The sequence below is a fragment of the Ovis aries genome, chromosome 9 (genome assembly GCF_016772045.2).
Source record: "Ovis aries strain OAR_USU_Benz2616 breed Rambouillet chromosome 9, ARS-UI_Ramb_v3.0, whole genome shotgun sequence".
In the NCBI taxonomy this organism is placed as follows: Eukaryota; Metazoa; Chordata; class Mammalia; order Artiodactyla; family Bovidae; genus Ovis; species Ovis aries.
This window is the reverse complement of record NC_056062.1, coordinates 55,999,337-56,071,149: the sequence shown is the minus strand read 5'-3', so window position 1 is coordinate 56,071,149 and position 71,813 is coordinate 55,999,337. Positions and strand designations below refer to the sequence as shown.

The 71,813-nt window shown below is 44.3% G+C and overlaps 1 protein-coding gene and 1 long non-coding RNA gene across 4 annotated transcripts; both read left to right on the top strand.

Moving 5' to 3' along the window:
- Positions 1-17,183: 17,183 nt before the first annotated feature.
- On the top strand, positions 17,184-20,991 carry HEY1 (hes related family bHLH transcription factor with YRPW motif 1). 2 transcript variants are annotated; one of them, XM_004011756.6, is made up of 5 exons: positions 17,184-17,410; positions 17,668-17,743; positions 17,886-17,969; positions 18,248-18,329; positions 19,252-20,991. In XM_004011756.6, exons 1-5 carry the CDS (start codon positions 17,322-17,324, stop codon positions 19,833-19,835), a joined length of 915 nt encoding a protein of 304 aa, XP_004011805.2. In that variant the 5' UTR covers positions 17,184-17,321; the 3' UTR covers positions 19,836-20,991. The 2 variants fall into 2 exon arrangements, with proteins under 2 accessions (XP_004011805.2, XP_042110289.1); XM_042254355.2 differs by having other exon boundaries at positions 17,886-17,981.
- Positions 20,992-31,113: 10,122 nt separating this feature from the next.
- On the top strand, positions 31,114-42,016 carry LOC132657180 (uncharacterized). Of its 2 annotated transcripts, none has more exons than XR_009594965.1 (4): positions 31,114-32,025; positions 35,648-35,727; positions 36,354-38,847; positions 39,862-42,016. It is a non-coding gene; the product is annotated as an uncharacterized LOC132657180 (long non-coding RNA). The 2 variants fall into 2 exon arrangements; XR_009594966.1 differs by having other exon boundaries at positions 35,648-35,731.
- Positions 42,017-71,813: the final 29,797 nt, after the last annotated feature.

Below are 71,813 nucleotides of genomic sequence, written 5' to 3'. Positions count from 1 at the left end.
AAGGCTATGGTCCATGTGACCAGATTGACTAGTTTTCTGTGATTATGGTTTCAGGGTGTCTGCCCTCTGATGCCCTCTCACAACACCTACCATCTTACTTGGGTTTCTCTTACCTTGGACGTGGGCTATCTCTTCATGGCTGCTCCAGCAAAGTGCAGTCACTGCTAACCTTGGAGGAGTTGCCCCTCCTGACCTTGACTGTGGAGTAGCCCTTCTCAGCCCTCTTGTTCCCACACAGCCACTGCTCCTTGGATGTGGAGTTGCTCCTCTGGGCCACTGCCCCTGACCTTGGATGTGGGGTAGCTCCTCTTGGTCACTGCCCCTACCTTGGGTATGGGGTACCTCTGATTGCAGCCATGAAATTAAAAGATGCTTACTGCTTGGAAGGAAAGTTATGACCAACCTAGATAGCATATTGAAAAGCAGAGACATTACTTTGCCAACAAAGGTCCGTCTAGTCAAGGCTATGGTTTTTCCAGTGGTCATGTATGGATGTGAGAGTTGGACTGTGAAGAAAGCTGAGCACCGAAGAATTGATGCTTTTGAACTGTGGTATTGGAGAAGACTTGTGAGAGTCCCTTGGACTGCAAAGAGATCGAACCAGTCCATCCTAAAGGAGATCAGTTCTGAGTGTTCATTGGAAGGACTGATGCTGAAGCTGAAACTCTGATACTTTGGCCACCTCGTGAAAAGAGTTGACTCATTGGAAAAGACCCTGATGCTGGGAGGGATTGAGGGCAGGAGGAAAAGGGACGACAGAGGATGAGATGGCTGGATGGCATCACTGACTCGATGGACATGAGTTTGGGTAAACTCCAGGAGTTGGTGATGGACAGGGAGGCCTGGCATGCTGCAATTCATGGGGTTGCGAAGACTCAGACATGACTGAGTGACTGAACTGAACTTACTGATGGGGCCAGATGCCATGATCTTAGTTTTCTGAATGTTGAATTTTAAGCCAACTTTTCCCACTCTCCTCTTTCACTTTCATCAAGAGGCTCTTTAGTTCTTCTTTGCTTTCTGCTATAAGGGTGGTATCATCTGCATATCTGAGGTTACTGATATTTCTCCTGGAAATCTTGATTCCAGCTTGTGCTTCATCCAGTCCAGCATTTCTCATGATGTACTCTGTATAGAAGTTAAATAAGTAGGGTAACAATATATAGTCTTGACATACTCCTTTCCCAAGTTGGAACCAGTCTGTTGTTCCATGTTCATTTCTAACTGTTGCTTCTTGACCTGCATACAGATTTCTCAGGAGGCAGGTGAGGTGGTCTGATATTCCCATCTCTTTAAGAATTATCCACAGTTTGTTGTGATCCACACAGTCAAAGGCTTTGGCATAGTCAATAAAGCAGAAGTAGATGTTCTTCTGGAACTCTCTTGCTTTTTTGATGATCCAATGGATGTTGGCAATTTGATCTCTGATTCCTCTGCCTTTTTAAAATCCAGCTTGAACATTTGGAAATTCACAGTTCATGTACTGTTGAAGCCTGGCTTGGAGAATTTCGAGTACTACTTTGCTAGCATGTGAGATGAGTGCAATTGTGTGGTAGTTTGAGCATTCTTTGGCATTGCCTTTCTTTGGGATTGGAATGACAACTGTCATTTAGTCCTGTGGCCACTGCTGAGTTTTCCAAATTTGCTGGCATATTGAGTGCAGCACTTTCACAGCATCATCTTTTAGGAGTTGAAATAGCTCAACTGGAATTCCATCACCTCTACTAGCTTTGTTTGTAGTGATGTTTCCTGAGGTCCACTTGACTTCACATTCCAGGATGTCTGGTTCTAGGTTACTGATCACACTATCGTGATTTTATATAGTTCTTCCGTGTATTCTTGCTACCTCTTCTTAGTATCTTCTGCTTCTGTTAGGTCCAGACCATTTCTGTCCTTTATTGTGCCCATCTTTGCATGAAATGTTCCCTTGGTATCTCTTGGCTCTTTCAATTACTGACAACTAAAAAATATTTTTAGAGCCATGAAATAGAACCCATCTACAAAAGAAATGCTTCCTTAAAAAATACACTAACATTCTGTAGGTCTTGAAATAGGAAATGCCATGGACTCAGTGGCTTAAACAACAGAAATGAAAACTTTCAGTTCTGGAGGCTGGAAATTTGTGATTAGAGTGCCAGCATATTCAGGTTCTGGTGAGGACTCTCTGGCTTGCAGAAGGCTGCCTTGTCAATGTGTCCTCACATGGTGGAGAGGGAGAGAGTAGTGCTCTGATGACTCTTCTTAGAAGGGCACTAATCCCATCATGAGGGTCCCACCCTCGTGACCTCATCTAACTGCTTCCTAAAGGCCCCATCTCCAAATACCATTACATGGTGGTGGTAGGGCTTCAACGTTTGGATTTTAGGGGACACAATTCAGTCCATAGCAGGAATGAGATCCAAACATTTTTCACTTCTTTTTTCTTTTTGTAACTGGAAATTTGCCTGATCTCACTAACCTTTGAGTACAGACAAGGTCACATTGCATGTTGCATTCTGTGGGGTCACAAAAAGTCAGACGCAACTTAATAACTAAACAACAAGGTCACATTAATGCCCAAATTTCAATGACTCTTAACCCTTCCTGCCTGTTGGGATTTTGTTCCCTTTCTAAGCTCTCAGCCCCACCTGTACAGTGTCTCACTGATGTTCAGGATGGATGCATGGCTGCCAGGCCCTTCTTAAGACTGCTGGTTTACCAAGCCTCCAGGTTTCCACTGGGGCATTACCCTCAACCTCAGAGAACCATTTGGTGGTAAGTATGCATTGGGATGGGATGAGGGTTGGGGTTGCAGAATGACCCTCTCCTGACCTTACAGCATTTTGTTACCTGGGTGCTGATCAGCATCATTGGTTTTATTTAAAAAATAATTTTATTTATTTGTTTTTGGCTGTGCTGGGTCCTCATTGTTGCTTGTGGAAGTTCTCTAGTTTCAGAGAGTGGGGACTACTCTCTTGTGGCAGAGCTCAGACTCTAGAGCACACGGGCTTCAGTAATTTTAACACGTGGTCTCAGCAGTTGCAGCTTGCAGGCTCTAGAGCCCAGGAATTCGTTGCCCCTCTGCATGTGGGATCCTTCAGGACCAGGGATCAAACCCATGTCTCCTGCATTGGCAGGAGTACTCTTCAACACTAAGCCATGAGGGAAGCCTGCATTTTGTGTGTGTGTTTTCTTTTTTCACCAGAATAATCTATCACAGTAATACCAACAGCTACTTCAGCCTCTGGTCCTAACCTCTCTACTGAGGCTCAAAATCTCCCCCCTTTACTTTTCTTCCTCATCTCTGGCCTGGGCCCCTGATTCACAAGGTAACAAAACAACAACATTCTTTTCCGTGGAACTCAAAATTCCGGTGTACATCAATTCAGGCAGACAGCACATTTAAGGGGTTAGCAGTCCCACTAGTTTCAAAAACATTCAAAATCCCAGTTTGGGGCCCACCTGGACCCTCCCACTATGCTTTGAATTTTAATAATTTTAAATCATTTTAGACTCACTTATAATAATATCTACCAACACAAAAGTCCTAAATTATGAAACATTTAGACATAGGATTTAATGCCATTGGAGGACACGGCTATTGAAGTATTGCATGAGTGTTGAAGAAAATAGGCCTCCACTTTCATGGAATAAAACTCGATACAGGTTCTGAGGAGCAATGATTCACAAACCTGCTTTTGTGACACTGTAAGATTTATAGTAAGTCCCCTATATGAGCTCCTTTCTGAGAGTGCCTTCATAGGTTCAACTTGCTTGTAAGTCCAGCAAATTTAGCCTAGGTACCCAACTAATACAATCAGCTCTATAGTACTATTCTGTAATAGGTTTATAATCATTTTCACACAAATAATACAGAAGAAACAAACAAAAACATTTTTAATCTTACAGTACAGTACCTTGAAAAGTACAGTAGTACAGTACAACAGCTAGCATACAGGGACTGGCATGGAGTGAACAGCAAGAAGAGTTACTCACTAGAGGAGAGAGAGGAGGTGGGAGACGGTAGAGCTGAAGGATCGCCAGCAATAGGAATCAGAGGGAAACTGTGATTTCACTCACATCTGATGTTGACGGCACAGGTTCTGTTCCTTGCTGGATTCAGTTCTGTCTACCCTTTTGCAAATATGATCCAGTGATGTCCTGGGAGTAGCTCTGTTTTTCCTCATCATAGATGGCGCAACAGCACTGAATTCCATTCTGAATGGCTGCGGCAATCTTTGTGTACCATTCTACGTTCAGGTCCTGTGCCTCAAAAACTAACAGTGCCTCCGCAAAGAAGATCCCCTTGCGTATCCTGCCTTGCGAATCTCCTCAATTCTTCAGTTACTTCTTCCTCTTGTCTCTGTCCTTTCTCTGGGCCTGCAGTTCCATCAGGTCTTCCTTACCAAGCGCCTTGTGTCACAAAGGAAGGAGTTCAGTGGAGTTGTCCTCTTATAGATCTAACTTCAGCTTCTTGCTGAGGGTCACTAAGTAGCTGAACATCTCTTTGGATTCCTCACCCACCTTCTCAAATCCACAAAAATCATAAACGAGCAATGAGCAAACTTTCTTCCAAACCCCATTACAATGATGAGTGTAATCTCACACCAACCAAGCAAAGTCAATTTGTTTTTTTACAGGCTTGTAGATGTTATGGGGCTTCCGTAGCTTGGTTGGTAAAGAATCTGCCTGTAATGCAGGAGACCCTGGGTTGGGAAGATCCTGGGTTGGGAAGATTCCTTGGAGAAAGAAAAGGCAACTCAACTCACTCCAGTATTTTTGCCTGGAGAATCCCATGAACAGAGCAGCCTGGCAGGCTAAAGTCCCATGGGGTTGCAACGTCAGACACAACTTAGCGACTAAAATCACCACAGATGTTATAGTCCTTTCAAAATTGTTTCAAGGTTGTTCCTGACTCATCACTCCCCTTTATTGCCTGACAAAAAGTGTGACATAAACAGTATTTCTTGAAAGTCACTCACTGGTCTATAGGTTGGATATGCGAGGTAGTATTTGTTGGCAGATACATTACTTTGACGTTGGGATGAAAGTTGTCCATGAATGGCCCAAAGCATTGTCAACCAGCAAAAGAACGCTGAGTGGGACATCCTTCCCCAAGCAATATGTCCCTACCTCCAGGATAAAGTTGGAGAAGGAAATGGCAACCCACCCCAGTATTCTTGCCTGGAGAATCCTGTAGACAGAGGAGCCTGGTGGGCTGCTGTCCATAGGGTAGCTCAGAGTTGGACACGACTGAAGCTACTTAGAATGCATGCATGCATTGGAGAAGGAAATGGCAGCCCACTCCAGTATTCTTGCCTAGAGAATCCCAGGGACAGAGGAGCCTGGTGGGCTGCCGTCTATGGGGTCGCACAGAGTCGGACACGACTGAAGCAAGGTAGCAGCAGCAGCGGCCAGAAGAAAGTGGTGGAAATGGCCTATGTAACCCATGCTTTGGGGTTACTCTTTCACAGAACGGGAAGAGAGCCCTGGGCTACATTTTTAGGGGCTTTTGGGTTCTCTGAATGATGAGAGAGATTTCAGCTTCATATCGCTGGAAGCATTGCCACCAAATAATAGAATTAGCCTATCCTTTGCTGATTTAGTCTGGCATCAACTTTTCCTCCTCCTTCAGTCTGGCATCCTCTTCCAGTACAGTCCTGTGTCCTCCACATGAAAAACCTCTGGGGTAAATACATGCCATCAATATTTCCTTGAATCATTTCAGGAAATTGCAGCTACTGTGTCTAGGCTTGCTCCCTTGCCATTTACTTTTATATCATGAAGGTAATTTCATTGGTAGCCTTGAACCAGCCATGGCTTTAAAAGATGTATCCTCTGATTCTTTGCCTTGTTTCTTCTCCATGTCTTCATAAAGGCTTTTTGCTTTCACTTGAATCAGCATTAAGCTGAGAAGAACTCAATGCTAATATTGATCCTGCATCCACATACTGAGAAGTTTCTCCATCTCCTCCATCACTTTTTTATGCTTTTTCATTATTATTGTTGACATCATTGGCATTGCTGACTTCACATGTTCCATGATCTTGTTCCTTAGAATCATGCTGATGGTTGAAAGATTCATGTTATCAGAAGAAGCAACATCTATCATCTTTCCACCTCTCTCCACACTCTCAATTATTTTCACTTTTGTTTCCATCTGTATCATTTGATGGTTCTTAGGAGCACTAGCTGGAGAAGGCAATGGTGGCCTACTCCAGTACTCTTGCCTGGAAAATCCCATGGATGGAGGAGCCTGGTAGGCTGCAGTCCATGGGGTTGTTAAGAGTTGGACACGACTGAACGACTTCACTTTCACTTTTCACTTTCCTGCATTGGAGAAGGAAATGGCAACCCACTCCAGTGTTCTTGGCTGGAGAATCCCAGGGACGGGGGAGCCTGGTGGGCTGCCGTCTCTGGGGTCGCACAGAGTCGGACACGACTGAAGTGACTTAGCAGCAGCAGTAGCAGGAGCACTAGCTACATCACTGCTGCTACTATGCTTGTTTCTGCACAACCTGGACTTGAAATAAAGATACTGTACTACTGTACTCTATATAGTAGTGTACAATAAAGTACACAAAAGCACAAGCATTTGTAGAGGATGCATGCATGTGACAGTGTATGCCAGACACATGGACTAACTTACATGTTTGGATAAGTGAACACACATTTGCATCTTTCAGTTTGAAACTAGAAGGTTCATACATAAGGGACTTCCTGTTCAGTTCAGTTCAGTTCAGTCTCTCAGTTGTGTGCGACCCCATGAACTGAAGCACGCCATGCTTCCCTGTCCATCACCAACCCGGAGCTCACTCAAACTCATGTCCATAGAGTCAGTAATGCCATCCGACCACATCCTCTGTTGTCCCCTTCTCTTCCTGCCTTCAATCTTTCCCAGCATCAGGGTCTTTTCCAAAGAGTCAGTTCTTTGCATCAGGTGGCCAAAGTATTGGAGTTTCAGCTTTATCAGTCCTTCCAATGAATATTCAGGACTGATTTCCTTTAGGATGGACTGGTTGGATGTCCTTGCAGTCCAAGGGACACACAAGAGTCTTCTCCAACAGCACAGTTCAAAAGCATCAATTCTTCAGTGCTCAGATTTCTCTATAGTCCAACTCTCACATCCACACATGACTAATGGAAAAACCATAGCTTTGGCTAGATGGACCTTTGTTGGCAAAGTAATGTCTCTGCTTTTTAATTTGGTATCTAGGTTGGTCATAGCTTTTCTTCCAAGGATCAAGTGTCTTTTACTTTCATGGGTGCCATCACCATCTACAGTGATTTTGGAGGCCCCCAAAATAAAGTCTCTTACTGTTTCCATTGTTTCCCCATCTATTGCCATGAAGTGATGGGACCAGATGCCATGATCTTTGTTTTCTGAATGCTGAGTTTTAAGTCACCTTTTTCACTTTCCTCTTTCACTTTCATCAAGAGGCTCTTTGGTTCTTCTTCACTTTCTGCCATAAGGGTGTCATCTGCATATATGAGGTTATTGATATTTCTCCCAGCAATCTTGATTCCAGCTTGTGCTTCTTCCAGCCCAGCATTTCTCATGATGTACTCTGCATAGAAGTTACATAAGCAGGGTGACAATATACAGCCTTGACGTACTTCTTTCCCAATTTGGAACCAGTCTGTTGTTCCATGTTCAGTTCCAACTGTTGCTTCTTGACCTGCATACAGATTTCTCAGGAGGCAGGTCAGGTGGTCTGGTATTCCCATCTCTCTAAGAATTTTCTAGTCTGTTGTGATCCATACAGTCAAAGGCTTTGGCATAGTCAATAAAGCAGAAGTAGATGTTCTTCTGGAACTCTCTTGCTTTTTCAATGACCCAACGGATATTGGCAATTTGATCTCTGATTCCTCTGCCTTTTCTAAATCCAGTTTGAACATCTGGAACTTCATGGTTCATGTACTGTTGAAGCCTGCCTTGGAGAATTTCGAGTATTACTTTGCTAGCATGTGAGATGAGTGCAATTGTTTGGTAGTTTGAGCATTCTTTGGCATTGCCTTTCTTTGGGATTGGAATGAAAACTGTCCTTTTCCAGGCCTGTGGTCACTACTGAGTTTTCCAAATTTGCTGGCATATTGAGTGCAGCACTTTCACAGCATCATCTTTCAGGAGTTGAAATAGCTCAACTGGAATTCCATCATCTTCACTAACTTTTTTTCATTGTGATGCTTCCTAAGGCCCACTTGACTTCACATTCCAGGATGTCTAACTCTAGGTGAGTGATCACACCATCGTGATTATCTGGGTCGTGAAGACCTTTTTTGTACAGTTCTTCTGTGTATTCTTGCCACCTCTTCTTAATATCTTCTGCTTCTGTTAGGTCCATACCATTTCGGTCCTTTATTGTGCCCATCTTCGCATGAAATGTTCCCTAGGTATCTTTAATTATTTTGAAGAGATCTTTAGCCTTTCCCATTCTGTTGTTTTCCTCTATTTCTTTGCATTGATCACTGAGGAAGGCTTTCTTATCTCTCCTTGCTATTCTCTGGAACTCTACATTCAGATGGGTATATCTTTCCTTTTCTCCTTTGCCTTTTCTGTCTTTTCTTTTCACAGCTATTTGTAAGGCCTCCTCAGACAATCATTTTGCCTTTTTGTATGTATTTCTTTTTCTTGGGGATGGTCTTGATCATTGCCTCCTATACAATGTCGTGAACCTCCATCTATAGTTCCTCAGGCACTCTGGCTATCAGATCTAATCCCTTGAATCTATTTGTCACTTCCACTGTATAGTTGTAAGGGATTTGATTTAAGTCATACCTGAATGGTCTAGTGGTTTTCCCTACTTTCTTCAATTTAAGTCTGAATTTGGCAATAAGGAGTTCATGATCTGAGCCACAATCATCTCCCAGTCTTTTTTTTTTCCCCTGACTGTATAGTCATCTTTGGGTGCGAAGAATATAATCAAACTGATTTTGGTATTGACCATCTGGTGATGTCCATGTGTTGAATCTTCTCTTGTGTTGTTGGAAGAGGGTGTTTGCCATGACCAGTGTGTTCTCTTGGCAAAACTCTGTTGGTCTTTGACCTGCTTTGGTTTGTACTCCCAGGCCAAATTTGCCTCTTACTCCAGGTGTCTCTTAACTTCCTACTTTTGCATTCCAGTCTCCTATAATGTAAAGGACATCTTTTTAGGGTGTTAGTTCTAGAAGGTCTTGTAGGTCTTCATAGAACCATTCAACTTCAGCTTCTTCAGCATTACTGGTTGGGGCATAGATTTGGATTACTGTGAAGTAAGTGAATGGTTTAACTTGGAAATGAACAGAGATCATTCTGTCATTTTTGAGACTACATCCAAGTACTGCATTTCAGACTCTTTTGTTGACTATGATGGCTACTCCATTTCTTCTAAGGGATTCTTGCCTACAGAGGTAGATATAATGGTCATCTGAGTTAAATTCACCCATTCCAGTCCATTTATTTCACTGATTCCTAAAATGTTGATGTTTACTCTTGCCATCTCCTGTTTAACCACTTGCAATTTGTCTTGATTCATGGACCTAACATTTCAGGTTCCTATGCAATATTGCTCTTTGTAGCTTCGGATTTTACTTCCATCACCATGCATATCCATAACTGGGTGTTGTTTTTGCTTTGGTTCCATCTTCATTCTTTCTGGATTTATTTCTCCACTGATCTCCAGTAGTATATTGGGCACCTACCGACCTGGGGAGTTCATCTTTCAGTGTCCTATCTTTTTGCATTTTTACACTGTTTATGGCAAGAATACTGAAGTGGTTTGCCGTTCCCTTTTCCAGTGGACCACATTTTGTCAGAACTCTCCACCATGACCCATCCATCTTGAGTGGCCCTACATGGCATGGATCCAAGTTTCCTTGTATTAGACAAAGCTGTAGCCCATGTGATCAGATTGGTTAGTTTTCTGTGACTGTGGTTTTCATTCTGTCTGCCCTCTGATGGAGAAGATGAGGCTTATGGAAGCTTCCTGATGGGAGAGATTGACTGAGGGGGAAACTGGGTCTTGTTTTGATTGGCGGGGCCATGCTCAGGAAAACTTAAATCCAATTTTCTGTTCCTGGGCGAGCCTGTGTTCCCTCCCTGTTGTTTGACCTGAGCCCAAACTATGGTGGAGGTAATGAAGATAATGGTGACCTCCTTCAAAAGGTCCCATGCATGTACTGCTACACTCAATGCCCCCAACTGCAGCAGGCCACCACTGACCCATGCCTCCGCCCGAGACTCCTGTACACTCATGGGCAAGTCTGGATCTGTCTCTCATGGGTCACTGCTTTCTCCTGGGTCCTGGTGCCCACAAGCTTTTGTTTTTGTCCTCCAAGAGTATGTTTCCCCAGTTGTGTGTAAGTTCCGGTGGCTCTATGGTGGGGTAAATGGCGACCTCCTCCAGGAGGGCTTATGCTGTACCCAGGTCTACTGCACCCAGAGCCCCTGCCCCTGCAGCAGTCCACTACTGACCTGTGCCTCCACGGGAGACACTCAAACACAGTTCTGGCTCAGTCTCTGTGGGGTCTCTGGGTCCTGGTGTGCATTTATATCCAGAACTACCTTGAAAGTGGGGTCTGCCCTGGTGGCTCAGAGGTTAAAGCGTCTGCCTGCAATGTGGGAGACCTGGGTTCGATCCCTGGGTCCGGAAGATCCCCTGGAGAAGGAAATGGCAACCCACTCAAGTATTCTTGCCTGGAGAATCCCATGGACAGAGGAGCCTGGTGGGCTACAGTCCACAGGGTCGCAAAGTGTCGGACACGATTGAGCGACTTCACTTTCATTTTCACCTGGAAAGCATGAAAACAAAAAGTTTCATTGAATTACTGAATTTTGAAAATACACTGCAAATTAGTATTTGAATTATTTTGAGAAAATGTTATAAATTACTACTTGCATCATTTTAATTGAGAAAAGAATATGCTGGAAACTACTCTTTTAGAAGGCTTCCTTGGTGGCTCAGACAGTAAAGAATCTGGGAAACCTAGGTTTGATCCCTGGGTTGGGAAGATCCCCTGGAGGAAGGCATGGCAACCCACTCTGGTATTTCTTGCCTGTAGAACCCCCAAGGACAGAAGAGCCTGGCAGGCTATAGTCTGTGGGATCACAAAGAATTGGACACAACTGAGTGACTAAGCACAGCACAGCACTCTTGTAGGGTAAGAAAGTGTCATAGAATCAAACCAATAGCAGGGATTCAGATATGACTTTGGGTAAATCTCCTGCTTGTCTCTGCTGGGCTTCTTCTAAAACAGGGAAAAAACAGTAATTCCTCCTCCTTGGTTTACTGTGAGCATTCAATGAATGATATATGAAGTTCTTAACATTACCTGGCATATGGTAAGTACTGTGTGAGTGTCTGCTGTTTATTAAAAATTTTTTTTCAAGGAATTGGGTTCTCAGATTAGTCAGCAAAGAACTTTAAATCAAAAGTTATATTCAGAGCTCAATAATACCTCTTGTTAAGTTGCTTTTCACTGCTTAATTTAATTTTCTGTGGGTCAGTGGTCTTTAATCAAAAGCTAAGTGTATCCATCCTTATGCTAGTAAAGAATTTCCTAACGTCTATCTTTAGGGATGCTGTTTTAGTAGACTATTAGCAGATGCTATGTGAAAAAATATGAACTTGGGAAGTGCTGAGTCAGACATGACAATGCGGCTTCTTTCCTTAGGACTTCTCAGAACTGTGCATGCTCTCATGCACCCTGAGATTGCCGAGAGTTTCCCAAATGTATATGAAAACAGATTCTTTTATTTACAGAGAATCTTGAAAGGTTAATGTTCTGTGAAATGCACTTTGGCATTTTAAATATCCTTTTCTTTTTCTTTTTCAAAGATGGAGTGGCCCATCTTGAAAGAATGCATTGACAGGAGCCAAGAAAACCTACAGAAGCTTCCTCTTAAGGGGTCCAGTCAAACTGGATGGAACAGCCCGTGTTATTACCATTATAACTCATATGCAGAAGGGGTACCATTTATATAGTATCTTTACAAAATACTTTGTTTCATTTTACCTTTTGGAGAGGCAAAAATCAACACTGAGGGAGAATTCTTAATTTACAGATGAGGAAAGTGAGGCTCAGAGGAGAGTGGTGAGAGGTGTGGTCATGGGCCCCAGGTCCCAGAGCCAGGGAAGGGGGATTCAAGCCCACCCTTGGAGTCCTCTGCCTCTCCCGCTGTGCCACACTGCGGTCTGATGGGATTCCAATTAAACATTCCTTCAGGGTGAACACAGAGGGTCTTACATCTGACCTCAATTAGGAGAGTTGAGAGTGGAAGTGCATTTTTGTGTGGCATGACATGCCACAAGGCAATGTGGCGTCTGAGACAGGCATCCAGAGAAAAGAGGGAAGCGTGGGGACCAGAGGAAAACTGGCACTTAGAATTTGGGTCTGACAGTTTGGGGTGACTCTGCTTTGTGGCTTCTGATTTGGTGGGTTCTCATAAAGGAGCCAGCTCTGAGCTCCATAAGTACGTGACTTATTTGTCCTCATACCCATAGCACTGCACACTCAAGGGATGCTCCTTAGAAAGACACTCAAAAAGCACAACTTTCACTGATAATGAATAGCAGATGCTTCTTTTTTTTCGCTCTACTCAAAATAATCTAGTGCTCTTTGCAAAAATCACTTTCTCATCATCTTAGAAGGATATTACTTCCTACTCTTTTTAAATTTAATTTTTATTTTATATTGGGGTATAGCTGATTTTCAGAGACACTTATGATTTATTTGACTGTGCCAGGTCTTAGCTGCAGCATGTGGAATCTAGTTCCCTCAGCAAGGATCAAACCTGGGCCCCCTGCCTTAGGAGTGCAGTGTTAGCCCTTAGACCACCAGAGAAGTCCCCACTGTTTTATTTAATATGTCTAGGCACTAGATGCTTATTTACTTATTAGATGTATAACAGAGTATCTGAAGAAAACTGAGGGGTAACCTAGTGCTGAGTTTATTTACTCATTGGTAAATCAAGTATACTAATAGTTAATAATAACAGCTACTATTTGAGTGCCTACTAATGGCTCAGCACTATGTAGAATGATTTACAAAATTGACTTTGTGACAATGGAAAATAATAATTATTAATATTCCCATTTTACACAGAGAACTGAGGCTTAAAGAGGTTAAATAACTGGCCGCTTAGTCATGTAGCCAAGATATTGTTCTGAATATGTCTTTCCCACATACCCATATGAGTAGCTTGATAGGGACTGTGGCTTCCCAACCCAATGATCCCAGCTTTGCTCAGTGACCAGCACACAGGAGGGACTTTATACGAGTATGTCAAGTGAATGCATAAATAAGCAAGACCTAGATGTTTCAAACACTGGCTGACTTCACCTAAAAGTCATTTTAACAAAGGCATTTTGCCTCAGAATGGAGAGAGCAACTTGTCTGAAAGCCCAAAGTGAGGCAGCCCCTGTCTTTTTCAGGCTGTGGGTGGAGTCTGGCCCTCCTGCACATCATTCGCAACACCTGTTTGCTCTCAGTCACCTGCACTCATCAGCAAATTGCCAGAGAAAGGGCCTCACCGAGGACATAAAGTAAGGACGTCTATGGTGGCTAAAGCCCCTGTGGATAACTGATGGCTCATGGCTTCTTCCAGGGTGGTTTCCCCGCCTGGCTACTGCTGTGTCCCTTCTGGACAGTTGGCTATCCTTAAGCCTCTTTCTTTCCTTTTTCTCTATGCAGTCTCTGGAGTTCACCAGTGGGCCTCAGCCACTGATTCCCACAGTGGTGGTATTTTTTTTTTTAAATTGGAGTATAGTTGATTTATAATGTTGTGTTAGTTTCAGACATATGGCAAAGTGATTCAGTTATATATATGTATTTTAGTTCATTTACAATGCTGTTAGTTTCAAACATACAGCACAGTGATCCAGTTATATATATACATATATTGATTCTTTTTTAGATTCCTTTCTCATATAGATGGGGTTCTCTAGTGGCTCAGTGGTAAAAGAACCTGCCTGCCAATGCAGGACTCAGATTCAGTCCCTGGATTGGGAAGATTCCCTGGAGAAAGAAAGAGCAACCCACTTCAGTATTCTTGCCTGGAAATCCCATGGACAGAGGAGTCTGGTGGGGTCCATGGGGTTGCAAAGAATTGGATGTGACTAAGCACACACACTCATACAGGTTATCACAGAACACTGAGCAGAGTTCCCTGTGCTATACAGCAGGTCCTTGCCGTTATCCATCATAAACAGTAGTGTGTGTGTATCCATTTCAACTTAAGCCTGTTTCATATAGAAATGCTGGAGTTGTGATTTGAGGCTGAGCTCTTTTCCTCTGGAGGTCTCAGGAGTTCATCTCTGAAGAAGCCTGGCTCAAGTTTAGCCCTGTGAGTGAATTCCCAAATCTCGAGTACCCATCTATTCCAGGGCATCTCTTCCCAAGAAAACACAGAGAAAGGCAACCTGCAGGACACAAATAACTAACTAAACCCAGACTCCATCGACCAGGCAAGGAAATGGGCCTGCATGCAACCTGGAAGAGGCTGTACTGCAGGAGCCATAGAGTATAAAAGAACAACACTCTCATCACCCCTCCTCCAACCTCCCTGCCTTGGAAAAGCCCCTTTCCCTAGCGGCTAGGCCTGGGGCAGCTGCGCTCCAGGGTAGAGGGGGTCAGTGTGCCAGAGTCAAAGCTCAGAAGCAGTGGAAATGATGATTTTAATTCAGTCCTCACTTTTGACTGAAAAGTAATACTGAGTATGGGAGAAATATCTTGTTTGGGTACTAATGTGGGTGAGGAATCCTCAATCCCTTTTTGTATTTTCCTCTCCCCCACCTATCTGCAGCTTGCCCACAACTCGACAAAGTGGCCTAAATGGGCCAAGGCAGGAAAGGTTGACTCACTTGTAGATTCCAGAGGCTGGGAAAATTTACAGAACCACAGCAGGGTAGTGGACACACTGAGCAGGGAAAGAAACTGAAAGTCAGAGAAACTTCTGGAAGGCAGAGGGGAGTGGGTGGATGGTTTCCTATGCCTGGACCACCAGGTTCTGGGAGGGAAGCAGCCGGTAGCAATGACTTGCTAGACTTAAGACTGCGGAGGCTGAACTTCTGTGATTATAGCAGACCCTAGAGAGCTGTGTCACCTGAGCCAAGAGCTGAGAAAGGAAATAGTGGGGTTATCCACGGGGTTGGGGGCTGGGGTGGGGCAGAACAACTGAGAAGTGGCCTCCGGTGCAATACCAGGGCGCAAGGGTGCCTGATGGGCCAGCAACAATAAATCCCAGTTGGCTGATGGAGAGACCCAGCCTAGACAGGAAAGCAGAAAGAGGCACCTGGGAAGGACTGAGGGGCTTGAGGTGGTAGAGGTTTAGTGGAATACAAGGCTCAGTGAGAGTCAGGAAGTGTCTTACCTCGTGGGGGTGAGAGACTGAGAAACATCCGATCCCTATCAGGCTCAGGCCACTGTGTGGCGTCTGAAATGTAGGCATTGAGATCAATAAAGTAAGTCACTCAGTCGTGTCCGACTCTTTACGACCCCATGGACTGTAGCCTACCAGGTTTCTCCATCCATGGGATTTTCCAGGCAAGAATACTGGAGTGGGTTGCCATTTCCTTCTCCAGGAGATCTTCCCAACCCAGGGAAGGAACCCAGATCTCCCGCGTTGTAGGCAGACGCTTTACCGTCTGAGCCACCGCGGGTATAGAAACGGACAAGCAACTTGCAAAGGTGACAATGTTTCTGTCATGCTCAACAATATTTACCAGGCGTTCCATCACTGAAAGACTGCAGTCCCCAAGAGTGGACTTCAGAGGAACATGTACTGCTCTGCTCCTTTGTCAGGGGAGAGAGATGCCTGGATTCCTAAATTCAGAACAACCTCCTACAAATCAGGAAGCAGTCCGAGATATACAATATGTATTTGTAAAACATCTATCTCCTTGAGGCCTGGGAACTACACGTAGCACCCAGTACCCGCCACTCCACCCCCGAGGCAGGAGGTGTGCAGGGGGCGCGTGTGTGTCTGGTGGTCAGAGATGTGAATCTCAGCAGCGAGGGCGGCCCCAGACGCAAACGCTGAGTCCCGCCACCCTGTCGCCCGCTGACAGGATCTGGCCGCCAACGCCTGGAAAAAAAAAAAAAAAGAGCCCCAGCTGCCCCCCCACCCCCACCCCCGCCGCCGCCATCCGTCCACCCCTGCCCCCCCGCCCCAGCTGGCCCAGCAAACAAGCGCTCCATTTCCCCGGATCCCAGAGGCACAGGGGAATTTATTCCATCTCGGAGGCTGGGAAGCCCCTGCGGAAGCTAGTCCGTCTGCTAGTGAGTACACAGCTCCAAAACCCGAAAAAGAACATTTCCCGAAACCACATCTTCCCCTGTAAGCATCCGGGGCCCCGGGCTAGTGGCCACAGTGTACGGCGCCCCGGCGGCCGCTCTCCTGGCGCCCCGCACCCTCCGCCCGGCGTCCGGCGCGCCGCCTGGCCAGGTGCTTCGAACCCGGCTTCGCCTGCGGCGTGCGCCTCCCGCCGCCGGACACCGGCGGCCCGGCAGCCGAGATTTACCGCGGCGCAGGGCGGCGGCTTCCGGGGCTGCCCGGCGCCCAGGCTCCGATTACAGGTTCACACGGGGGGCCTGGCCCGCGGCCGCCCAGCCCCCGCCGGCGCGCCCTCACGCGGCCCCGCTCCCCCGCCTGCCCATTCTTCTCCATTCATGCGGACGCCCAGCGCCGCCGCCGCCGCCGCCAGCGCGGCCGCCGTCGCCGCCGTCGGTCGCCCGGATTGGCTGGCGGCCGCGGCGCCGGCACTTTCCCACGGCCCGCGGCGCGTGCGGCTCACCGGCGGCGCTGCAGGCGCGGCCCTGGCGTGCGGCCAGGCCAATCGGGGCGCGCGGGGCGGGGCGGGGCCGCGGCCGACGGCGGGCTGGTGTCCCGGCCCGGCCTCCCCCGCCTGCCCGCCGCCGGCCCTGCGCCGCCCGCGCCGCCTCCTTCCCCCCAGCGGAGGCCCGGTGGAGCCCCTGCGGAGCCGACACACCGCCGCCGGGCAGGGGCGGGCGGGGAGGGCGGGCCTGGGGTTCGCCCTCGGCCTCGGCCTCGCCCCCGCCCCTCTCCTGAGAGGCTGCCAATCAGAGGAGCGAGAAGCCGGATTGGCCGAGGGAAGGCTGTTGCCCGGGAGCCACCGCCCCGCCCCCCCGCCCCCTCGTCCACCCCCTCCACTCCCCCGCCCTCCCCTGGGCCCTGGGAAGGGGCGCAGCGTGGGAAAGGGATGGTTGAGTTTTAACCGGAGGCAGAGCGTGAGCCGGACCAGTGTGTGCGGAACGCGAGCAGTCGAGCGCGGAGAGGCGCCGCTGCAGTTAACTCCTCCCTGCCCGCCGCGCCGACCCTCCCCCAGATTCCCCGCTCAGCCAGCATGAAGCGAGCCCACCCTGAGTACAGCTCCTCGGATAGCGAGCTGGACGAGACCATCGAGGTGGAAAAGGAGAGTGCGGATGAGAATGGGTGAGTTGGCGGCGAGAGGCTAGCGTCGGCTGGCCTCGGTGACAGCGCACGAGGGCCCGGGGCACGCCGGCGCCCTGCACTGACCTCTGTGCATCTCCGGCAGGCCTCCGCCCCGGGTGAATGACCCGGAGGTGCTTTCAAGCCCAAGTTGCCTAAAAAATCTGAGTACGGGTAGGGCGTGGGGGCGACCTCTCAGATCACCTCCTCTCGCTTAACGGCGATTCCTGTTTTTTTTTTTCCCCCCACTCTTCATTTAGGAACTTGAGTTCAGCTTTAGGGTCCATGTCCCCAACTACATCTTCACAGATCTTGGCCAGGAAAAGACGGAGAGGCGTGAGTCTCTTTACAGTGCACCCTTTTTTTTGGGGAGGGGGGGTGTTTGTTTTATTAATTAACGGGAAGAACCACCTTTCTTCACTTTAGAATTTACAGTCGTAATGGAAATATCTCCCGTTGTTTTGCCTGCTTTCTCCAGATTATTGAGAAGCGCCGACGAGACCGGATCAATAACAGTTTGTCTGAGCTGAGGAGGCTGGTACCCAGTGCTTTTGAGAAGCAGGTAATGAAGAAAGTAGGTAGCTCTCTCGGTGTAGTTATCCACGCCTTCAGAATCCTTAGGCTCATTAATCTGAACCTCACCCGTGCCTTGGAAAATAACCGCGTTTGTGAGAAGGAAATAAATTCGTCCAGATTCCAACATGTTTTGCGAAGATAATTTATTTTGCTGTTGTCTATGCTTTTATGATTTGCAGAGCACATCTATGCGTATATATTTCAAGTTGTTCCCCAAAGGCAGTAGGTGCCAAATCAGGTTTTTGTTGTTGTTTCCTTCTCTAGGGGTCTGCCAAGCTAGAAAAAGCCGAGATCCTGCAGATGACGGTAGATCACCTGAAAATGCTACACACTGCAGGAGGGAAAGGTACGTCTCTAGTCCGGTGGGGCGTCTGAGTGTCTGGGGGCAGAGTGATCAGCTACCAACGGCTAGACGGCTAGGATTGGTGCAGTCGCTGCTTTATTTTTACTGTGCGCTTTGGGGGTGGAGAGAGAACGGTGTGTTGTGTGGGGGGTTGCCTGTCGGTGTGCTTTCACGTGCACATAGGTTTTCTCCAGTGAATTCATCACCCCAGCCCTCTGCAAATTAAGCGTATGCACCTTCTTTTGGAAAATACCTATTACGTGTGACAGCTAAAGTTGTGACAGCTCTGGTCTGGTAGCTCAAACCACATTTGTTTATTAACCTTTTGGAGAAAAAGCCTTTTTTTTTTTTTTTTAAATATGGTCTTAATTTCATATACAAGATTCTTAAAGAATAACCTGGCACATGACTCTTGAGGAAAGAAACCTGTTGTGATGAAGTAGAGAAAACCCCAAGGAAGGTGGGGGACCGAGGTCTGTGTGTCTGTCTCCAGCCGGAAAATGCTCTATTCTGGACCAAGTGCCTAAAAGCTCCGTGATGATAACTTACATCTGTGTGTCTAATGAATTTCACTACTCTGTGGTTTTTCTGTCCTTGAAGTGTTTTTTGTTGTTGTTGAGGGAAAACATTAAAGGAATGAACATAGTTTCATCTGCCGGTAGGGTATAATTCCAGTTTCTGCTTGGCAGTTTCTAATTGGGCTTTGAACTTGCATTAGCAAACACATACTTCTTATGTTGATTAATGCAAAGATTTTGGTCGATTCCCAAATATTTGGACTTTAAGAAGAGCCCGTGAATGCTTTTTTTTTTTTTTTTTTCTCCTTAAAGGATGTAGCTATTTGCCAGGAAGGGCTGCCTTTGGGATCGAAGAAATGAGGGAAATGAGCGAAGCTCTGAGGTTTCTCTTTTGTTCGTTTCCTCAGGCTATTTTGACGCGCACGCCCTTGCTATGGACTATCGGAGTTTGGGGTTTCGGGAATGCCTGGCCGAAGTCGCCCGTTACCTGAGCATCATTGAAGGACTGGATGCCTCGGACCCTCTTCGAGTTCGCCTGGTCTCACATCTGAACAACTATGCCTCCCAGCGGGAAGCGGCGAGCGGCGCCCACGCAGGCCTTGGACATATTCCCTGGGGGAGCGCCTTCGGACATCACCCGCACGTCGCGCACCCCCTGCTGCTGCCCCAGAGCACCCACGGGAACACTGGCACCTCGGCCTCACCCACGGAATCCCACCACCAGGGCAGGTTGGCCACAGCACATCCGGAGGCGTCCGCTTTGCGAGCGCCCCCTAGCGGCGGCCTTGGACCGGTGCTCCCGATGGTCACCTCCGCCTCCAAACTCTCTCCACCCCTGCTCTCCTCCGTGGCCTCCCTGTCGGCCTTCCCCTTCTCTTTCGGCTCCTTTCACTTACTGTCTCCCAATGCACTGAGCCCTTCGGCACCCACGCAGGCAGCAAACCTTGGCAAACCCTATAGACCTTGGGGGACGGAGATTGGAGCTTTTTAATGAACTGATGATGTAGAATGAGGGAGGGGAAAGCTTAAATTCCCAGCTGAGCTGGGCTGTTGCCAACATCACCTTAAAGTCATCGGTAAAATAAAAAGGAAAAAGGTACACTTTCAGATAAACTTTGTTGAAAGACGAAAGGTTTGTTGGTTTACTTTTTCTTTTTTAATGTTTTTTTTAATCATGTCATGTATTAGCAGTTTAAAAACTAGTTGTTAAATTTTGTTCCAAACATTAAATTGAAATAGTGAGTATAAACCCACAAATTGGTGATAGGTTTGTACTGTGCCTAATTTACTTTGTTAACCTAAGAAAGATCCCGTTTTTGTCCCAAAGTTTTGGGGATTTTAACATTTAGTATTTTGGGTCTGTTCTTCTCCTTGTATAGTTCCAGTCTCTTTTTAGAATTAATTTTCCAAACCACTGTGCTCAATGTTAACATGATGCTATTTTGTTAATATTTTGACAAGTAAGGTATTGTATAAATGATAGTCTTTGGGGGTGGGCTGTATTGAATTTTATATTTCTGAGTGAAGCGTTGACAAATCAGATGATCAGCTTTATCCAAGAAAGACTAGCTAATTCTCTGCCTCCTACAGCAGGGAGGTGAATGTACACACCATTAGGGGCCCTGAGTCTGAATGACCAGTCACTGTCGTCTGCCAGGATTCACAGTTCTGGCTTGGCTAGGAGAGGTCTGGGTTTGGAGTTGGTAGGGAAGGGACGGACGGCAGTTGCATAGAATATGTCTGCATTTATCAGTCTCAAGCAATGCAATGAATTTTTAATTTCACAGATCTCAAGTTCACAGATGTTAACATGGATAAGTGGTCATGGTGTGCAAGTGGTCAATGGAATAGTCCAGGGGAACCTGTTAAATTCATAATCTAATTCTTCCCGGAGCTGCCATGTTTTCTTTTCACTGGGGATGTTTATGTTGTGTTCTTCTTTTTGGCGCATGGAAATATGGTTGTTGAGATAACTTAAAACGTCTTTGCTGCCTTCTATTTGGTTTATTTAATTTGATTTGAGCTATAAAAGCATCATTTTACAGGTCTATTCCTTTAGCAGGTATAGTTAAAATGACCTCCACTGAACTGGGTTTGACCTCTATTGTACTGATGTGTTGTGACTAAATAAAAAAGAACAAACTCTTCTCCTGTATATGTCTTACCTACTTTAGCCTTTCTCTCTGTTGACTGAGATAAAAATTCTCATTTTCATTTTGCCTGGTCATCAGTTTTTTTCTGTTTAATAATTTCATTATTCTTGGTCTTTGTGATTTTGGATAAGGTGACTTCATTATGACGTAGAGCTTTGGTGTGGCTCCCATAAGAGGATATAGTGCTTTAGCTATTATGTCAGATAATCGGGCCCTAAAGTGATCATCTATGGACTAGAAACTTCAAATCCTGGTTGGGAGTTGCAGGGTGGGAGAAAACTCTGAAATCTTATAAAATAGTGTTGACCGTTCAACAGATATTTACTGAGGACGCTTGCTGCATGCTCAGTTCTATACTGGAAGAACAGAATATTTAATTTCTTCTTTTTTTTTTTTTTAAATGGCAAAACAAGAAAAGCCAAACCTTGCTAACTCAGAGCCCAGGAATCTGGTGAGTGGTGGCAGGCTGTAATTCCGCACCTGCAGGGCTCTGGAGTCTTTCCTTGTCTTCTTTCCAAGGAATCTGTTTAACCCGTTAGTTGCCTTTGACTCATGCACTGGGTAGTGTGGAGGCAGACACGTGCTTTAGGTTAGAATGGAAACGCTGCCAGGACAGAGGCAGTCATCTGGGCTCCCTGGGGAAAACAGTGCCTTCCCATGGCCTTAAAAGTCATCCTTCTGCCAATTAAGGAATCTCCTAGCTGGGAAGGAGTTACTTTGATCCTGAGAGTGGTGGAGAGGAGAAGGAGAAAACCCACTCTACCAGATGAAGTAGACCCACACCTCCCTCCTCTGATTAAGAAATGAAGGCAGGACTTCCCTGGTGGTCCAGTGGTTAAGAATTCGCCTGCCAATGCAGGGGACATGGATTCAATCCCTGGTCGGGGAACTAAGATCCCACATGCCTTGGGACAACTGAGCCTGTGTCCTGCAACTACTGAGCCCACGCTGTAGAGCCTGCGCTCTGCAAGAAGAGAAGCCACCTCACTGAGAAGCCCTTGCACAGAAACCAGAGTAACCCAGCTCACTGCAACTAGAGAAAGCCTGCACACAACGAAGACCCAGAACAGCCAGGAAAAAAAAAAAGAAATGAAGGCAAAGTGAAGAATGTTCTTTGAATTCGAGCAGTGACTTCTGGGTCCCTATGAGGGAAAGGGATGGAGACTGGCATTTTCCTGATTGGGATTTTCAAATGCTAGCTCCCACTCAACCCTTCTCTGTGTGGCCTCAGACATCGGTGCCTCCTGTGATGTATGGTTCTGTTCTGAGCACTCCCTGTGCCATGCAGACACTCTTTCTGCCTGCCATGATGGCTGCGATGGAAAGTGTTATGATGATTTCTGCCAAGTGTCAGTTTAATTTTAGCAACTGGGATTTCAAACGGCATTACAGCATTACTGAACAGCATTGCGCTTAGACTGTCTTAGATGCGCTCTCTGGCACCCAGGTTTGATGGCTGCTAGTGAGGTAAGAAAGAAGTAAAGCCTCTCATTTTATTGGCTCTGCTGTAAGCTCTGTGAAACTGTAAATGTGGGGCTCGTTCTGCTTCGTGTCTATGGTCCCCATATCACCATCTGGTTACGACTTTTTTCTTTTTTTGAGGGGGGATATGAGGGGGTCATTTTTAAGATGACTCATATTTTCAACATGAGTCATTTTCAAGATTACATAGTTTCCCAAAGAAATATTTTGGTTGGGCATTCCCTGGAGGTCCAGTGGTTAGGACTTCGTGCTTTCACTGCCAGGGGCCCTGGTCAAACTAAGAGCCAGTAAGCAGCAGCCAATTAAAGAAAGAAAGAAAGATTTTGGTTTCTTTTTCGACCTCTTCAAGGCGACGAGTGTCTGGAAATTGTGGTGATGGAGTCTGAGTTACCTGGAAAACAGGATGGGGTTACGATGATGAATTGTTCTTGCTCAGTCACCTCAATTGTGTCCAGCTCTTTGCGACCCTATGGACCATAGCTTGCCAGGCTCCTCTGTCCATGAGATTCTCCAGGCAAAAATACTGGAGTGGGTTGCCATGCCCTCCTCCAGAAGATCTTCCTGACCCAGGGACTGAACCTACGTCTCTTTTGTTTCCAGGATTGGCAGGTGAGCACTTAACCACTCACGCCACCTGGGAAGCGGACATAGAAAAATGAATGTAGGAAAACTCATTTCTAGTCTGAGTTGATGGAGTATGAAAAAAATTAACATCAGAGTCCTTAGTGCCAGCATATTTTAATTTTATATATGTTTATAACACTTCTATCCATGCAGCCAAAACAGTTTTAGGTGGCCTGTAAATGTACCTTATGGAGAAAATAATACCACTTGTCATAAAGAATTTGGAAGGCCTCAATAATTACCCATTATCTTCTATATATATATAACCATGAATTAATGATATGAAAGATAGGTGGGCAGAATTCTTGTATAAGAAAAACCTCTTAACCTAAATAGCTTTTAGATTTAGAAAGAAAACTGGGATGTATCATTTCTGATTTATTCAATATAGTGTAATTAGGATGTATTTTATTCAGCTTTTCTTTGTCCCACTCTTACAAAAAAATATTTTAAATATAGATTACTTATATTTTAAATCTCTCAGAAAATGTTATATCACCTAGCTATACTTCTTCCTAGCCCTTCTGGTACCAGTATCAGCTTTGATGCCTTCATTAGATTGCACTGATGATTTATAATTAAAATAACTTCAGAGCTAATGGCATTTGAGATACTGCTTCAAATGTGACCCAATTTCTTTCACGACTGGAGCTCCAGGGAAGGGGGATGTCATGGGAAGGGGACCCGAATTCTGGGTCCTGCTCTGCTTTTATCCCAGTGCCCTGAGGTGAGTCGTTTAAAATTCTCTGGACCCTGCTTTCTCCATCTGTCCCATAAACGGGTTGGATTAGGTGGAAGTCCCAGGCATATATTTCCTAGGGACAGGCACTAACATGGGGGGATGCGTGGGTCATCAGTCAGTGAGTGCTGACCAGGGGGTACCTTCAGTCTGAAGGGTCACACCCATTGTGTCTATGAAGGAATTTTGGTCCAGTGTTGCCAGATCTTTCAAATTTCCGAGAGCATCTCCAATTCTAGATTTTTATGTGAAGTTGCCCCTTTCAGGTAAGTCAGTAACGAATTCACTGAAACCTGTCTGCCAGCGTAGCAGTCAACTCTCAGCTCCTAGGGCTCTAATCTGAAAGCCTCTATGCAAGCTAAAATTTTCTCGTGTCTTTGCCATACAGAGCCAAGGATATGCTTAATGGATAAATACTTGCCTAACAAATTAAAAAGTGCAGTAATTAGGCAGCCTTAGGTACTTTTATGTAAAGTTAATGGGCAGAGTTTTTAAAAATTATTTCTAGGTTGTCTTATTTCCTTACAGAGAGAGAAACTGAGGACTTCCCTGGTGGTTCAGTGATTGAGAATTTGCCTTGCAAAGCAGAGGACATGGGTTCAATCCCTGGTTGGGAAACTAAGATCCTACATGCTTCAGGGCAACTAAGCCTGTGCACCACAGCTAGAAAGCCCATATTCCACTGCAAGAGAAGCCCTCCAGCCACAACAAGCCCCAGTGCAGCCTAAATAATTAAAAAATTTTTAAATAATTAAAAAAATAAGAGAAATGCCCTCCAGCCACAACAAAGACCCAGGGTAGACAAAATAAATAAAATTTTAAAATTTTTTAAAAATAAGAAAAATGCCCTCCAGCTGCAACAAAGACCCAGGGCAGCCTAAATAAATAAATAAATATTTTAAAATAATTTAAAATTTTTAAATATAAGAGAAACGGAAACCATTTTTGTTCTAAGTCTGGACCTTTCGCAGGAACTTCTGAAGACCCTCTCTCATCTTGGTCCTTGTGTTCACCTGATCGAAGAGGAAGACGGGGTTTCAGCCTGGTGGCCTTCAGTGAAACAGCGGGTATGTAGCTGGCTGGTGACTCAGCACACTGAAGTCCTCAGAGGTGCCATCTGATTTCAAGAAGAAAGAAATCCCTGCAGAGAACGGGTTGTTTTGAACCTCACCTTGAAATAGAATGCCTGCCTTCATCTTGATGAGCTGCAGGCCTTGTCACTCAGATGCTTCAGTGTCAGCTCTGGGGTGGGGGCAGGGAGAGGGACGAAAGCAACGAAGGACGGAGACACTCAGGTCTTTCTTTGTGAACTATCTGCAGGTATTGACATACATTTGCGTCAGAACTGTCTTCCCCTTCATACCCAACCCCACCTCCCCGCCCCCGCCCCGCCCCGCCCCCTTCTACCGGAGGCAAGCAACAGTGGAGAGATGGGTCTTGGGAAATTCAGGTTTCTGGATTTGGTGCTGATAGCCTGTGATTTTGTGCTTCTTTAGAATTATGTTGTAAAATTTCCCATTCTATTTATGATTATGTTCATATTTTTCATTAATTGCTTTGTGTTGGGTTCTGATATATATTCAAGAAGGGTGAAGAGACTGAGCTTGATTTGGAAAAACCCTTACTCATTCATAGGCAGTTGCCAGGTGGTCTGTGGCTTGATTTGGAAGAGACTCTTCTTTGAAAATTTTTTATTTATTTGTTCTGTGTCAGGTCTTAGTCGCCACACATGGGGTCTTTCTTCGCGACCCACAGACTCTCTAGTTGTGTGTTGGCTTAGTTGCTCTGTGGCTCATGGGACCTTAGTTTCCTGACCAGGGATCAAACCTGAGTTGGAGAAGAGACTTGAAAACACCATGATAGGCAGAGAGAGACTGGCTGATACCCCTGAGAGAGCTGATGACTGAAAATTTTCTGTAGCTACTTTTTAACTTTTTTATCCTTGGTGTTAATCTCTCCCCTGGGACATGATTTATTTTTGTTTCTGGTGTATAGGAATGTTTCATGTATGCGGAGTTGAATCATAAAATTAAAGAAGGGCATATCTGAGCCCTTAATCGTCCTCTTTGACCTCATTTCCTACCGCCTGCCCCCGCTCCCACATCACTCTGCCGCAGCCACACTGCACCCTGTTGCTAGAACACACAGGGTATGTGCTCACCTCCAGGCCTTTGCACTGGCTTTTCCCTCTCCCTGGGATGTTCTTCCCCCGCTATCAGCTCATCTGCCTGTAATCTGTCATTTACTTGGGGCTCCGCTCAAAGGTCGCCTTCCCGTAGCAGTCTTCCCTTAGGACCCTATTTGAAAAATCCCCCCCACACACCCAACTCCCTTATCCCCCCTCCTGCCTCTCCTCACCTCCTTTTCCTCTTTGTTTTTCTCCACAGTACTTAGGATTATCTGACAGAATGTATATTTCATCGGTTGTCTGTTTACTGTCTGTTTTCCCTGGTTTGTTCACTTCTACAGTTCTGTCACTTAAGCAGCACCTGGCAAATTGAAGGCACTTAATAAATATTTGTTGAATGAATGAGTGAATCCTATCCCCCTCTTTATTCAATTGCATTCATCTCTCACGCTAGTAAAGTAATGCTTAAAATTTTCCAAGCCAGGCTTCAGCAATACATGAACCACGAACTTCCAGATCTTCAAGCTGATTTTAGAAAAGGCAGAGGAACCAGAGGTCAAATTGCCGACATCCGCTGGATCATGGAAAAAGCAAGAGAGTTCCAGAAAAAACATTTATTTCTGCTTTATTGACTATGTCAAAGCCTTTGACTGTGTGGATCACAAGAAACTGTGGAAAATTCTGCAAGAGATGGGCATACCAGACCACCTGACCTGCCTCTTGAGAAACCTGTATGCAGGTCAGGAAGCAACAGTTAGAACTGGACATGGAACAACAGACTGGTTCCAAATAGGAAAAGGAGTACATCAAGGCTATATATTGTCACCCTGCTTATTTAACTTCTATGCAGAGTACATCATGAGAAACACTGGACTGGAGGAAGCACAAGCTGGAATCAAGATTGCCGGGAGAAATATCAATAACCTCAGATATGTAGATAATACCACCCTTATGGCAGAAAGTGAAGAAAAACTAAAGAGCTTCTTGATGAAAGTGAAAGAGGAGAGTGAAAAAGTTGGCTTAAAGCTCAACGTTCAGAAAACTAAGACCATGGCATCCAGTCCCATTACTTCATGGGAAATAGATGGGAAACAGTGTCAGACTTTATTTTTCTGGGCTCCAAAATCACTGCAGATGGTGATTGCAGCCATGAAATTAAAAGACGCTTACTCCTTGGAAGAAAAGTTATGAGCAAGCTAGACAGCACATTGAAAAGCAGAGACGTAACTTTGCCAACAAAGGTCCGTCTAATCAAGGCTACGGTTTTTCCTGTGGTCATGTATGGATGTGAGAGTTGGACTGTGAAGAAAGCTGAGTGCTGAAGAATTGATGCTTTTGAACTGTGGTGTTGGTGAATACTCTTGAGAGTCCCTTGGACTGCAAGGAGATCCAACCAGTCCATCCTAAAGGAGATGGGTGTTCATTGGAAGGACTGATGTTGAAGCTGAAACTCCAATACTTTGGCCACCTGATGCGAAGATCTGACTCATTGAAAAAGACTCTGATGCTGAGAAATATTGAGGGCAGGAGGCGAAGGGGACTACAAAGCATGAGATGGTTGGATGGCATCATCGACTCGATGGACATGGGTTTGGGTGGGTTCCGGGAGTTGGTGATAGACAGGGAGGCCTGGCATGCTGCAGTTCATGGGGTCTCAAAGGGTTGGACACGACTAGGCGACTGAACTGAACTGAAGAAGTGGAACAAAACAGAGACAAGCAGACACCTCTCTAACCCCCTTCATTCCCCGACTCAATCATTTATGCAAAAACGTGCCAGAGAAGTGGATGTCATGTTTCACTTCAGTATTTTCCATTCACTATTGTACAATTCTGCCTTAAAAACAGTCTAACTCATACGTTCTTCAAGCTTATTTTCTTTCTGGTATGTGCTCAGTGAGGATGGAGGGACATTGGTCACCTTTTCCCCATGAAAGACCCTACCCTTATCTGGCCAGTCTGCCCCTCCACTTGTGGCCATGCCATTCTTTGTCTGACTCTTGGCCCCTGCCTGTTGCCCGGAGCAAAATAACTTTCTCCTCCCTGGGGCCTTGGACCCTTCTGTTCCTTCTCCCTGGTAAGTTCTTGTGGGTCTTGATGGATGGCTCCTTCTTGTTCTGGTCATAGCCCTGTGTCAGTGCTCAGAGGGGACTTGCTGGATCACATTGGCAAAGACAGCTAGCTGTCCCATTTCCAAACTCCATCACTTTGTATCCTGTGAAAACTCAATGTGGCAGGCAAGAGCCAACTCTTGACCACCACATCGGCTCTTAACTGCCACATTGAGTTATTACAGGATACAAAGGGAGCCAGGAGCCTGTTCTTCAGATCCCTGTTTTGACTCTTGTTTAAACACTCTGTGACTCAGTTTCTTCATCTGTATAATGGGAGTATAATTGTAACTTACATGTTTCTTGTGTTTTACAAATGGTATTTAATAAATACATAAAGTGCTTAAAACAATGTCTGGCACATACTAAGCACTCAATAAAAATTAACTTTTTAAAAAAGACCCTGCACTTCCTCCTAAAAACATTTAGTTCTTAATCCATCTTTACCTTCATCTTCTCTCCAGTTAAGGGATCTCAGCATTTTTTTAAAATTAATTTTTATTGGCATATAATGGCTCAGTGGTAAAGAATCCATCTGCTAGTGCAGGCGATGAAAGGGACACAGGTTCGATCCCAGGGTTGGGAAGATCTCCTGGAGAAGGAAATGGCAACCCACTCCAGTATTCTTGCTTGGAAAATCCCATGGACAGAGGAGTGTGGTAGGCTACAGTCCATGGGGTCACAAAGGAGTTGGACATGATTTAGCGATTTAACAACAACAAATCTTTGCTTTACAAGGTTGAGTTAGTTTCTTGTTTTCCTGTTAGTTTCTGGGCTTCCCTGATGGCTCAGACAGTAAAGAATCCACTTGCAATGCAAGAGATCTGAATTCGATCCCTAGTCGGGAAGATTCCCTGGAGAAGGGAATGGCTACCCACTCCAATATTCTTGCCTGGAGAATTCCATGGACTGGGGAAACTGGTGGGCTACAGGCCATGGGGTCACAGAGAGTCAGACCTGATAAGCAACTAACACAGCATTGAGCAGGGCTCCCTGCACTATACAGGAGATACTCATATGTTACCTATTTTCTATATAGTAGCATATACATGTCAGTCTCAATCTCTCAATTCATTCCACCTTTCCCATCCACCTTGGTAACCCTCAGTTTGTTCTCTACATCTGTAACTCTATTTATGCTTTGTGAATAAGTTCATCTCCACACTTTTCCTAGATTCCACATATAAGCAATATTATATATATATTTTTTCTTTCTGATTTGCTTTACTCTGTGTGACATTCTCTCGGTCCATCCACATGTCTGCAAATGGCCCTATTTTGAACCCTTTTATGGCTGAGTAATATTTCATTGTATGTATATATATACACACACACACACCACACCTTCTTTATCCATTCCTCCAATGATGGTCATTTCCATTGCTTCCCTGTCCTGACTATTATAAACAGTGCTTCGGTGAACATCAGGGTGCATGCATCCTTTCAAATTATGGTTTTCTCCAGATATATGCTTAGGAGTGGGATTGCTGGGTCATATGGGAACTCTAGTTTTAGTTTCTCAAGGAACCTCTACACCATTCTCTGTAGTAGCTGTACCAATTTACATTTGTAACAACAGTGTAGGAAGGTGCCCTTTTCTCTGCAAGGGATCTCAGCATTTTTGATCTTGCCAGCTTTTTGTCCAACTTTTTGGGGTGGGGGTGGAGGAACATCACTTCTGTTAATAGAAATGAATAAAAAGAAATTCTATTATGTGAACAGACTACATCCATTCAGGATTCACTGAAGAACAACACAGATGCAATGTTTAGACTAAATGTGATAAAGTTAAAGGAACTGAACAAATTCAGACTGAAATTGAAGAAAACAGGGAAAACCACTAGACCATTCAGGTATGACCTCAATCAAATCCCTTATGATTACACAGTGGAAGTGAGAAATAGATTTAAGGGCCTAGATCTGATAGATAGAGTGCCTGATGAACTATGGAATGAGGTTCATGACATTGTACAGGAGACAGGGATCAAGACCATCCCCATGGAAAAGAAATGCAAAAAAGCAAAATGGCTCTCTGGGGAGGCCTTACAAATAGCTGTGAAAAGAAGAGAAGCAAAAAGCCAAGGAGAAAATGAAAGATACAAGCATCTGAATGCAGAGTTCCAAAGAATAGCAAGAAGAGGTAAGAAAGCCTTCAGCGATCAATGCAAAGAAATAGAGGAAAAGAACAGAATGGGAAAGACTAGAGATCTCTTCAAGAAAATTAGAGATACCAAGGGAACATTTCATGCAAAGATGGGCTCGATAAAGGACAGAAATGGTATGGACCTAACAGAAGCAGAAGATATTAAGATGAGATGGCAAGAATACACAGAAGAACTGTACAAAAAGGATCTTCACGACCCGGATAATCACGATGGTGTGATCACTAATCTAGAGCCAGACATCCTGGAATGTGAAGTCAAGTGGGCCTTAGAAAGCATCACTACGAACAAAGCTAGTGGAGGTGATGGAATTCCAGTTGAGCTATTTCAACTCCTGAAAGATGATGCTGTGAAAGTGCTGCAGTCAATATGCCAGCAAGTTTGGAAAACTCAGCAGTGGCCACAGGACTGGAAAAGGTCAGTTTTCATTCCAATCCCAAAGAAAGGCAATGCCAAAGAATGCTCAAACTACTGCACAATTGCACTCATCTTACATGCTAGTAAAGTAGCGCTCAAAATTCTCCAAGCCAGGCTTCAGCAATACGTGAACCGTGAACTCCCAGATGTTCCAGCTGGTTTTAGAAAAGGCAGAGGAACCAGAGGTCAAATTGCCGACATCCGCTGGATCATGGAAAAGCAAGAGAGTTCCAGAAAAACATCTATTTCTGCTTTATTGACTATGCCAAAGCCTTTGACTGTGTGGATCACAATAAACTGTGGAAAATTCTTCAAGAGATGGGCATACCAGACCACCTGACCTGCCTCTTGAGAAATCTGTCTGCAGGTCAGGAAGCAACAGTTAGAACTGGACATGGAACAACTGACTGGTTCCAAATAGGAAAAGGAGTACGTCAAGGCTATATATTGTCACCCTGCTTATTTAACTTCTATGCAGAATACATCATGAGAAACACTGGACTGGAAGAAGCACAAGCTGGAATCAAGATTGCCGGGAGAAATATCAATAACCTCACATATGCAGATGACACCACCCTTATGGCAGAAAGTGAAGAGGAACTAAAAAGCCTCTTGATGAAAGTGAAAGTGGAGAGTGAAAAAGTTGGCTTAAAGCTCAACATTCAGAAAATGAAGATCATGGCATCCGGTCCCATCACTTCATGGGAAATAGATGGAGAAACAGTGGAAACAGTGTCAGACTTTAATTTTTTGGGCTCCAAAGTCACTGCAGATGGTGACTGCAGCCATGAAATTAAAAGATGCTTACTCCTTGGAAGAAAAGTCATGACCAACCTAAATAGCATATTCAAAAGCAGAGACATTACTTTGCCAACTGAGGTCCGTCTAATCAAGGCTATGGTTTTTCCAGTAGTCATGTATGGATGTGAGAGTTGGACTGTGAAGAAAGCTGAGCACCGAAGAATTGATGCTTTAGAACTGTGGTGTTGGAGAAGACTCTTGAGAGTCCCTTGGACTGCAAGGAGATCCAACCAGTCCATTCTAAAGGAGATCAACCATGGGATTTCTTTGGAGGGAATGATGCTAAAGCTGAAACTCCAGTACTTTGGCCACCTCATGTGAAGAGTTGACTCATTGGAGAAGACTCTGATGCTGGGAGGGATTGGGGGCAGGAGGAGAAGGGGACGACCGAGGAAGAGGTGGCTGGATGGCATCATTGACTCGATGGATGCGACTCTGAGTGAACTCCGGGAGTTGGTGATGGACAGGGAGGCCTGGCGTGCTGCGATTCATGGTGTTGCAAAGAGTCAGACACGACTGAGTGACTGAACTGAACTGAACTGAACTGAAACTATCAGAGTCTGGGGTAAGTTGGGGGCTGGAAAAATAATAGGTAAACTATTTTACTCATATTTTGAGTATGTAAAGGTGAGTTTTATGAAAGTGGGGGGCTGGTGGATCTCAGGTGGAGACCCACATACTCACATGGGCAGAGACAATGTAGGGTTGTGATGGTAAGGCGACCTTCACCCTTAACCTTGATTCTGATTCTGACCATCAAATAGCAATGGTTGCTACAAACCAATGAATGCTGCAAGGATTTTGGGTGTAGTTTTCCTGCTGAGAGCACAGAAGCAGTAAACATCACACTCTTAAGAACCAAAACCCACTTGGGTCCAGATATCTCCGTCAGGGTTTTATAGGAAGTCAAATTATCCCTGCCATATTCAACAACAGCCCCAGAACTGATCCCATCCCAGCTTACATAAGAAGACGGATAGGGCATGAGAAAGAAAATGATTGCCTTTGTGAGGAGCTAGCCTAGTGAGCCTTTTCTCTCCCCTCCCCGTGAATGTAGGTGAGCTGAAAGGTTTCATGAGGGATTGCAGTGGCTAAATAAGGCTACAGGATTCACAGAAAATGGGCTTGGGGCTCGGGCCACTGTCTGGGCTGAAGGTAGACAGACATACCTCCTTCTGCATGGTATGTGGTTCTTGAAAACGGAGGGGAGTAGGGTGAAGCAGAACATCGATCCCTAGATGCCATACACATCATCTATTTGGAGGAATCACTCTGGTATCAGATAGAACCAAAAAGAGAATATGGGTACCTGCCCCTCCCCCTGATCTGTATGAGGAGATATTTTCTCTCAACACCAGAGCAGTCAACCTTGGGAATGTAAGGGGTGGAGGAATTCTAAGAACCAGAACCTTCCTGGAACATGAACCCCCATTCCCTCCTTCCAAGGTGCTGGAGGAGGAAGCGGAGCTAAGGGCAGACAGTGCCTTCTTTGCTTCCACAAGCCCCACCCCCTGCTTTCCCACATTTGAGATGATGATGGGAGCTGAATGGGGACGAGTTTCAAATGGGAAAGGAGACTGGCATTTTAAAGTGAACTGAACTTCATTAATGGAAAGAGACCAGAAAGTTCTTTGCCCTGTCCACTATATAATTAAGAGAAAGCGAAAGGAAGAGAAAGCAGCCTAAATGCCCATCAACAGAGGAATAAGGAAGACGTGGTACAGATAGCCAATGGTAATTTGCTGTATGACTCAGGGCTTCCCTGAGTCATACAAACTTATGATTACCAAAGGGAAAAGTTTAGAGGGATAAATTAGAAATTTGGGAATGACATATACACACTACTAGATGTAAAATAGGAAAACAACAGGGACCTACTGTATAGCACAGGGAACTATACTCAGCATTCTATAATAATCTATATGGGAAAAGAATCTGAAACAGAATGGGTATATGTATATGTGACTGAACCACTTGGCTGCACACCTGAAATTCACACAACATTGTACATCAACTGTACCCTAATATAAAATAAAAATTAAAAATTAGTTATTATTCTCCAACAAAAGAGGGAAAGCAGAAGGAGACTGGCCGGGATATGGTTGATGGCAGTATAAAAAAAATGATTTCTTAGTTGTTCCTTGCTCAGTGGAGAAGCACACATGTAGTCAAGGGAATGAGACCCCAGGCAATGGAAGGAGCTTATGCACAGGCTGGCCATAGCTGGTGCTCTGAGGGAGCAGTGAAGTGTTTTCACTTCAGGAAGAGATTCTAGGAGAATGGATCTTTTTAAAGAGATGATGAATACTATAAACTAGTGAAAGTCAAAGTCACTCAATCGTACCCAACTCTTTGCAACCCCAGGGACTATACAGTCCATGGAATTCTCCAGGCCAGAATACTGGAGTGGGTAGCTGTTTCCTTCTCCAGGGCATCTTCCTAACCCAGGGACTGTATCCAAGTCTCCCCTATTGCAGGCAGATTCTTTACCAGCGGAGCTACCAGGGAAGCCCGTAAACTAGTGAGTTTAATGTTATTGCAGGGCAAAATTTTAAGAGAAATGATTAACACGGTTATTCAAAGCACTTCTTGAAAGGAAAAGCATCAGCTCTTGTTCTCTCTTGGTGATTTAAGAGCTCACAATGAATGAAGCATGACTTCCGCATCCCCATTCTTTTTGAAAAGGCTTAGGCTGCTGGTCCATGTGGGCTGGGGGTTTACTGCAGAATCATTTATCTACACTGTGGCAGAATCACTTATCTGTACAAGTGTTCCCCCATCTCCTGAAACAGCATGAGAAGTGTGAGCTGGATGACGCAACAGTTAGAAGGCACAGGAACTGGTCGAACGAGAAAAATTCTTTATTTAGTGCTGGCAATATGCCAGGCTCTGAACTAGGGGCTTTTCATAATCAGTATTTTTAGAGTGATTGCTCTGCAAGGCCAGCCTTATTATCTCTGTATACAGATGAGCAAAGTGAGATTTTGCAAGATGAAATCTCTTGTCCAAAGTCATCCAATTATTAAGCAGCACAGCTAGGATTTCAGATCGGAAGTCCATTATTTTTGAAACACACAAACTCAATGTATCAGTTGATTGATTTCAGTTTTGTAGGGGTTCTCCTGTGATACTTTCTATTGACTTCAGAAGTCTGAAAGTGGAATAGACTCTTTGAGAGAAGATGAGCTCCCTGGCACAGAGGACAATGAAGCAGAAGCTAATTGCCTGGATGCTGTAAAAGAGCTTCAAGTAGGAAATAGACCAGGGTTTTTAATACTTTCCAAGCGGAACAGTGGTATGGATACAGGTGTTTTGTAAGCATCAGTCTCCAAATACTAAAACATCACATGTATACAATTCTTGACTTATGAGTTCAATCTTCTCCCCTCTATGCTCATTGTGGGCTTTCTCCAACTTTATGAAAGAAAGCCATACTCCTCACTCACCTCAAATCTGTGGACACAGAAACTTACAAGACACCAAAGGGACGACTTTCAAACTTGGTTTCTGAGAAGTCTCCCTTCGTGATAATTCAGGAGCTATAAAGTCACCGCTGGCTTTCTGTGTCTACTTGTCTTACACATATTTTTGGTTATAGGTGAAACATAGACTATAAAATAGGGTGTTTTGGTTCCTGTTCACATGACCTGAATTTAGAAATATTGAAGGGATGGTGAAAATGATTCCAATGAATGATATAATGACCTTGCCTCAAAATACTGTCCAAGACTGAGCCCCTCTCCAAAGAGTGGGGTAAATGCAAGGCATTGGCAAGAAAGTGTGCTAAAATGGCTTTCTTTCCCTTTTAGCATCGTGAAATCTAAGTAGTCCTTGTCATCCCTTTTCATCCCACTACTCATCCCTCGTTGTTGTTCTTCAGTCCCTAAGTCATGTCCAACTCTTTGATACCCTATGGACAGCAGCACAACAGGCTTCCCTGTTCTTCACCATCTGCCAGAGTTTGCTCAAACTCATGTCAATTAAGTTGGTGGTGTCATCTCAGCATCTCAACCTCTGCTGCCTCCTTCTCCTCCTGTCCTCAATCTCTGCTAGCACCAGGGTCTTATTCTAATTAGTCAGCTTTTCACATCAGGTGGCCAAAGTATTGGAGCCTTGGCTTCAGCATCAGTCCTTCCAATGAATATTCAGTGTTGATTTCCTGACTGACTGATTTGATCTCCTTGCAGTCCCAGGGACTCTCAAGACTCTTCTCCATCACCACAGTTCTTCAGTGTTCAGCCTTCTTTCTGGGCCAACTCTCGCATCCGTACGTGAGTGCTTGAAAAACCATAGCTTTGACTGTGTGGACCGTTGTCAGTAAAGTAATATCTCTGCTTTTTAATATGCTGTCTAGGTTTGTCAAACTTTTCTTTCAAGGAGCAAGTATCTTGTAATTTTATTAGGTCCCTCTAGGTAGAAGAGAAATTGGTGTAGTTAATAGCTCCTTTAATAAGGCTTGATAGATCTTTTTTTAGTTTATTTTTCAGAAATTGGGAAGAGAGCTCATGACTATGTAAGAAATATTTTTGAAAAGTAGATGTGTTACAATGTTTTGCTTTCATCAAAATGAAGACTGACCTAAATTGTTAGCAACTAGAGCTTTATTAATAATCTTGATGGTTTTGATGGTAGATCATCAGAATGTGATTTTTGGCAATGTTCATTGATTTATACATGAACTGCTTGCGGGGGAAGTCCTAGTTATTTTATTAAGAGGGGATGTATATTCAATAGCCTTTTGCTTTTAATAATAAATTTATCAAAATTTTATTTGATAAAGTGTATAGCACTAATAATTGTAATAACTCAATACAGAATTTTCTGTCCTTATTTCCCTTCTTTTGTCCCATCCATCTTTCTTTTCTTCCTTCCTCCATTCTTTCTATTACTTAGAGCTTAATGGTCACAAGAAATAAAAAACTAAAAAAAAAAAATTGATGTACATATCTCTGTTAGAAATAACTATAGTAAGATTAAGAAAATACTTGCAAGCACAATTTTTGAACACAGGATTACAACCTGTAGTCCTGGCTGTAATCCTGGCAGTTCTAGATTATCCTGGCAGATAATTCCTCTTTGTATTTTAGCTGGACCATTAAGTCACCCCCAGGTGGAAGTACTGGATGGCGCAGCTGGTTCCTTGATCCCCAGCTGACCAGCTGCAGCAGCTCACCTGGGACATTTCAAACCTCACAGTAACTCACTGCTGTGGTTTTGGCAATACCATTTATACTGTGGTAGAAATTCCAGAACTGGACACACGGTGCTAGAGCTGGGAGGAAAAAGGACTTGAGGGTGGTGGTAAGGAGCCTGCAGAGATGAAATGAAGCTGTAGCCAGTGTTAAGCTCTCTCCAGCCAGGAAGAATTTCCCAAGAGGGAGGACAGACGAAGTGTTGTTTGTTTTGCTTTTTTGTTTTTTTTTTAAAGCACACAAGTAGTTATAATAGATTTTGAAGTTGTTTTTTTACCTTTTGCTATTATTGTGCCTTCCGAACTTCAGTAAAAATCAGAATACACAGTGCTAAGTCGCATCAGTTGTGTCTGACTCTTGCAACCCCAAGGACTGTAGTCCGCCAGGCTCCACTGTCCATGAGATTCTCCAGGCAAGAATACTGGAGTGGGTTACCATTTCCTCCTCCAGAGGATTTTCCCACCCAGGAATTGAACCTGTGTCTCCTGCAGCTTCTACATTGCAGGTGGATTTTTCACCCCTGAGCCCCCGGGGAATACATGGTAACCTCCTATTAACCATGCTCTAGGACAGTGGACCTCAACTTTGGGAGAGTCACAAGGGGAGATTGAGAAACTCTCAATGGCCCACCCACACCCAGACCAGTTCAGTCGAAAATGACAGAGGTAGCAGTAGTATTTAAAAAATCCTCCAGGTGATTCAAAAGTATGCAGCTAAGGTCGGTAATTACTGCTCTAGGAAGATGAGAGCAGAGTGATGTGGGGCTTGGGGCAAAATACCCAGACAAGAAGGGAGAGGCCAGTCCCTGAAGGAAGGTTGCCTGTGAAGCAGGTCAGAGTGCAGCCAAGCAGGTGGCAGCCTTAGGCGTTTACTCCTTCACCCAGAAAGCTGGGGTAAGAACAGCAGACTCAGGCCAGCAATCAAAGAGACTGGGCTGGTCCTCATTGTCAACATTGGTTTTCAATGATATTTCCTGTTGTTGTTGTTCAATTACTCAGTCATGCCCGACTCTTTGCGACCCCACGGACTGTAGCACGCTAGGTTCCCTGTCCTTCACTATTTCCCGGAGTTTGCTCAAACTTACATCCATTAAGCTGATGATGCCATCCAACCATCTCATCCTCTGTCACCCTCTTCTCCTCCTGCTCTCAGTCTTTCCCAGCATCAAGGTCTTTCCTGCAGGTAGAACTGACTTCCATTTTTCTGTCGATGTGGACCTTGGTTCCCTTCCACAAACAGTGAATTCTGGTTGCTGACCTGGGGCTTTGAAGCTTCCCCTCCTCCCCATTTCCAACCACGTGGTTTCTAGACATGAGGCAGTCAATGGCTGTGAAGGAAACACGTCTTCATATTAATAGAGATAAGTATATCTGTATTAATAAAGATAATTATATATATATAAAATGCTGATAATTACATATTGTCAGACAGAGCCATTTGGTTAGATCAAGTTGTTTTGAAGTTAAATAACATAATGCATATGTATATTTAATTCAGTTAAAACACTGGCTTGCTAAGTGAATGTTGAGGCGGGTAAAAGGGTTGTCAAATTCTTCTATAATCATCACTCCCCTCCCCTTTCCCATGGCACAGGGTCTGACATAACATTATACCTCTATAGAGGCAGTACTTTCAGCAGAGAAGTAACCCATGCATGAAACAAACTGGGACGTGGGCCTGCTGCTTCAGTCACCTGAGGTGCTTGTTAAAAATAGAGATTATCTGGACTGATCCCAATCTACTGAATCAGATTTGAGCTGGGGTGGGGGGAGGGGTTGTTGGAAACCTGGAGGTCCATGGATGTAACTGGTCCTAGTAGATTCTGGGACATCTGTTCCTGTCACTTCTTCAGGATTCTTATCGCTTCTGTAGTCTCATTCATCGCCTGTGATGGTGGTGACTCTCAGAATCTCTGGCTCCCACCACCCCCAAAGTCCTGTCTTCTGTAATAACAGTGACAACATCAATGGCAACTATATCTGAGGCAAAGATGACGGCTTGCCAACTGCACAATCCGTTCTCTCTCTTGTTTGTTTTTTTGCAGCGCTGGGTCTTCATTGTGGCATGCAGGCTTTTTCTAGCTATAGCACATGGGCTTCGTTGGCCGGAGGCATGTGGAATCTTAGTTCCCTGACCAGGGACGAAACCTGCATCTCCAGCATTGGAAGGCGGATTCTTAACTCCTGGACCACCAAGTAAGTCCCTCATTCTCTCCTTTTTTAATTAACAGGATCTCGATTTGTACGCAGGACAGCCATGCCCCTCATCTGAAACCCCCACTTTAGCTAGGTGTCATCAGAGGACTAAACTTGGCTCAAGGTGTTATAATCAGAAGTGCTGTGCAGGAGTTTTGAAAGTAAAGGTAGAGGTGCAACCTTCTATGTCTTTTTTTCCTCTTGAGTGTGTATGTGATGGCTGGAGCATATGCACACTTGTTACAAGTATGTAATAAGCTGAGGATGGTGGAGCAAAAAGAAAGAAAGAGCTGGTCCCTGGTGTCCGAGGAACTGCTACTCCAGTTGTGCTCTGGACTGACTGGCTCTGGACTTGTATTGCATGAAAGACAAACATTTCTGTGTTCAAGCCGTCAATAATTCTGGGTTTTTAGTTCTTCACAGGTGAATCAAATCCTATGATAATAGGAGGCATTTCTGAACTCTGTCCTATGTATTAGGTGCATGCTAAGCTCTTTCCATGTATTTTCTAATTTAATCCTTAGAAAAATCTCTTTAAGAGAGATTCGATTATTATTCTCATTTTATAGATTAAAAAGGTTGGTCATCAAGAGGTTAAGTAACTTGTTTAACATTACTCAGCTGGTACGTTCTGGGGGTGGTATTTGAACTATGGCAGGCAGAGTTCAGGAACCAGACTCTGGTTTCTATATACTGAGGGCTTCCCTCTTACAAGGTTGCCTTGATATCTAGAGCTGAGAAGGTTTAAATTCTTTTTCAGATTCTTTTTCCTTATAGGTTATTACAAAATATTGAGTAGAGTTCCCTGTGCTATGCAGTAGGTCCTAACTGGTTATCTATTTTATATATAGTAATGTGCATATATTAATCAGAAAAAATACATGTATGACTGAATCACTGCTGTACACGCAAAACTAACTCAGTGTTTTAAACCATATGTACTTCAATTACAAAAAAAGAAAAAAATGATTTAAGAAGGTTTATGTTCCTCTTTTTCTTTTCTTTTTTTTCAAGTTTATTTGGCTGCACTGGGTCCTAGTTGCACCATGCGGGATCCAGTTCTCCGACCAGGGATTCAACTCTCGCCCCCTGCCTTGAGAGCTCAGAGTCCCAACCACTGAACCATCAGGGAACTCCCTTATGTTCCTCTTGAATGAACTACACCCCTGTTCTCCACTTCTGTACTATTACTGATGGGGTACAGACAGTCCTACCTAAAGTGTTTCTAGTCTACTGTCCTCAACCCTCTGTCCTTAGATGAGGAAGTCTGGGGAGAGAACTAAACTTTCGTTATTTACAAAACCAATTTTTATACTCATCCATAAAAAAGAATGAAATAATGCCATTTGCAGCCATATGGACGGACCTAGAGATGATCATACTAAGCGAAGTAAGTCAGAAAGAGAAAGACAAGCACCATATGATATCATATGTGGAATCTAAACTATGACACAAGTGAACCTATCTGTAAAACTGAAACAGAGCCATGGACGTAGGCTTGTGGTTGTCAGGGGAGAGGGGGTGGGGGAGGGTGGACTGGGAGTTAGGGGTCATCAGTTGCAACATATTACACATGGAATGGGTGAACAACAAGGTCCAGCGTATAGCTGAGGGAGCTATATTCAATATCCTGAGATAAACCATAATGGAAGAGAATATAAAATATATATACACATAATTAAAACTGATTCACTTTGCCATACAGCAGTGATTAATACGAGATTCTAAATTACACTTCAGTATAAAAAACCAATTTACAAAAACTCAGGTGACTGACATAGAGTTCAAAATCTTTATTTTTTAAAGAAAAAACAAACTATCTTCTTCCATATGCAACATTTCATGAAAAAAAAGCCAGTTTTCATGTGAGAGAAAAAAATGAAAATAATCACCAAATAAAGGGTAGTCCTTTTAGCCAAATACACTTAATTATAAATTTAGCATTTGAAAAATACCAATTCTCTTGCTCATTTTTTCAAGGACTAGTGACAATGTCATCAGGATTTGGGAAACCTTGAAGATCTCAAAAACATAGGGGCAGGTAGTTTAAAAGTGGAACAGCTACTTCAGGATGAAATCAGGCCAAACAATGTTGAATTGCTACTTGACACCAATGTCCATTCTCCTTTTCTTCCCTAGTAATATAACCCTGGTGTTTATCTGGGGCAATACTGTGTCCAGCTGAAAGAATGTATGTACATCCTTACAAGTAGGGTTGGCCATGTGACTCAATTCTGGCCAATGAGATGTAAGCAGAATGGTGAGTGAGATTTCTAGGACATTGGTTCACTGGGGCTGGCTGCGAAGGGGGCCCTTGGTCTTCCCACACTTCCTCTTCCTGCTCATCTATAAGGAGGATGTAGAGGCCACTGACCACAGCATCTCTCTTGGACTGAGGATGACAAGACAGAAAGATGGCAGCCTGAGTCTCCAGGGACATCTTGGAGCCCCGAACAGCCCACCTTTGGACTTCTTTTACATGAGAGGAGAATTTCTTATCTAAGACACTACTTAACATTTTTTTTCTGTTACTCCGTCTAATCCTAAGTATTATAAAGAGATAAAGCCAAATCCATTTTAGAGAGAATCACAATAGCATTAGAAAAAATTCAAGACATCGACGGTCTTATACGTGAGTGTGTGCCCTGTCACTCAGTAGTGTCCGACTCTGCAGCCCTTTGGACTGTATGTAGCCTGCCAGGTTCCTCGGTCCATGGGATTTTTCAGGCAAGAATACCGTCTTCTTTATGGAAGAGAAAACCAGAGCCAGAGCTGTGAAGTGGCTTGCCCAAAGTCGCATCATGCAACATTCATTCTGCAAATATTTATTGAGAGTGTTCTATGTGTGAGGCTCTTTGCCAGAGGCTGGGGGTACGCAGGCGAAGCAGGGTATGTTCTCCATTACCCAGAGACTCACAAATAGAACTAGCTGGGCTGAGTGCCTTTCTCCCTGCACCCACCGTGAGCTTTGTGATGGGCACTGTCCACTGACCCCCAACTAGGGGCTAAGATGTGTCCTGGGGAAAGAAGGTCATGAGACAAAGAGGAGGAGCTGCTGATCACCTGGGGCTATCTTGTAACTTGGAGAAAAACAAAGGCAGCAGGAGAAGAAAATCCTGTATTTAATTCTGTTGTATTCAAGATTAAAGAGAATGCCTGTAGAAAACCATACAGGTTTCCTTTTTTTTTTTTTTTTTTTGTAATGTGCACATATGTGTGTAAAAACACATTCACACACACACAGCACACACGCAGGAACCCTTTTTGGGACTGCATTTCTTTTGCTGCTTTATACAAACATCTTCTGTGTCTGGGTGCGTGTTTATGTGGTTCACGTGGAATGGGAGTGGGGTGGGGGTGGGGAATAAAACAATACCGCCTCAGGGCGCCCCTGGGGAGACTCTCTGAATTCTCTGGGATAGGAAGTTCCCTAAGAAAGCAGGAGTCACTTACATTCCCACCAAACAACAAAGCAGGCACAGGAGATAAAAGGAGAGTGGGGGTGGAGAGGAAAAAAAAAAAACAACAAACCGCCTCACCCCGGTTTAGGGAAGCAGGTGCACCCAATGCAAACAATATCATTTCTTCTATTATTTGCAGAGTTTAGGAACAAAACAAAACAATACTCCACTCCTCCCCTCTCGGGTGCAGTGGGAGGCGGGGGGCGGGGGGGATCCTCCAAGGATGCTCAGGGCAATGGGATGAAAAAGATCATTTCTCAACATATCTAACAGCAAAGGAATTAAATTCAAAATTAACAAACAAAAAGAAAAGCCCCAGCTGACCAAACAGTGAGGAGCATTGGGCCAAATCAAGTTAAAATGGCACAAGATCGTTCCTTTTGGGTGTGTTAATGGTCGGCCTCCCATCATCAGAGTTGACGAGGTGGAGGGGGTACGTGTCTCCCTTTTCTTACAGGACTGTCTGCAGCTTTAGGACAGTCACCTGAATGACCCAGCGTTTCTGTTTACACTTCTGTCTGTTTACCCTGGGATTGCCACAAGCATGCAACACACAAAGGCACTTGGCAGTGAGAACCACAGGAAAAATCACAGAGGGGACTTCACGGCCCTCCACAAGCACAGGTCCCTTTTGAAACCTGGGAGGGCTGTGGCAGTGTGTTTGCCTGCGCTCATGTAAAGTTTGTAAAGGTACACTGTTTTGTGCATTTTAAGTGGCCCCCAGATTTATAAACTTTAGGCCCTACAAAATCTTCGCAATATTTTGGCCAAAGAATTCAGGGTTTGATCCATCACTCTTTACTTCTGCAGCAGGTCTGGGCGGAGGAGACAGTCCTCAGTCTGAGTCTCCAGGCTAACTCTGCCCAAGGATGAGTCAGGTTTGTTCTTATCTGGGTGACGGTAGTCACAGGAAGGACTCAGGTGATTTGAGGGAAGAACTCAAGGGAAGAAGGAACTGACAAAGACAAGCACAAGCCATCTTGGAACATGGCTGCAAGGGCTGGGGGTGGGGGGAGTGGGGTGGGAGGGTGGGTTGCTTTGAAAACAGCATGATGTCTGTCATCTAGACTTTCTTCCAGCTCAGTCCCCAAGGACCCATGCCAGGACCTGCAATAAAGAGAGTCCTGAAAATTAGAGAGGCATCTCGCTAACATGGCTGTAATGGCACTGAGAACCCCAAGGTGAGCACAGCCCAGCGTGATTGGGTATGAAGGGTAACTTCTCCACAGGTCACTGTCGAAGCTGATGGAGAATGGAACCAGCTCTCCCTGTTCCCTACTCTTCAGCTATCTCTGCCCCAGAAGGAAGCCTTCTGAGCACAAAGGGTCTGGAAAGGATGTAAGGAAGCCACGATGCTTCTGTGGTCTTGGCAGCTTTGAGGTGGTGCGGACAACTTTGGTGGCAGCTGCTAAATAGGAGAAAAGGAAAATGTCATCTTGATGCCAGAAGAACTTGTGAGCTATCCCTGGGCCACTAAAAGAAGCTAGCCGTGGGGAACTGGGCTTGAGAGTAACCACCACGAGTGCAAGATGACAACGACAGTATAATGATGATAACGATGGCAATAGGTTAATTATATACATTAATGATAATGTAATTGTTTATAATGGGATTCCTTGGTAGCTCAGCAGCAAAAAAAAATCTGTCACAATGTAGGAGACACAGGTTTGATCCCTGGGTCAGGAAGACCCTTCTGGAGAAGAAATGACAAGCCACTCCAATATTCTTGCCTGGGAAATCCCATAGACAGAGGAGCCTGGCGGGCTACAGTCCATAGGGTTGCAGAGTCGGACATGACTGAAGTGACTGAACACAATTGTTTATTAGTAGTGTAAGATTAGCAGGTTCAGCTATCCACACCCAGGCTCATTTAATGTTCACATCACAGTAAAGTAGGTTCCGTGATTATAATTGCTCTGCCAATGAGGAAAGAGTCTCCAGAGCAAGTAAATTACATGCCCAGGACTTGCACACAGCTAGTGAGTATTGAGACAGGAATTCTAACCTGATCTCTCTGAATTATGAGTCCACCTTCTTACCTTTTATATACATGGTAGCGGGAAAAAATGAAGCCAAAGAAATAGTGTTATTGTTGCTCTTGCTGTGAATTTAGCCATCAGATTGCTGATGTGACCTGGGAAACATGTAGTATTATTGTGACAATTAATTAGATTAGATTATTCACTATAATGAATCATTCTTTATATATGCATTTCTTGAATGCTTGTAGGTGAGCTCTGGGCTATGCTGACTCGTGTCCTCCCCTTGTGTGAAGTTCTCATGCTAAAATTCCAGAAGTCTTTAGGGCCCTTAAAAGTTTCCTACTACTCTTTTGTTACATTTTCTCCCTTCTAGGCAGTTTCATTTTACACAATCATAGCTTTGATCTAATTCATCCTAATGTAAGAACCACCTTCTTCATTAGCTATGTTTACATAATTGGACAAAAGGCTAACCTTAATTTACTTCTAGAAAGTCTGGCCAGATTGTGAGGTTGGATTATGCCTCTCTGACTGAAGGGAGGGAATTGGAAAAATGTTCTGCCGAAATGTGCTTACTGATTTACTGCTATTGTATATACAAGAATCCAGGTTTACTGTCTGTTTAGAGAACTTGACCATATATAACCAAAGGCATCAGCCTCTATAGGTAACTTCAGTGGATTTGTAGATAGCATGTGTCATTGTGCTGGCAAAGAGGAAGATATTTAAAATCACAGTAGTTGAGGACCCTTTTCTGGGCATCACTCCTGCTGAGAAGATAGAATCCATTGAAAGTAAAATGACTGGACCAGAATTTCCACAGTTCAAAACTCTGTGGCTGGTAAAGGTTTGCCTGCTGAGTGAGAACACAGTTTGGCATGTACAATTGCCCATTATTTCTTACATTTCATGGAAACTTTCACTTTGAAAAGGTACATGTCACGCCTGCATACATGCTAAGTCACTTCAGTCCTGTCCGACTCTTTGCAACCCCATGGAATGTAGCTCCCCAGGCTCCTCTGTGCATGGAATTCTCCAGGCAAGAATACTGGAATGGGTTGCCATTTCCTTCTCCAGGGGACATGTTGTGATTCTGACTAAATATAAAATGAGTTGGGGTGAGCGAATCATACCTTTAAGCAGGAACCTATCTGTTCTGGATAAAAATAGTTCCACTCACTATGGCTTTGTAAGGAAAACATCAATTAGACTGAACAATGTTCCCCATGGAACATAGATGCCCTGTCGTCTCTGGACACCTCCTTTGAATTTGGTTTGCACTGTGTCATGTCTTCTGTTAGGAGGAAATTATCAACAACGAGAGGAAATCCTGTACTAGTATTGAATAGTCCTTATTTTAAAGGTACTTCCCTTCTTGTGGGAATTGTATGTAATCAGAACAACACTATAAAATGTCTGATTTATTTTACAAGGTTTGACTTTCAGCCTCATTTTTTTTTTTAAAGATTGACTTATTGTGCTTAAGATATTCAATTGTTGAGCTAGAGAGCATTCTTCTAGAGCTGCTTGAACCTCACCAAGGTGGGGTGGAGGTTAAAACAGCCACAGGAAGCTCAAGGTCCTCAGAGACACCCATGTATTCCAGAGCACACAATGACTAATAAATGCTAAAATTACCCTGGAAAGAACCCTTGAATTACAAACATTTGCCCCCTTTTTTTACCTGTTTTCATGCTGAGGGGAACTGGGCCATCTTGCCTGTGATTCTCCCACCAGTTTATGTGGCTCAGCCAAAGGATGGAAGGGGAAGGATGACGGCTGGGTCTTGAAGACCTGAGAGTGAAAAAGAAAATTGAACTTACTTTTCTGCTTCTGAGAGTAGCTAATTATTACTTTTGAGCAAGAAGCTGCTTAGAAGCAGGAGGAATCCAAGAGAATAGCCTCAATCTCGAAATTTGGCTTCTCCTCTGGTTCATGAAACCAATACACAGTATGTAAGGCATGCTCGATGCAGTGCTCTAGGTGCTGACTGACCTCTGTGTGATACCTCTCAAACATTCCCAGCAAAAGGAGGATAAATTGGTACACCTGAAGGTCCGAGGGGCTTAGCTCAAAGCAACTAGGTGCAAGCACAAATGCTTATTAAGTTCTCATATTAATATCTTGTCTTGGGCTTCCCAGGTGGTTCAGTTGGAGAAGAACCCACCTGCCAGTGCAGGAGATGAAAGGGATGTGGGTTTGATTTCTGGTTAGAAAGATCCCCTGGAAGAGGAAATGGAAACCTACTCCAGTATTCTTGCCTGGAGAATCCCATGGACAGAGGAGCCTGGCGGGCTACAATCCATGGGGCCGCAAAGAGTCAGACAGGACTGAGTGCACACAGCCAACAATCTTGTTTTAGAAACTCCTAAGCGTCTTGTATTTCGCTCTGTTGATATATTAACATTGGCTTCAGTGTAAGTTTAGCCGAACTTCCTTTGATGATGGGAGTGTTTCTATATCTGCACTGTCCAACACAGTAGCCACCAGTCACATGTGGCCACCGAGCACTTCAAATGTGGCTGCAGTGACTGAGGAAATGAATTTTTAATTATATTTAATTTTAATTAATTTAAATAGCCACATGAGACTATGTGCCTGTCGTATTGGGCAGCACAGCTGTAGATGGACACATTACTTTAGCCAATGGCTTCATGGATTTTCTGGTACAATAGCAATTATTTCTACGGACAGGTACAGCCACCTTTGGTCAACCATGGTCTGTCCATGGGTGGATCTAAAAGCCACACGTTTGCTGTGATGCTAGCTAACTTGCCATTCTCTCTGTGGCTCTTGGTAAACACCACCACTGCCCAGTACTGCTTGCCAGCCTTCAGCTTCTCTGTGTCAACTGAGTTCAGCACAGTGCTTTCCTCCCCAGCGGGGTCCCAGACAGCCACCATGTGATTTTGGGAAGCCCAAAGAAGCTCTTTGGAAGGAAAACCTGGGTGATCACTGCTCAGAGTGCTGACTGCAAACCTGAAGCCCTGCGGTCGTGTTTTCTGTTCTCAGCAGGGCAGTGCACTGCGTTTCCACCAGGGAACACTGAGAAGAAAGGTTCTTGCTACCATTGTCCTTTGCCAAGAGCACCCTGCAGTTCCCACAGCAGGTCTTGCTCCAAGCTCCATGTTTGCCAAAATTCTACGGGCTTCTGACCTCTTTTTAGCAGTTGTGCTGAAGTTTCTCTTCACCCACTTTTGCTAATGGAACTTGGCGGTTCCAACATCGCATTATCTTTAGACAGGAATCGTCCCAGCTACTCTTGAACCACCTGCAGGGTTTCTTTCTCCTTTTACCAATCCCATATAGGCTCTGTTTTTGTGACTCCTAGCCTCCTCCCCTACCCCCTGTCCTCAAGGTAAACTTAAAGAGCTCAGAGGCATTTCCTACTTCTCATTTTTTTCCGAACAAATTTTGATGAATATATAGTGCACTCCGGTTTATTCAAAAGCATGGAGGAATAGGGCATTCTCATTGATAGATAATTTTAGCTTACTGAAAGTAACTGTACCTGCCAAATGTAGGTTAGTCAATTTTCTTAGAATCCAGAACAATAAAACAGTCTTAATGACGAAGCTAGGCAATGCAATGCATTGCAATGCAATATTTCTTTGGGGGCTTAGATGACATTTCAGGGTCTTGTAATGACTTTGAGTCATTATTATGAACAGTAATTACCCTTCAATTGTACAGCATGGAATAATTATGTTTATCTTAGTTTTCCAGTCGGTTGGATTCAAGATAAACAGACCTTTGCAGCAGATAAAAACAATTTTCTAATTTTTTGTCCAGCAGTGATTACATTTTAATTTGGGGGTTCTATGTGATTATATTTATTCTGTTACATTGTTAACATTAACATGGTTCATATGGAATGCTTAAAATTTACTTAAATATTTTGGGGATTAACTAAAATATGAAAAAGGAAAGGAAAGTGAAGTTGCTAAATCGCGCCTGACTCTTTGTGACCCTATGGATTGTAGCCTATGAGGCTCCTCCATCCATGGAATTTTCTAGGCAAGGGTAAGGGGAAAATCTGAAAACATTCCTTTTAAATAAAGGTGTTTTTGAAGCAACAGGTGCAATCCAGAAAGTTGAATATAAATCAGGCTTTTAAAGAATCTTGTATAAGAAAATTTATTTTTATAAAAATGAAATAATGTATTTATCATAATAAATATGAAAAGCACAGAAAAATTTTTAAAAATATCTCTAGTTTCATTGCAATGAATGCCAGCTAGGTGATGGTCCTCCTAGTTCTTTTTCTATACATATAAACATAAATAGATTTCTGTATATTTACAAAACAGAATTATATGAAATTAGATTTCATAGTTCACTTCTTTTATTTAAGATTTTTCCATGTCATTGAAGTCTTTGAAAATCATTTTAAATGGAAACACTATCATTCATTTAACTGTTTCCCTTCTTTGACATATCTTCCCAGGTGGCGCTGAAAGCTCAGACGGTAAAGAATCTGCCTGCAGTGCAGGAGACCCAGGTTCAATCCCTGGGTCAGGAAGAGTCCCTGGAGAAGGGAATGGCCACCCACCCCAGTATTCTTACCTGGAGAATTCCATGGAGAGAATAGCCTGGCAGGCTATAGTCCATGGGGTGGAAAAGAGTCAGATACAACTGGGAAATTTTCATTTTATTTTTCAGGTGGTGCTAGTGATAAAGAATCCAGCTGCCAGTGCAGGAGACACAAAAGATGCGAGTTTGATCCCTGGGTTGGGAAGATCCTCTGGAGGAGGAATTGGCAATGCACTCCACAATTCTTGCCCGGGGACTCCCATGTACAGAGGAACCTGACGGGCTACAGTACATGGGGTTGCAAAGAGTTGGACACGACTGAGCAACTGAACACACACACACGCTTCTTTGACTTATCAGTTCAGTTCAGTTGCTCAGTCTTGTCTGACTCTTTGTGACTCCATGGAGTGTAGACCACCAGGCTCCTCTGTCCATGGGATTTTCCAGGCAAGAATACTGGAGAGGGTTGCCATGCCCTCCTCCAGGGGATCTTTCCGACCCAGGGATTAAACCCACGTCTCCTGCATTGCAGGTGGATTCTTTATCCACTGAGCCACCTGGGAAACCATATTAACATAAACAAATATCTATGATGATTTTGGGGACAGAGCAGGGTATCAGTTCAGTTGAGTCGCTCAGTCGTGTCTGACTCTTTGCGACGCCATGGCTGCAGCATGCCAGGCTTCCCTGTCCATCACTAACTCCTGGAGCTTGCCCAAACTCATGTCCATTGAGTCGGAGATGCCATCCAACCCTGTCATCCTCTGTCATCCCCTTCTCCTCCTGCCTTTAATCTTTCCCAGCATTAGAGTCTTTTCCAGTGAGTTAGTTCTTTGCATCAGATGACCAAAGTGTTGGAGCTTCAGCTTCATCATCAGTCCTTCCAATGAATATTCAGGATGATTTCCTTTAGGGTTGATTGGTTGGATCTCCTTGCAGTCCAAGGGACTCTCAAGAGTCTTCTCCAACATCTCAGTTCAAAAGCATCAATTCTTCAGCGCTCAGCTTTCTGTTCACATTTTCTCACTGTAATGAACAATGATGCTGTGAACACCCTATTCATAAATTTTGGAGAATCTCAGCTTATTTCCTCAGCATATATTCTTAATGTTATTACTTGCAAAGAATGTGAACATTTTTCAAACCCTTGACATTCACTGCACAATTGCTTTCTGGAACGATTGTTAACACATATTTTTCCTACAGCAGCATGTGAGTGTCTCCCAGCGCCCCCTGCAGAACCATATGAGCATATACCTGGTGGTTCAAACTAAAGCCATGGAATGGATCCAAGGTATCTAGGCGAAACTGGTCTCTTCCATTTCCTACCTGTAGGACCTGAAGCAAGTTATTTAATTTTGCCGAACCTCAGTTTCCTAAAAGTAAATTGTATCACATGAAGACAAATTGAGGTGATAATAGATCACAGTGTATTATTCAGTGCACGTGTGTGTGTGTGTGTGTATGCGTGTGTATGTGCTCATTCTCTCAGTCATGTCTGACTCTTTGTGACCCCATGGACTCTAGCCCACCAGGCTTCTCTGCCCGTGGGATTTTCCAGGCAAGAATACTGGAGTGGGTTGCCATTTCCTCCTACAGGGAATCTTCCTGACCCAGGGGTCAAACTTGCATCTTCTGCATTGCAGGTAGATTCTTTACTGCTGAGCCATAGTAAGTGCTTAATAAATGCTAACTATAAATGAAATAGGTAGTTAAAAGTTCTATTCTAATGGGCAATATGAGATCTAATGTCACTTCATTTTGTACTTCATAAAACTTTTAAGACAAGTAATTGTAGTTATTTTTTTATTTTTATAAAAGCAGTCCTAGAAAAGCTAGAAATTACAAATCAGCCTGGGGGGAAGACATAATCCCAGCAATCTTAGCTTTTTGATATATTTACATCTTCACTTTTATTTTGAAGGGAATGTTATTTTACTGACAGGTTCCTTAATTTATTCCCTGGTTGTTGGTCCATCCTTTTTATGTTCTTACTTTTAAAAGTAGGGTTTTTTTTTTTTTTTTTTTGCTGTACTCCTCAGTTTTTAAGACTTTTGTTTCCCCAACTAGGAATCAAACTTGGACTCTAGGCAGTGAGATCTTGAAGTCCTAACCACTGGACTTCCAGGGAATTCCTTAGTGCTATTTTCTCATCAGAGCTTCCCACTTTCTTCTTGGTGGGTGGGTTTACTCTGTTTCAAGTAGCCTTGCATTTGTGTACCAGGATTTATGTTTCTGCATCCAGTCCAACTTATCTTGACATCCCTGAAAATTAATTCCAGTTCTGGCAATCACTTGAATCTTGAATGTGTTGTATTTTCCTTTCCTTTCCTTTCCTCCACACCAGCTTCCCCATCTCCACCGCCCATGACTCACCTTCCACTGCTTTTCTGGGAAATCGAAAGAGGCTGTCACTGTTAGCTGAATTCTGTGTTGTACCAAAACCAGATTATCTCTTAGGAGATATTTTCAAAAGAGGAAAAAAAAAAAGTCCTCCAGTCTCTTAGTTAATTTCAAGTTAAATGCATTTTTCTGTGATTGGTGCTTTGAGAAATAAAGAATGCTCTCAGGAATATAACAGTTTAGTGAGAAAAAGAAGAGACATATACATTTAACTTCAATTCAGTGAATAAAGTGTGAAGTGCTATAACAGAAAAAGCCAAGGGAGTTTAGAGAGCAAGCTTATTTTCAAGTGGAAAGATTAAGACAGTTTCATAAAGAAGCCGCTCTATGTGTCAAAGCTGGAGAATGGACTGGATCTGACCCATCTGTGTGGAGGACAGGAAGAACATGACAGGGGCTAGATCCAGAGGTGGCCTCAGGCACTGTCGGTGTGGGAGGTGTTCTGTTGTTACTTCAGGAGGTGTTTGATGGTTTATCTGGGGAGATGGTCAGTTGGTTATCTGGCTGAAATGCAACCTATAGAAAGGAAATGATGAGGCAGTGATCACAGGGGACCTTGCTGTCAGATTAGGCAAGCTGACTCCTTTAAAGGTGGGGAAATGAGTAGAGCTTTCTCTGGGAAGAATACTCTGGAAAGAGTTCACACATTGGACCAGGGACCAGAACGCCTGAAGCTGGGCTCCATTAAATGGCACTGCCCCTAGAGTCCAGACAAGCAGTGACAGAATGAAGCTGGCTGGTGGTTTCCTTGCTCAACATCTGGGGGGGTTAGTTTTATTCATTCTACCAAGAAACATTTTTTCAGTGTTTTTAAATATGCGTCTTAAACTGAGTCTTCTCAGTTCATCCTGCCCCGCCTCCCTGCACCTCTTGACTCAATTTTGAATAAAAACATGGATTTTAAAAGCTAATATCCTGTACTCTTATTTTGTGCCACTTTGACATAATTTTAAGTGCTTTTAAATCTTTCACCCTCACAACCACTCTGCCAGGTAGGAGCTATTCTTAGTCTTCCTTTCAGTGACGAGGTTACTGAGGCATAAGCTGATGAGCAAAGCTGCCTGAGGTCAAACTCATGACAACAGCGGGAGGCCCAGGGTTTGGACCCAGGCAGTGTCTTGTTCCAAAGCCCTTTATTTGAGGCCCTTGAAGGTACAGAAGAATACCTCTAGTGTGAGATAAACTGAGCCAGCCCAGGGTTAAATGGCCACTGACACTTGCTCTCCATGTTCTGAACCAATGGAGCATTGGGGGTTGAAGAGGACAAACCCCAGTTAAGTGCCACACTCACCTTGGCTGCAGCTGGTGGTGGCCAGGAGGGAAAACAGGCCAGCACCACACAAGCTTTCAGATCTTAAAAGAAGCTGGAAATCTAGATTTTTGTATGAAATTTCATGACTTTAAAATGTTGGCTTAAGTTTACTTAAACATATGACAGTCAAGTAATATCCATCTGTGGGTCAGATGTGGCCCACAGCTGCCATTGGTCACTGCTGCATGAGTCTGGGACTCTGCGTGGTCCAGGCAGGGGGTGAGAAGGTGGATCTGAATCCTGCCTCCTGGGTAGGAGAGTTACATTGTGTGGAAGGAACTTCCCTTTTGTTCTCAGAGTAAGAAGAAAGTCAGGGCACAACTGTATTGGAGTCTTGTGAGGTGAGATTTTTCTGATACTTACATACTTGGGAAAGTATTTTTCCCCTGCCAGATGTCATATTTATCCAACCGCACAGACTGGGCCTGGCTGAGTGGATACAGGACAAAGAACTGAGACTTTTACATCTGCATTTAGTACCATGCTCTGAAACACTAGTGAATGGGGCTTTGTATCTATATTGGTACCCAAGAAATTTTAAGTGATAGAGGTAACTTTATGATAGCATATCTATTGTCACCAAAGGAAGATTTTTATTATTTGCATTTCCCAAAGGGAGAGGTCATGCCGGACCACACTGGGCCACATGGGTGAGCATCCGTCAGCAGACAGAAAGGAGTGATAGGAACACATAGGCTAAGGTCTCTACTGTGTTTTCTGTGGGAAAGGCAGGCAGAGCAGGAGAAACATCTCAGGATCGGCGAGCCGGTGCACTAAGCGCAGGCGGCTGTGAGAGCTGGTGCACTAAGCGCGGCCGAGAGGAGCTACCCCAGGTCCGAGGTCAGGGGCAGTGGCCTAGAGTGCCAGGCTGTGATGGTGCAGGAACGGCCAAGAGGAGCTACCCCGCGTCCGAGGTCAGTGGCGGCCGGGAGCAGACACCCTGCGTCCGAGGTCAGGGGCGGCCAGGAGAAGCCACCTCGCACCCGAGGCCAAGGGCGGTGACCCTGAGGAGCCACCCTGAGCCCGAGGCCAAGGGCAGCAGCTGGGAGGAGCCACGCATGCCCGATGCCAGGGCCGGCGGCTGGAAGGAGCATCCCGAGGAGCGGTGGCTACCAAGGCTCAGGAGGGCCTAGAGGAGCTATCCCACGTTGAAGGTCAGTAACGGTGGTGGTAAGGAGATACCCCTCGTCCAAGGTAAGAGAAACCCAAGTAAGATGGTAGGTGTTGCAAGAGGGCATCAGAGGGCAGACACACTGAAACCATACTCACAGAAAACTAGTCAATCTAATCACACTAGGATCACAGCCTTGTCTAACTCAATGAAACCAAGCCATGCCAGCGGGGCAACCCAAGATGGGCGGGTCATGGCGGAGAGGTCTGACAGAGCGTGGTCCACTGGAGAAGGGAATGGCAAGCCACTTCAGTATTCTTGCCTTGAGAACCCCATGAACACTATGAAAAGGCAAAATGATAGGATACCAAAGAGGAACTCCCCAGGTCATTAGGTGCCCAATATGCTACTGGAGATCAGTGGAGAAATAATTCCAGAAAGAATGAAGGGATGGAGCCAAAGCAAAAACAGTACCCAGCTGTGGATGTGACTGGTGATAGAAGCAAGATCCGATGCTGTAAAGAGCAATATTGCATAGGAACCTGGAATGTCAGGTCCATGAATCAAGGCAAATTGGAAGTGGTCAAACAAGAGATGGCAAGGGTGAACGTTGACATGCTAGGAATCAGCGAACTAAAATGGACTGGAATGGGTGAATTTAACTCAGATGACCATTATAACTACTACTGTGGGCAGGAATCCCTCAGAAGAAATGGAGTAGCCATCATGGTCAACAAAAGAGTCCAAAATGCAGTACTTGGATGCAATCTCAAAAACAACAGAATGATCTCTGTTCGTCTCCAAGGAAAACCATTCAATATCACAGTTATCCAAGTCTATGCCCCAACCAGTAACACTGAAGAAACTGAAGTTGAACGGTATTATGAAGACCTACAAGACCTTTTAGAACTAACACCCAAAAAAGATGTCCTTTTCATTATAGGGGACTGGAATGCAAAGTAGGAAGTCAAGAAACACCTGGAGTAACAGGCAAATTTGGCCTTGGAATGCGGAATGAAGCAGGGCAAAGACTAATAGAGTTTTGCCAAGAAAATGCACTGGTAATAGCAAACACCCTCTTCCAACAACACAAGAGAACACTCTACACATGGACATCACCAGATGGTCAACACCGAAATCAGATTGATTATATTCTATGCAGCCAAAGATGGAGAAGCTCTATAGAGTCAACAAAAACAAGACCAGGAGCTGACTGTGGCTCAGATCATGAACTCCTTATTGCCAAATTCAGACTTAAATTGAAGAAAGTAGGGAAAACCACTAGACCATTCAGGTATGACCTCAATCAAATCCCTTATGATTATACAGTAGATGTGAGAAATAGATTTAAGGGTCTAGATCTGATAGAGTGCCTGATGAACTATGGAATGAGGTTTGTGACATTGTACAGGAGACAGGGATCAAGACCATCCCCATGGAAAAGAAATGCAAAAAAGCAAAATGGCTCTCTGGGGAGGCCTTACAAATAGCTGTGAAAAGAAGAGAAGCGAAAAGCAAAGGAGAAAAGGAAAGATATACGCATCTGAATGCAGAGTTCCAAAGAATAGCAAGGAGAGATAAGAAAGCCTTCTTCAGTGATCAATGCAAAGAAATAGAGGAAAACAACAGAATGGGAAAGACTAGAGATCTCTTCAAGAAAATTAGAGATACCAAGGGAACATTTCATGCAAAGATGGGCTCGATAAAGGACAGAAATGGCATGGACCTAACAGAAGCAGAAGATATTAAGAAGAGGTGGCAAGAATACACAGAAGAACTGTACAAAAAAGGTCTTCACAACCCAGATAATCATGATGATGTGATCACTAATCTAGAGCCAGACATCTTGGAATGTGAAGTCAAGTGGGCCTTAGAAAGCATCACTACGAACAAAGCTAGTGGAGGTGATGGAATTCCAGTCGAGCTGTTTCAAATCCTAAAAGATGATGCTGTGAAAGTGCTGCACTCAATATGCCAGCAAATTTGGAAAACTCAGCAGTGGCCACAGGACTGGAAAAGGTCAGTTTTCATTCCAATCCCAAAGAAAGGCAATGCCAAAGAATGTTCAAACTACTGCACAATTGCACTCATCTCACATGCTAGTAAAGTAATGCTAAAAATTCTCCAAGCCAGGCTTCAGCAATACATGAACCGTGAACTCCCTGATGTTCAAGCTGGTTTTAGAAAAGGCAGAGGAACCTGAGATCAAATTGCCAACATCCCCTGGATCATGGAAAAAGCAAGAGAGTTCAGAAAAACATCTATTTCTGCTTTATTGACTATGCCAAAGCCTTTGACTGTGTGGATCACAGTCAACTGTGGAAAATTCTTCAAGAGATGGGCATACCAGACCACCTGACCTGCCTCTTGAGAAATCTGTCTGCAGGTCAGGAAGCAACAGTTAGAACTGGACATGGAACAACAGACTGGTTCCAAATAGGAAAAGGAGTACGTCAAGGCTGTATATTGTCACCCTGCTTATTTAACTTATACGCAGAGTACATCATGAGAAATGCTGGACTGGAAGAAACACAAGCTGGAATCAAGATTGCCGGGAGAAATATCAATAACCTCAGATATGCAGATGACACCACCCTTATGGCAGAAAGTGAAGAGGAACTAAAAAGCCTCTTGATGAAAGTCAAAGTGGAGAGGGAAAAAGTTGGCTTAAAGCTCAACATTCAGAAAACAAAGATCATGGCATCCAGTCCCATCACTTCATGGGAAATAGATGGGGAAACAGTGGAAACAGTGTCAGACTTTATTTTTTGGGGCTCCAAAATCACTGCAGATGGTGACTGCAGCCATGAAATTAAAAGATGCTTACTCCTTGGAAGAAAAGTTATGACCAATCTAGATGGCATATTCAAAAGCAGAGACATTACTTTACCGACTAAGGTCTGCCTAGTCAAGGCTACGGTTTTTCCTGTGGTCATGTATGGATGTGAGAGTTGGACTGTGAAGAAGGCTGAGTGCCAAAGAATTGATGCTTTTGAAGTGTGGTGTTGGAGAAGACTCTTGAGAATCCCTTGGTCTGCAAGGAGATCCAACCAGTCCATTCTGAAGGAGATCAACCCTGGGATCTCTTTGGAAGGAATGATGCTAAAGCTGAAGCTCCAGTACTTTGGCCACCTGATGAGAAGAGTTGACTCACTGGAAAAGACTCTGATGCTGGGAGGGATTGGGGGCAGGAGAAGAAGGGGACGACCAAGGATGAGATGGCTGGATGGCATCATGGACTTGATGGACGTGAGTCTGAGTGAACTCCGGGAGATGGTGATGAACAAGGAGGCCTGGTGTGCTGCGATTCATAGGGTTGCAAAGAGTCAGACATGACTGAGCGACTGAACTGAACTGAACTGGTAGATATAGAAGGTGGCTCGGGAAATGGAATCAGGATTGGTTGGTCTGCATATGAAAAGTGTGTTCACAGGCAATTCCTAAATTATTATCTTAGGAATTAGCCCTGAGAGAGGCAGTCTCTCCCTGGCCAGCTAGGCCCCTCAAGAAGTCAAAACATCATAAAATATTGAAAATAAAAAAATAAAATTAATATAGAGTTTCATAAGGATTTCTAAAAGCTAAGTGTCTTCACCACTGTTCTTTTCTCTGGAATAATGCAAACATTTAAGAACAAGAATTTTCTTCCAGGTTTAACTTAGTCATGTCCTCAGGCCTGGGTATGAACTCTTTCCATTTTCTTTTTAAAAAAAATTGTGGGGGGGTGGCATTCCCACATGGCATGTGATATCTTACCTCCCCCAACCAGGGACTGAACCCATTCTCCCTGCAGTGGAAATATGGAGTCTTCACCGCTGGACCACCAGGGAAATCCTCTGAGCTCTTCTCTCCTTTTCATTGCTTTCTACAAATGTCTTTTTAGTTTTGATTTGTGCTTTGTTCCAGGAGTTATTTGGGAATGAATTTCTTCCAATAAAGGGCACCCATTTTAAGTGTCTAGCTCAGTGAGTTCTGACAGATGTGTCTACTGGGATAAACATCCACAATCAAGATACAGAACATTCCCAGCTTGAATATCCTTTTCATTTTTTGTTTAATGTCATTTGATTACCATCAGAGCATTGACTGTAGAAAGCTCTATCTTAAAGTTTGTTAAGGTTTCTTTGTAACCAAAGAAACAACAGCAAAAAAAAAAAAAAAAAAAAGGAGTAATTTGTAAAAAATATTTAAATATCAAATATTCTCTCTCTGGTGATCTCTCCTGGATCATCTTTTCTCTGCTCCTAAGGCAGTCTGGTCATCCTTATGTTAAGCCGTACTTATGCTGCAGTGCTGAGGCCTTTCTGTGCATGCCCACTCCTCTTCATGAGACAGCGAGCTTCCTCAAGGTCAGGGCCACATCATCACTGAGTCCCTGGGGCTACAATGGGACTCGGTGTGGCAAAGATGCTTGACCAATATCCATATCTAGAGTTGAATTACGTACATCTTGCCTGTGCCCTTAAGGACCCACGTGGGTGGCAGGTGCTTTAGAGACCCCCATCCACTACCCCAGGTCTTATCTTTGCAGTGACTCAATTCATGTCAAGATATCTCTCCTGGGGACTTCCCTGGTGGTCCAGTGGCTAAGACTCCAAGATCCCAATGCAGGGGGCCCAGGTTCAGTCCCTGGTCAGGGAACTAGATCCCACATGCTGCAACTAAGACCCAATGCAGCCAAATAAGAAAATTTTAAAGATTTTAAAAGATATTTCCCTGTTCTTTATATTATTTTTGGCTGCACTGCAAGGCTTGCAGCATCTTAGTTCCCTGACCAGGGATGGAACCCAGGCCCCCAGCAGTGAAAGTGCCAAGTCCTAACCACTGGCCGGTCAGGAAATCCCCTTTCCTGTTCTTTAGAGACCCTGAATAATTAAAATAAGCCATTCTAACACACCTATTGATTTCTCTGTCAGGACCCGGTGGCTTGAAATAAGGAAAAAAAAGAAAGAAAGAAAATTAATACAGAGTTCCATCCGTATTTTGCACTTCTAGGAGAAGCGTGTATTGAGAAAAGGGCTAATCTCTAAAAGGGGCTCAAGTCTATTGTTTTGTAGGTCCTATTTCATTTTGATTGGATGATGAGACTACGTCAGTTCTTGTACAATTTGTAGTCAGCTTCATTTCCTGGTTCTCACACAGCCGCCTGACATTGTTGTGTTTGGATTCACAACACGGCTGGGGGATGTTTACGTCCCCACCCAGACAGCTGTGCTCGTTGAAACAGAAGGAACGTTGATGCTGTTTACTTCCAGAATGGTAAAACACTGAAACCCCTCCTCTCTAAAAAATGGTTACTATTTTATTTAAAGGTGAACTAGAGCTCTTTATCTCAACTCAGCACTATCTTATAATTGTTTTCCCAAGTTAGTGTAAATTGAAAATGCTCTTATGTTATTTGTAAAGTGTCAAAAAATGGTAGGTCTTGGAAATTCTACAGATTTTTATTTCTGGCATAATTGGAAGATTTGGAATCATGGTTAAGAGACTGTTTCCATCTATTTATTCTAAATTAGCCAAGTCTGGAAAATCACAGAGATAGCTGGTCCTTTTGTCATGAGTTCCCAAAATCAGAATTGCTTGGCTGATGGCCGGACTCTGACTTTCTTGAAAAGTTTCCAAGGGAGCCTTCATCCTAAAACATACTGGCCATTTAGGAAAAGCCAGAGGAATCTACTTTTGGAGAAGGCAATGGCACCCCACTCCAGTACTATTGCCTGGAAAATCCCATGGATGGAGGAGCCTGGTGGGCTGCCATCCACGGGGTCGCGAAGAGTCGGACATGACTGAGCGACTTCACTTTCACGTTTCACTTTCATGCACTGGAGAAGAAAATGGCAACCCACTCCAGTGTTCTTGCCTGGAGAATCCCAGGGGCGGCGGAACCTGGTGGGCTGCCGTCTATAGGGTTGCACAGAGTCGGACATGACTGAAGCGACTTAGCAGCAGCAGAGGAATCTACTTTACGAATAAGAGGCCACTTCTGGTGGTCCTAGGGAAACAAGATAATCCCTTTCGGGGTGGGCTTTACAAATATTACACAATTTTTACACCCTGCAATTCTCAAGATACGACTTAGTTCTGTGGATAAGCTGAACTATCAGAAAATAGCCTCACGTTGGTGTAAAAGGGCCATCTTTTCACTGTTTAATCCTTTATAGACCCAGCATCAACCTTCCCAGTCCTGATAGCTGTATTTCTCATCCTTCATATTCTAAGAGCTTATATTAGAAATATAATAAGAGAACATCTTGACAAGTTTCAGGAAATGAAGCTTACTTGACAGAAGCAAATTTCTTTAAAATACCCAAAGGTCATCAAGAAACAACAACAGAACTCCTAAAGTTCCTCAAATTATGTTTTCAAATCTTTGCATTCTTTGGCCTGATTCTCAAATATGTTTTCAAATCTTTGCACTCTTTGACCTGCAGAGAAGTGCTATAAGAGCCTCAGGTTTCCATGAGTCACATGCAGAAGGAATCCTAGAATACTGTCTGAATTTCAATTAATTTTTGGCTTCCTTGCTGATTCAGGTGATCTGAGTGGTATAGGCTGTTAGTTGCCTACTCAGTATCTATTCTTGCCTTCTTCCTGAGTGACAGATATTTTTTTAGCTGAGCACATTACTGCCTAGAACAAGACGCATTTCCAGCCCCCATTCTGCTTGGAATGGCCAATTAGTTGCAAGTGGAATTTGTTAGGAAGGGCTTCTAGAAAGTGTACCTTTTGACAGTGACACATGGAGGAACGGCATTTTTTCCTTGCCCATCCCCACTTCCTCAGTGCCAACCAGGATCGTGGACCTGATGGCTAGGCCTTCACATCATAATGGATTTTGAGATGACCTTGAAGATGGAAGCTCCTGTGTTAAGAATGTTGGAGCAGGGAGATAGGAGTGTGGATCCTTGATGGCCCTATGGTGCCACTGTTACCACTGCTGTTATGTTGCTAAGTTATGTCCGACTCTTTGTGACCCCATGGACTGTAGTCCACCAGGCTCCTCTGACCATGGGAGAGGAGCAAAAATACTGGAGTGGGTTGTCATGCCGTCCTCCAGGGGATCTTCCTGACCCAGGAACCTGAGTCTCCTGTGTCTCCTGCGTTGGCAGGTAGATTCTTTTACCACTGAGTCACCAGGGTAGAACTGCTTATTCTTGGACTTCATTACTGTGAGGAAGTAATAAACTTTCATCTGGCTTAAGCCACAAACCCCATGTGATTTACTGGGTTAATTAATGCTGATCTTGTTAATATTAATGAGAATTGAATATATTTGAGAATTTCACTTACTTAATGCTTAATTAATGCTTGTTGAGAGCCAAGTCTTCCTGGACTAAATGTGATGTAGTTATAAAAGCATACAAAAAAAGCTAGATGCCAAATATAGAACTTGACTTTTAAAGCCTCTACTAAGAAATTATATTATCTAATATCTAAATAGCTGGAAAACTGTTGAAACACACAATGGATGTTTGGCCTTCAGCTCAGGCAGACCTGGGCTTGGATTCAGGGCTCTGCCTTTGACCTACTATTTGCTAGTCAGCTGACCTTAGGCAAGTTACTGAACTTGCAAACAGCCTCTTTGCTCTTCATCTACTCACTGGGGAAAAGAATATATACCTTGCATTTGTTGGGAGAGTTAAATGAGATAATGTAGGTAGAGCAAAAGTCAGCAAAATAAAGTGGACTGAGTTGACATAATAGAACATGGGAGGAAAAAGGTAGAGAGTTAAAGGAAGGGACAAAATTCTAAAATAATAGACTTCATAAGACTTTTCCATGTATTCTTGCATTCACGTGTTAAATCTTCCCTTGCTTTCAGTCTTTCTCCTCTGTAACTCAGCCTATGTACTCTTACCAGCTCAGTTTTCTTCCCCTGCATGAACCTGCAGCAGCCTGGCGTTTGACACCGAACGATTTGGCCAGGATTCTGAAGTCTCTGACATCACATCCAAGACTTCAACACCGAAATTTTCTGCTCTAAATGTTCCCACCTTCTATGCAGGTCCCACATATTTCAATCCCTATCTATGGCACCATGGCCCAATCCCTCTATCCCCTTACAGAGCCAACTCATGCGCATCTCTTCCATAAGTCCTTTCTTAGTCACTCCTTCCTTCCTGCACATGAATCACATGACCTAGTAGTCATTTGTTGCTTTCTCTGATGTATCAGTGTTTTCCTTCCTGGTCAAAGAGCTGGTTTTATTTGTTTCTGTCTGTGTTAGTAACATGTTAGTTGCGTGTTCGACCAAGGAGCAATGGCAGGTGGTTCATAGCTCATGAAAGACCAGCAGGGTATCTCCCAAATTGCTCACAGGGAGGTGTTGCTACCAGGGATTGCCTATGGCTCAGACTGAAATCTTTAATCTTGCAGTCACAGAAGTCTAATTTTACTCATTTGTTCACTCGGTAAATGTTGATTGAATTTACCATAGCACTGAGATTTCCAACTGACCCAATCCCTCAAGGGCAGACTTGCAGTAACCAAAATTACTTGGGAATTAAGTAATTAAGGTAATTTATAAGAACCAGTAGTGCCGAGGGGGCTCAACTGTACTCTTGACCCTCAGCTGGTGAGCTCTGCCTCTCTGGGCCTATAGGAGGATCCTGATTTTCCTCAGAGATTGCTCGGTGAGTCAAAGAACTCCTGCTTCATGCCCTGAGCTCCAGCTAGCCTGAAGCTCCTCTGTGTTCATGCAGCTTTCTCTGCTCTTCATTGGCCCACATGAGCCAGCACATAGCAACTCAGGTCCCTGGCTCCCTGGATGTGCTGGCCAGGTCTTGCCATGGTCCTGTGGATGGTGGACCAGCCCTGCTTTTTTCCCACTCAACACTGCAAATGTCTGACATATTCAAGGAGCCGTTCTGATGCTTTAAGGTGACTGGGCCTGTTTTTCCAGATACTGATTTTACATGTCATTTCTCAGAGGCCTATGTTATCTCTTTGTTTCTAAGATTCTTGGGGGAGGCTTACTCCTGCATCAAAACACTGACAGTCATGTGCTCTGCCTTCACGGCCTCCTGCCTCCCTGTGTTTAGCGAATAGTTGCCATCATATTGAAGACTGGATGGAAAACGGCAGGCTTCAGAAGATTTCCACCTTGAAAACAGTTACCTTTCATCTGAAAATAAAAAAGGGATGACTATTTCTCAGGTCATTAGTCAATTTTTAGCTGTGTTGGAAAAGGGGAGCTGTGATAGTTTTGCTCAGGGCCTGTCTGATTGTGACTGTGGCGGCGGTGGTGGGGAGGTCTCCTCCTTCCAAGGATCACGGGGCTGACATGGACGTGGTTAGCAGCTTCTCTAAAGAAGTGAAGAAAGCCATGAAGAAGTGAAGTGAAGTGAACTGAGGTCGCTCAGTCGTGTCCAACTCTTTGCGACCCCATGGACTGTAGCCTACCAGCCTCCTCCATCCATGGGATTTTCCAGGCAAGAATACTGGAGTGGGTTGCCATTTCCTTCTCCAGGAGATCTTCCTAACCCAGGGACTGAACCCGGGTCTTCTGCATTATAGGCAGACGCTTTACCATCTGAGCCACCAGGGAAGAGTCATAAAAAGGAACAAAACTGAGTCAGTTCCAGTAAGGTGGATGAACCTAGTCATACAGAGTGAAGTAAGTCAGAAAGAGAAAAACAAATATTATATATTAACTTATGTATATGGAATCTAGAAAGATGGTAGTGATGAACCTATTTGCAGGGCAGGAATAGACTCAGATGGGGAGAATGGAGTTGTGGACACAGTGGGGGAAGGAGAGGGTGGGAGAAATTGAGAAAGTAGCATTGAAATATATATATATCACCATGTGTAAAATGGGCTTCCCTGGTGGGTCAGGTGGTAAACAATCTGCCTGCAATGCAGGAGATCTGGGTTTGATCCCTGGATTGGGAGGATTGAGGGCATGGCAACCCACTCCAGTATTTTTCCTGGAAAATCCCCATGAACAGAGGAGCCTGGTGGGATACAGTCCGTGGGGTCACACGAATGAGCGACTAAGCACACACATGTGTATAATAGATAGCTACTGGGAAGCTGCTGAGCCTGGTGCTCTGTGATGACTTAGAAGGGTGGGATATGGGGGGTGGGGTGGGAGGGAGGCTCAAGACGGAGGGGATATATGTATACCTATGGCTGAGTCACATTGTTGTACGGCAAACACACGCAACATGGTAGAGCAATTATCCTCCAATTAAAAAACTTTTTTTAATTAAATAAAAATGAAGCGAGGAAGGGAGATTTGCGGTGTCACAATTCAACCCAAGACTATAAAGACGTTGTCAAGTCTTCCGGCTACTCCTGTGGCCAGAGATGACGCAGCCCGGTCTCTGCAGGAGAGGTAGTGTTGTGTTCTCTTTTCTTGTTGTTGTTTCACACAGGATGTGACCTCCAGTCATTTAAAAGCTGCTTTTATTTCTTCTTCCTTGAGACAGCTCATCCTGCCTCTGGCTGCCTGCCTTCAAGGGAAGAGAGAGGAAGAAATAAAAAGAAAGAAGGAAGGAAGTTCCTGCCGCACACGGAGTGAGCTCTGTCTCCTTCCCCAGAACATTCACAAATTCTTTTCAGCAGGTTCCCAACCCCCCTCCCCAACCTTCCCTGGCGTTTCCCCTGACTCAGCCTCCTCCAGCTCAGTCACAGCCGCAGCTGGCCATATGCACAACTCTCCCACCTGCAGCGAGGCCCTGCCTCCTTCCCAGACCAGTGTGGGCTGGAGGCAGGAAACAATTAAGCAGAGCCCAGCACTGCCTCTCCACAGGGTCAGGCCTCCTCCACCCCCTCTCCACACCCCATCCAGACATCCTCACTGGTCCCTTACCCAGGATGCTTGTCCATCTGCTGACCGCTGGGTTCCTGAATTGTCTGGATGGGGGTGTTACCACAGGCCCTCCTGTTACAGACCAGGGTTCCTGGCTTCCTTAATTACAAATTGATCAGCTGCCAGACAAGAAATTCAGGCGAGGCTTTTCTGGGGCTCCTGCTACAGCTGGAAAAATGAGGGAAAAAAAAGCACCACCTTCCCTTGCTTGCTTTCCCTCGAAGGTGGGGCAAGCTTGTCCTTATATGGGATGAGGGTAGGGGTCCGTCCAGGCCCATGGGGGGCTTCGGTGATTTGCCCACACCTTTGGACACCCACTGAGCCATCAGGGAAGCCCCTAATTGCACAGGCATGCAACGATTTTTAGCCCCATATAGTTTCTTTGTATTTTGTTGCTTGAGCAAGCATTGCAGCACGGCAGCAAAGGGCCCCAGATCCCAGGCCTGGCTCACTCCCATTCGTCTGCCTCCTGCCTGCTGGACAGGACACCTTGCAGCTGACTTTGGCAGCCTGATCCTGTCCCCCCACTGTGAACCCCAGTTTCTAATTCTGCTTGGGACCTTAGTGCAGTGACCTTTGGAAGTTCTGTTCCAGGAAGTTTCTCCATTCTGCGTGTCTGGGTGGCTTGCAGTGTGTGATTCGAGAGGCTCTAGCTATCCTCCCAGGTCTCCACAGCCCTTCTACTTTTGGATGTGGATGACTGCTGTTTTCTGTCTTGGGTCAAGCGCTTACGCTCTCAGCTTTTCTAGTCCTCTTCCAGCCAAATGGCTGCCCTGGAGCCCTTCCTCGAGTGAAAGTCCAGAGCCGCCACTGTCATCACCTGCTTCTGACTGGGGCTTGCCTTGCTGCATCCTTGGAGCTGTCACTCAGCTGCAGCCCTGCCCGGCCTCCCACACACAGCCCGCAGAGCTGCAGGGCTCCGGTAGCCAGTGGGCCCTGGAGTCCCGACCGCTGTGGTTATCGCTCCAGTTTAAAGACCTGAGGGATCACCTGAACTGTCCCCATGGTACGCTCAGTCTCTTTATCCGGATGCTCAGGGGAGAGTTGTCTGTGCTTCTGGACCAATTGGATGGGGGCGGGGCAGGATGGAGACTTGGCACCCTTCAGGCTGACCGTCTTTAAATTCTCCTCAAAGCTTATTCGTGGGCACAGGGCCAGGATGGGAGAGAATTGTTTCTAACGTTTACTTCAGAGCCTTGTCTCTTCTGGGGCAGAGGAACCAGCTTACTTTTTGACCATTCTGCAGTGAGTCTGGGTGATGATCTGAGGTACAGTGGGCCATGCTTTCAGATATATTCCCATAAGATTTTAGCTGTCCTTGTAGATGAAAGCTCTAGACAGCTTAACAGGGTTCTTTCTGGGTCTCTCCAAATGTCCTTGGCCCCTGGACACACCTCACTTTTCACTGAGCTATCTGCAGTGGGACATGCCAACCTCTGTCTGTGACACTGACTTTTTTGGTTTTCCCATGTAAAATGCTTTGCCAACTCACTGCCCCTGAGACACAACCAGTACTTTGCAAATAAACAAAAAAAAAACCAACTGTAGCTGTTAGAAACAAAGGAAAATTCCAACATATAGTCTGCCCTCTGGGTCTCAGTGCAGTTTCCTCTCTAGGGCTTTCCCTGGTCCAGATGAAAATGACTCTTTCAATGAGGCTTCCATCCAATCCCTCAGGATGTATTTCTACTCTTATAAATTTTGCTATCAAGACCATTTAAGGGAAAAAAAATCCATTTTGTTTCTTCTCCAGGAAATTGATTTTGACATTTCCATCCTTATGAGAAGATTCTGGTGGAGACTTTGTGCACAGCTGAACGACTGAGTGATGTAGGGTGGACTCAAAGGTCCTAGAGAAAATAAATGAAGTGGCCAAAGTCCTTTGAGGGAGAATCTATTTTCTGATAGGCATGGGGTGGGGTGGCGGGGGGAGGTTCGCTGGTTTCAGTGGGTCCACCAGGGCTACAGAAAGTGGCCAACTGAATGCTGAATCTTCTCATGTCATAAGGTTGGGAGCTAGATGATCATGGCCTTTTGCCACCACTGGATGTGATGATGAAGAACAGAAGGCCTGGGATCAGACAGTCAGTGTCTGTGTTCTGGCTGTTCCAGGACAATGTCCCTGTTCTCCGTCCCCAGAACAGTCTATCCAACCTCAGTTAGGGCAGGTGTTGTGTCATACTGTAATCAGTTTGCCCTTTTCCATCGTCATTAGGTTGTGTGCTGTTTGAAGGCAGTGCCCGTTTCCTTTTCAACCATCCATCCATTTCTGAGTGCTCCTTCTTGCTGTTGGTTAGTGGCTCGGTCCTGTCCAACTCTTTCACCACCCCGTGGACTGTAACCTGCCAGGAAATTATCTGTCCATGGGGTTTCCCAGGCAGGAGTACTAGAGTGGGTTACCAGTGCCTTCTTCAGGGGGTCTCCCACCCAGGGATCAAATCTATGTCTCCGGCATTGGCAGGCAGATTCTTTACAGCTGGGAAGCTCAAGTGCTCCTTAGAGGGCATTCACTCATCCACATAAGTGCCACATAAAAGGGCACTTGTAGATGTTTGTTGTCTTACGCTGTTATTCATACAATATTACCTTATTTAAATTCACTGCAGGCCTATCAAAGAGATGTAATTAGCCTCATTTTACAGAGAAAGAGACTGAGATTTAAGATGTTATTTATCCCAAGTCATATAGTTAGTATGTGGGAGAGCCAGGTGGACCACTCACCATAAGAACCCGGAAAAGTGATCTCTGAATCTACTTGATTCCAGAACTGAAGCTCTTAAAACCTGATGCTGTTGTCCTTGTTTGATCACAAGCAGTGCTTGGCAGGCCTTCAAGTCTTAAGTGGCTGACTGATGTGGGGAGCTTCTTTGTCCGAAGATCAGCTAGAAGGCTCTCATCCACCGTCTTCTAACATCTCTAATAATAAAAATGTATTCCTTTCATGCTGCTGTCTTTTGAGGCCCAGGGATTTTTTTTTTCCTTTTCCCACCCAATATCTTTTTCCCAAGAAGTACTAAGTTACCAAGTAAAGGACATTTAGCTGTTCTGACTTCTACTTTTCTGATCATACTTTTTTTAAAAAAAGTTCTTTTTTGGAGTGTTTCAAATCAGTTCTGGATAAAAATATACAGCTTTCTGAGAAATATGGCAATTTCAGCCCCTGTGGGAAAGCAGGACTTTGGCCTCCATCACATCTTTTATGGCCTCAGAGGGATGCTAATGTGGGAGGTAGCAAGGCTATGGCTCTACTGAAGATAAAACCAGGCACAAGTGGGAATTAAATACAATCTTATTATTTCCAGACCACCAGGAGACAGCTAGGCATAACTTTATTAATGGGATCTATCCGGATTGTGAATTTTGGGGACAGCAGGGTGTGGGGAGCCAGTGTACTGGACACTGGGGAGCAGAGTGAGGAGATCCCAGTAACACAACTATTTTATTGAATCCAGAAGATTTCAGACACTTGGCATTATGTGCTGACATACCCCAGGGCGAGGCGTGGAAAAACCATCATGGCTCAGCCGTTGGGGGTTTCATGGGTAGAATGAGACACAGGAGCCTGCTGACTGGAATCTCAGAAGGTCCGGAGCTGAAAGATGTGGTGAGCTAAAGAGGGCTGGCTGTGTGTGAGCCTAACCACTGCCACCCCCAACCCGGGAGACGGGGCACAGTTATCCACCATCTTGTTAGTTAGCGCGTCCAGCTCTTGGCACTGGTGGATCCATTAAAATGATATTAATCTGGTTCAGTGGATTCTCCTGCCTTCTCAGTCAGAGGAAGCTTGTCCAGTCTCTGGTGATGTAGGGAGAGGAGAGCAGAGCCAGGAAGTCCAGGTTATTTCTGAGGAAAAAGAGAAAGGAAGGTCAGTGTTTAGGCCACCTGTGCAAATCTGTGAAGGGCTGGATTACTTTCAGTCAAAGGATTACTAAACTAACAACACACACATGTGCGCACGCGCGTACACACACACACACACACACACACACACACACACACACACACACACACATTCAACAAACCCGGATACCTTGTGTTGAAGACTGAAATCACTGCCAAACTTCTGGCCCTGTGTCAGTTATTTTACTTTTCACCGTGAGTGATTCAAAACTCACATGTTCCTAAAGAAATTGGGTAGGATCACCATCCTCTCTTTGCTTGAGTTTCAGTCACATTCTGCTGATTTTACTGTTAGCTATTTGCTATCTGGTCCCCAGCAAGTGGTTTTAGTTTTTATTCTATGGGTAGTATGAATTGTGTAATTGATTGCTTGTACTAAACATTTGCTGAATACTGGGCATTCTACTAGATACCTGACTTGTGTAGCTCAGAACTCTAGGAATTGGGATCATCACTCCCATTTTTCTGGAGGAGGAAACAAGCTTAGAAGTTTCAATGACTTGGATTAAAGGCCATGAAGCTGGTTGGAGCTGGGATTTGAATGTGCCTAATTGGCACAATAGGGACTTTTAACAGTTTTGTTATATATTAGGAAAAGAAGAATTAGCACATCACATCACATCCTTTAGGGGTATAATTCCTAAATATAAATCTAAAATTTTAAAGATGAGTTGATTTTTGAAACAATAGTAAGTAATTATTCTGGTGGCAGCACACAGGGAAACACTTATTAAGGTGATACACTGATAACTAAAACCTTGAAAACCTTGAGTGAGGACAATCACTCACAGAGAAACATGGGAAGAAGGATGGCAACTGGTGGATACCTGGAATTCCTGCAGAAACTGAGATTGTTATGCATTGGAGAGTCCTGATGCCTTTCTGCCCTTCTTCACCACTTGAAACTTTGCCACATGTGACCTTCTCACACTGAGTAAAGCTTGCTTCGGTTTCCATTGTTAGTGTGCTGTTGATGAGTATTCCGCTTATCCGCTTCCCTGCATTGTTTCTTGGGTCATAGCTTTTCAATTTGAACACCAATCTTCAAGATTTTGCTTCCATATTCCCTAACTGAATTTGGAACATTTAAAAATAGGCATCTCATTGTTTTTCATCATCATCATTTCACCTAATGGTTGGGAAGGATTTAGTTCCAAGACAAGGATTTAGTTCCAAGACTTATATAAATATTGACACAAAAACAAAATTTGTTCATCATTTGTTGTAATAAATAAATGGCATCATGACCCACTTAAGAAAAGAATGCAGGAACAGGTTCTCCTATATCAATCAAAAATTTTATATCGCTACTTTTCCTCCTAGAACTTTACCACTCCATGGTCTGCTGGTTCCCTTTACAAGCATGTGTGCATGCTCAGTTACTTCAGTCGTGTCTGACTCTTTGTGACCCCATGTCAGGCACCTTTGTCCATGGGATTCTCCAGGCAAGAATACTGGAGTGTGTTGTCATCTCCTCCAGGGGATGTTCCTGACCCAGGGATCAAATTCTGTTTCTCCTGCATTGCAGGCAGATTCTTTACCCACTGAGCCACCTGGGAAGCCTTCCTTCGCATGGGTCATGTTAAAAATCTCCAGTGTGGTGAGACTCGGGTTGACCAGCTCTAATCCTGTAGACGTGCCTCTGTGGGCGGAGCTCTACACCAGGCCACTTAATAGGCTACCAGTTGGCTCTTCAAGCTGCAGTCAGGTGTGGTCATTCAGTGAAAAGCAAGGCTTGAGGTAGAGCTATAAGGTGCTGCTTACCTCCAGTCTTCTTACTAGGTGTTAAAATCACCATAAGCTCGATTTTTCTGATACTTGCAGTTGATGGATCTTACTAACTGATGGGCTGTTCTTCAGCTGTCTGCTCATAGGACCCTATTATAGTAAGCAGCGCTCCTCCTGCCTTAGCACTCCACTTATCTCTTTTTGTCTTATTATACCATAGAATCCTTGATGATAGGAGTTATATTTAATATACAGTTGTGTCTTCAGCATGTAAAAAGCAGAAGCTTTATGATAGTTATTATGATGGTTCTGGTGGTTTAGTTGCTGCCATGTCTGACTCTTTTTTGACCCCATGGACTGTAGCCTCCTAGGCTCCTCTGGGCATGGGATTTCCCAGGTAAGAGTACTGGAGTGGGTGGCCATTTCTGTCTCCAGATAGTTATCATACAAATTAATAAATGTTGTTTAGCAACATATTTTCTAGAGGAAGGGATTTAAAATAAGAATAGAGGATATCCCTCTATCTCCCATCTCTCTAACCACACTCTCCGGCCTTATGGCTAATTTACCAAAGAAATGCCTTTTGGAAGGAAGATCACAATTCCCACGAATTCTTGAATGGAGAAGCCCACTTTATCTCTCAACAGCCCTATTTGCAAACATTTTTTTTGTACCCAGTTACTTAAACTGACCTGGAGTTTTTTTTATCTATTATTTAACTGTTTGTTCAAAACTTTTATTGCGTATAAGTCCACAGTATTTTCAACTAAGTGGATCTTGCTTTTAAAGAACTCAGCTCTTCTGCATCTGAACCCAAACCCTGGATAATTCAACTTCCACTGTTCCTTTTTTGATTAGTAGCGTACCATCTGTAAAACGCGTTTGTATATTTAAATGCATTGGATTGTATTTCATGGGTATTGGGCTGATTGATATTCATGTATAAAGCTCAAAATAACTATGGACTGAGGGCACTTAAAATGGAAAACACAGATACCTTCTTGTTTAAAGGGTTATTTTGTTCTGTTTTGTTGGAAGTAATCTAGTGCAGAGGCGAAAGAAGAGTTCACAACAATGCTGGCAGTTCTAAGCGGAGTGAGTGACACGCTGAGTTCAGAGTCACCTCTGGGAGCTTGTTGGACATAACAACTGTGCCTCGGGTATCACAGAAAAACTGGCTATAGACCATTTGCTGACCCATTTTATAATAACCCAGTTCAGTTCAGTCACTCAGTCGTGTCTGACTCTTTACGACCCCATGGACTGCAGCACGCAGAATTACCTTAAATATTGCATTCTGCAATCTCTCAGTGGAAAACCTACCACTATAGAATCAAGATGTGTACTAGTCTCAATAGCTGAAGATCCAAACCTTAAGTATTTTTGCAGTTTCTGGTTTGGTAAATGTGTCATGCAGCTTATTTTTCAAAAAATGACACATAAAACACTTAATTCAATTTAGCAATAAGGTTTGGCTTGTAGGCAGTTTCTTGTGTGTGACTTCAACAGGTTTTCCTGGGTGGATTCCAGGCATTTGTAAGAAGTAGCCCATTAATTAATGATGGCTGTGAATGGAAAATTAAGTGTTACCTTGCTATTTAGCTGCTATATCCCTCAGTGAAAATCCCAACGGAAGACCTACTTCTCAAACAATTCCTGGCAGAACAGGCTCCCAGTTCCATCATACTAGAGAGAGAATATAAAACATATGAGGAAAAAA

Excerpts from the sequence above, each read along its gene's own strand:
- HEY1 (XM_042254355.2), top strand. The coding sequence starts at position 17,322 with ATGAAGCGAGCCCACCCTGAGTACAGCTCCTCGGATAGCGAGCTGGAC. Across the intron at positions 17,411-17,667 it reads GAGAGTGCGGATGAGAATGG|GAACTTGAGTTCAGCTTTAG; the intron begins GTGAGTTGGCGG and ends CTCTTCATTTAG. Across the intron at positions 18,330-19,251 it reads ACACACTGCAGGAGGGAAAG|GCTATTTTGACGCGCACGCC; the intron begins GTACGTCTCTAG and ends TCGTTTCCTCAG.